We start from the raw sequence: 72,089 nt of genomic DNA, 5'->3' as shown, positions 1-72,089 counted from the left end.
GTGTTCTGTCCTTACTTATCCCGGCACATCTTTTTCAGCTAGTGTTATGATTCACAAAATAATCATTGTGTGGAAATTCAGTGATAAACTAGACAAAAAAATGTGTAAAGCACTCTTCCTTGTGCCACGTGTGCTGGGAATTCCTACTCTGCACAGGAGTGAGGCCATCCAACTATAAAGGGAAACATGTCTCCAGCACACTCGGCATAAGAATTCCATGTAGTATGCCGTTAATATACTACGCAACGTCCAACAATGTCATCTGTTAAGGGACTGTGGCTGATGGCTAAGTTTTTGTTTTCTCTCCAAAAACAATATGTATCATTATCATTGTGGCTGGCGGCTGGTTTTACAGGCTCCTCTGCGATAGTGTGATTTGCAACTGTCTTCACTACAAGAAATGCGATTTTGAATAATGCCCATGTAGTCTTGGGTTGATTTCTACCTTTAGTGGCAAAATTAATTGATTTCACCCTGGAAAGCATTCTTTTTTCACTTGTTCTGGGGAAAAAAGTCAATTTATTTACCTGAGCATACCAGTGTATTATTTGAAAATGTTATGAAAACAGCATCATCATCAACTCCACTTTGAACAAATATTCATGACTAATCCCACTGCAGACTGGAGGTCAGGGTGGAAAGGACAAATGAATGCTGATCTAGTACAATCCAAGTTTTGATCATCGTTGTATATCCTATTAGCACCATTGCATTTTCACATTTGTTCCAAGACCTAAAGATTCATATGTGAGATTCTCACTGGAGTCTCGTCTGCTATTTAGGTTTATGAGCTTATTCTGAACTATGGTATTTATGTTACTATTTTCATCACTGCCTTTTCACTCCAATGAACCACTTTTAAGCCATTGATCCTTTTTTTGTGTGTGAAAATGAGAATTTAACTTGGATTAGAAATGACATAAAATGCAAATTTAATACAAATGATGTGAAAATACATTAACCTATAAGAACTGTTCTCTGGTAAGGAAATGGTGCTGAGACAAAATGCCAAGTATCACCTGCATCACATATGGCCACATTTATTATGAAAGAAAAGGGATTACTGTGGAATTCTAATAAATTTTACATGTCAATTTTGTCAAATGTAGATGTACAAAATTGTTTCATCATATTCTCTACTGAAACTGACAAACCACGTAAACGGATTACAAAAATGGTCCCAATTCCCTACGCCTTTCTCCATCTATGCCTTTTGCAATATGACTTTTTAGCGCCTCCTAGTAAGACGTAGAGCCTATATATCAACCTTTGAATTTGGACTTGCTTTGACTAATAGAATGTGATGAAAACGACATTTTGCTAGATCTGAGCATAGGCCTCAAGAGGCCCTTCTTGTTTCCACTCATTTCCTTGGACCCCTGAGAGTCCAAGATCAATAAACCCAGGCTAGCCTGCAGAAGGATGAGTTATCATGTGGAGGAGAGCCAAAGCAGAGGAGGCCATCCTAAACCAGATGACCCTCTTCTGACCTGCCAGCTGACCACAGACACATGAGTGAAACCATCAAGATCTGGCAAACCTGGCCCAGATCAGCAGAACTGTCCAACTGATCCATAGAGCAATCATAAATGCCTATTGTTTTAAGTTACTGAGTTTTGGGGTGGTTTGTTACATAGCACTAGATAACTGATTCACCACCTGTGTTCTATCTGATGGACTACACTTTGAGAAACATTGAATTAGAGAGAAAACTCCATTGAGGGTAGAGATCATGTCTATATTTTCAACTTCAGTTTCCTAATACCTAGACTAGGGCCTGGTATCTGGTCAACACTCTATAAGTACTTACTGAATTAATGAATTAATCAACTTCCTGCCATCAGCTCCAGGAACACTGTGCATTCGTGTATTCTTTGTTTGTTTGTTTGTTTTTTTGTGAGGAAGATTGGGCCTGGACTAACATCTGTTGCCAATCCTCCTCTTTTTGCTGAGGAAGATTGGCCCCGAGCTAACATCCGTGCCCATCTTCCTCTACTTTATATGTGGGACGCCACCACAGCACGGCTTGATGAGCAGTGCCCTAGGTCTGTGCCTGGGATCTGAACCTGCGAACCCCAGGCCACCGAAGCGGAGCATGAACTCAACCACTATGCCACCGGCTGGCCCCGCATTTGTATATTCTTGAACATTATCAGCATCTACTCTCAGACTCTTATGCGAATTAAGAGAGAGATGCATGTAACTTACACTGTTACTCTGACAACATAAACTGCATTAGAGGCATAGTAACAACAGATATTAAAGCCAAGGATGGCAAATAGGCTTTAATTTGTGTGTCCACTATAATTAGCTGGTAGTGACTGTCTGGAGCCCTGGAGTGAGGAGGATTCTGGAGTCACATCAAAAGTCAAAGGGAAGAGAATTTGAGATGAAGGAACAATGCGGGCCATGAGCTGGGAGAGTAGAAAGGCATCCCCATTCCTTGGTGTGTGGCCTCCTCCATCTTCAAAGTCAGCCACGTTGTACCAAGTCCTTCTCATGATGCCATCTTTCTGGTTCTCCCTCTTCTACCTTGCTTTTCTACTTTTAAAGAATCTTGTGATTACATTGGGCCCACCCTATTTTAAAGTCAACTGGCTAGCAAACTTAATTCCATCCGCAACCTCGATTCCCCTTTGCCATGTAACATAACATATTCACAGCTTCTGAGGATTAGGACATGGGCATCTTTGTGGGGCGGGGTCATCATTCTGCCAACCACAGGCTGCAAGTACTCAAGGTGGAACCTCAGGCCTCTCTGACTAGGAGTTAGGGAATTTCTTTTTGAAGCTACTGGGACTCTATTGACTATTATGACTTTTTGAGGCTATTATGACTGATTTCCTGAAATTTTAGGAAAAAAACATGCCCACACATAGCTTTATGTAGAGTATCAAATACTGTATTTGCAAAAATTAAGGGACACATAATTTAGTGGCTCCAAATCCTGGGAAACTTTACAAAAGTTTGAATTCCTGGGATGTACCATAGATTTACTAAATTAGACTTTTTAGAAGTGGTACTGAGGAATCTGTATTTTTAAGAACTTCTTCTGGTGACTCTGCTACACATAAGTTTGGGAAACATTGATGTAATGTACTGGGTTGAGGGAATAACTGAAATCTTAATCCCTCCCACAGGATGCCCAGGATATGCTAAACTGTATTTCCCCAGCTGACATCAACACCTGCCTGCAAAGATGTCTGAATTTTCTCGGTAAGACTTCTGGGTATTTCATAATCTGTTTCAAAAAGAAAGGCCTTGAAACTGATCAAACCTAACTTTAATGTAAACATATTCACTTTTGTATCATTCTAGTAGTTTAGAACCCAAATCCTGCTGTGCTATCCAAACTGATGATACACACACTGAACGTTTTCCCACTTTTGACGGATACGTTTTTATGTATAAACGTGATACCATAGAGGATATCTTTCATCATTACACAGAGCTTAATCACTCAAGAAAGTATATGGGATCTTACGAACAAAATGACTAGCATCTCTGGTGTTTTGGTAATTGGCCTGACCCACTTCATAGGCCTCAGCTCAAGTGTATCAACATGGCAGCCCATCTTGGCTAATGAAAATAAATGTTCTAATGAAAATAAATAAATCTTTGGTATCTCATCTTCTCCAGGAATTGGAATATCCTCAAGTAATCTCTATTTGGGAGGTAAAAAGTGATCTTAACAATGTCCAAAAAACATAATCTCTTTAAAGACCATTTCCCGGGCAAGACACTATAGAATGAACAATTTTTCAGCAAATATTGCCACTCTATAGCAAGGGCACGTGGGTTTATGGCTCCTTTGACACACAAGGGGGCTTCCTTGTCCTCCTCCCACTGTGCCTGGGCACGCTGCACCCCTGCTCCACCAAACCGATTTACACCCCACCTCGCCCCTGACCCAGCCCCCGGGAAGATCTCTGCAGGCCTTCTGTCCAAAAGCCCTTCCAGGCAACGATGGCAACAGGTAGATGAGATTTTTGTCCTTCCTTGATTTACTGGCTCTGGTTTTGACCAAACAGTAGGGAAAGCAGCAGGTATGTGCCGAATCTAGAAAATTGGGTGCGCAATTCTGCCTTTCCTAATCTTATCCTTTCCTGCAGCCCAGACCCCGCCCCAAATCCTTCCCACACCTTTGCCCTGGGAAAAGCAGGCTAGACACCAATTACTCTGACTCTGATTGCTATTTACTTAATTGCATGACATTTTTCTCATTTTATACTCTCATTTTCATAAGGTGTGGCCCCATTGCAGGTAACCTTCAGTGAGTCACAGTCCATTTGGATGGACCCTCTGCTGCATTTGCTCAAATTCTATCTTCTTGATTCCCTTCACTCCTTTTTTATAAAGGCCAGATAGTAAATACCTTAGGCTTTGTGGGCCATCTGGTCTGTGTTGCTACTACTCAACTTGGCTGTTGTAACATGAAAATAGCCATAGACAATACGTAAACAAAAGAAAGCGATTCTGTTCCAGTAAGACTTTATCTATGGACACTGAAATTTTAATTTCATATAATTGTCATGTGCCACAAAAATATTTTTTTATTTCAATTTTTAAAAAACATAGAAACCATTCACAGTTTACAGGCTTAAGTTGGCAGGCCAGATTTAGCTGGTGGGCTATAGTTTGCCAACCTCTGATCTAAAGAACACAAAACTTTCTACACTTCTGTAGTGGAGTATGTGGGCTCTGAAACTAGATTTCCCAGGTGTGCATTCCCACTCCACCATGTGCTGATGTGATCTTAGACTTGTTGCCTAAGCTCTTTGTATCTCAGTTTCCTCATCTGTAAAATAGGAATGTTATAACCCACCTCACTGGGTTCCTGTGAGGAATAAAGGAGACAGGACAGGTACAGCATGTAGAATAGGGCCTGGCACATAGCGGGCACTTAACAGATATTGTTATTATTGTTACTCTAATGAACTTTTTCTGTTTTATTTGTGTTTCTATAAGGCTTTACAGAATTTATTAACAATCTAGTTTGTTTCTTCTAATTAAGATCAATACTTTCTCCTTTTCTAAGCCAATAGATCTCACTTCTGATTAGCACCACACACTTAACACATAATTTGATATTTTAATTGTGAAATGATACATATCATCAGTCTGAGTTTAATAAATATATATATTTAAAACCTGATTATAAGCAATAAATGACAAGTAATTAATATTGCATAAGGAAAATCACAGTTAACACCAGGTAATTAAGCTAATTACATTTTTTCGTTTACATAATGACTACAACTTTGTCTAGAGAATACTAAACACGTAGATGAAACGTAAATACTTCAGATGAAGCAGTCATTTGGATAATTGAAGATAAATTAAATATAGTTTAAATTAAATTTTCTCTAAAATATCCTTTCCTGGATAAGCAGTTATGTAAAGTATTTCTTAAATGTATGAGTCATAAAAATTACTGGAAATAATATCCTATTTTTTATGGGTGATATCATCATATCAAATCACTGCCATGTCTTGACAAATACTTTTCTCGATTAAACATTACAGGAAGGACAAGGATATTCTGCAAACCTATCTGGGTTGAGAATGCTACTAGAATAACCACTTCTTAAGTGTTTACACACCATAAATTCTCTTATGAAATAAGACTTGATTACACATTAATGACAGTTATTTTTTCTAATTAGATCCTGATAAGGATAAAACAATGCAATAAATTACTGTCAATTGGATCAGAATCACATTGAGAGACACATTACAGTCATGAAGGATAATTTGTGCCTTATGATTCCTTTTTTAGTTTCCAAGAGCTGTTTTGAACAGTTAGATCATAGAAAAAGGTGTGAAAAAAATTTAGAGAAAAGGATTGATTGCTTTAGATGAGTCTAACTCATTAATGGATGATCTGTATTAGCCGGAAATCTTTGGAACAATATTTGAAGTACTTTTGCATTAAAAAAATAAGAACTGGAGAATGTCAAATATTTAGCAGTTTGGCCAAACATAACATTTTCCCAGGGAAATATCTCTATGTATGTAATGTTTGTACAGTCCCAGACTCAATCTCTTTCTACAGAGTGTAGGAGAGAATTCTTTCTACGTATGATATTTCTTTTCTTCTTTTTGGAAGAAGTCTCGATTCTTGCTACTCAAAGTGTGGTCCATGGACCAGCAGCGTCAGCATCACCTGGGAGCTAACTAGTTAGAAATGCAAAGGCCACCTGCACCTGCTGAATCAGAATACGAATTTTAACAGGATCTCCAGGGGATTTTGTGTACACATTCAAGTTTGAGAAACGCTGATCTGGATGGCCCCAGTGTGGTTCATTCCAAAACCTGGTATACTTTAAAAGGGAGAAGGTGAAGTTAGTAAATTGCCAACCAAAGCTGATCATCCTCAGAAACTGGGGTCAAGGATCTCATCCATTTGGCAATTATGGGAACTGCATTTACAAATATAGCATCAATGGTGTCTTCAGGCTTCTTCAGTCTTGCCATATACAACCCTAAAACAAATATTTACTCATCATGTTAATACCATAGGTATAAATGCATAGGCACATTGCCTTTCGAGGAGTAAACGTGCACATAAACATCACCTTTATAATCGAGTCTACATACGGGACAAGAGAATCTTGTCCACTTGCCCTACTGTTTTCTGAAATGAAATTTCCTAGATTGCCATTTATGTTACAGAAGAAATCCAGAGAATTTTCTTCTCCCTCCCTAAACCTCACTTTTTTCTCTGTAAAATGGGAACAATAATGGTAACTTCATTGCAGAGTTATTTTGGGGAATATACAAAATAATATACAACATAATACAAAATGTGCTAAGCCGCGTAAAGGCTTAGCACAGTCCCTCGCACATGGTAAGCACTCAACAAATGGCAGCTGCTGCAAATACCTTAGGATGCCTGACTGAGGATTTCTGCTCCTTGGGAAATTGCCAAATGGTGGGAGTTGCTGGCCCCATAAAAGCAGCTCAACTGTGATGGAGAACTTCTCTCCAGTAAATAAACCCGCTGGAAATTCCAAATACCAAATATCTCCTCTAGGACATCTAAATACAGCCAAATTTTCTGAAGAATTGATGACTTTTAGGGAAGCCACGGAGAGAGGAAGTTACAGGGAGATGGTTGGTGTTTCCTGAAACACACCTCATCCATGTAGGTATTATGGGAGTAGCATCCATGAGATTTGAATGTACAAAGTTGACATCATGAGCCCAGGTAACAGGACCATCCCAGGTCTTGGGTATCCTGCCTGGCCTTGAGGTGCAGCCCGCCTGAAGTTTAACTGATTATCCAGGAAACATGAACTGGAGAGTCTGACCTCCTTCCCTGACTACTGTTAAGGAATTGGTATTATCTGGGGTCAGGCTGGCAGGTCTGCATTAATGAGTGATTGCAATTGAAGCTAGTGTCATTAGTCACACAATTTTGAGTCATACAAGTTTAATTGCACTTAAAGTTGCATCATGAAACTTAACATTGGGAATGGTCAGCTGAATGAATATGGATGTGAATGAGGTCCCTTTACCAGGTAAATCACTTATCTCCATTTCATTAAGGTCTGTTTCTGGAATTTTATCTTGTTCTTTTGTTTGAAACATATTCCTTTGTTTCTTCATTTTCCTTGCCTCTCTGTGTTGGTTTCTCCACATTAGGCAAAACGGCCACCTCTCCCAGTCTTGACAGAGTGGTCTTATGTAGGAGACACACCTTCTCGTTCATCTGGGTCTGAGCTCCTGGTTGTCCGTCAAAACTTTGTGATTGTCCGAGCTGCCTTCTTTGTTGTTAGTGACTCCCGGTAGTCGAAGGTATGCCAAGACCCGTTTAGATGTCGGTATTTTCTCATTCGTCCGATGTGTAGGAGTCGCTCAGCTAGTTTCTGGATTTCTTTCAGAGGGAATTGCTCCATGTGGAGCTGTAGATTCAGTGTGTCCGTGGGAGGAGGTGAGTTCAGGAGCCTCCTATCTGGCCACCTTGGACCGAAACCTCCTGAATAACGTCTCAAAAGCACCTGACGCCTGACTTTTGAGTCTTGGGTAATATTTATATGTGAAACACGTGCTCCGTCAACTCCAAACTGGTAGCAATAAAAAAAAAAAATCACGCTTACCTCCAACCCCTCGACACTAGATTTCTAATCATGTGGTCCAGGACTGAAAACACTCGGGAACCACTCTCTCAGGCTAAGGTGTAAGTATTTGAAGCTCCCTCTAAAATGTACTGCCTGTTCCACTCAGGGCTGCAGGATGGACAGGCTGTGATTTGTCTGATGGCCCCATCTGCCCTCCTTCCAGCCTCCCCAGGAGCATGGGAGCCCAGGGATCTCCTGTGATGTGAACCTCAGAAGACGAGTGCCCACTTTTGGAGAGTAAACTGCTTCAGAATGTGCCAGAATGAGTCAGCAATAAGGGAATGTATGTAAAGGGAACCTCTGCACATTGATTTGCCAAGATAACGTGACAATAATACCTACAGAGAAACAGTGGCATTTGGGCCCACTCGAGGGAACAAGTAAAACCATTCCAAATATTTGTTAGCCATGACTTTTTTCATAGTTATATAAGAAAATAAGAGTACATCTAACTCTTAAGCTAGCTGTCATTGATCATTATCTTGCCCTTCTACTTGAAGAAGGAGCTAAATTTAATTATGAGTCATTTTAGGAACTTACTATTAGAAAGAATTATTTTAAAAACTAGTAACAAAAGTAATTGTTTAATCCCATGAAATTGAAGCCTGAGATGATTTTCATATCTCTTTCTGCTAAGTCCGTTTAGCTTTTCGTTTGCTCCATGAGGTTCCCTATAGCACAACCAATTTGATGTTTTGGATGAATTATATCAATTTATTAAAATTGAAACTAATAATGGATGAAATTCAGTTTGAAGACTAGATTAATTGCTTAACTAATTGCATTAGATGTATTTTATATTTTTTTAAAGTAGAATTGAGTAGCAAAGGAGATCAAACTGGCTTCTGAGTGAAGCTTAAAAATAGTTGTCATTTTTCAGTACTTCTTTTTTCAATTAAACGAAAACCAGCTCGGGAGAGGAGAGGAGCATCTTTATCGATGATCACACTTATGCAACTGCTTTAGAACAAACTCCGGAGAGCAGAGCGCGTGGGCTCCTAGGTAACCTGGAGACAGCTGCCTGACAAACACCCCAAAGATGTCACATCCGTTGCCACCACTACTCTGTGGGACCTGAGTTTATTTCCTTAGTGTACGTTCTCGCCAGTCCACACAGATACATCCGTCTCTTTCATCTGAAAAATGCAGGAACTATCTAGGAAAGAGGGAAATCATTCAGGACTCAAGTGTCTTCTCTTTTAATACATTTTAGGGGAAAAGATAAAATTTCCTCTAGTTTATATATTCTCGTCCACGTAGTAATCTCATGGCAACAAACAATAATTGGGATAGAAAAAATTTAAATGTTATAGTCCCATATACATAGTCTCTTATGTATTTTAATATCAAATCCAAACTAGAAGTTTAGCCTGAGTGAGAACTTGAATTTTGAGAGTTTTTCTGTAATATAGGTATAGGTATTTTATTTTTTAATGTATAAAATGTAGTGTCATGGGCTGTGAAATCTGCAACTGTTGCAGTGGTGCTATATGCAGATTCCTCCACTAGAGGGCCCCTCAACTAAATATGTTGAAGGGAAGTGAAAAAGGTTTTTTTCATCATGAAGACCACTTAAAAAATGAAAAGACTTGGGGCCGGCCCGGTGGCGCAAGCGGTTGGGTGCAGGAATCTTTTGGGAGTATATCTTGATTATGGTGGTGGTTTCATAGGCATATATAATTATCAGAACTCAATGGATTGTGTACCTTAAATGAGTGCAGTTTATTTTAAATAATAACATTTATAACAAAGTTGATTTAAAAAATAACTTTATGAGGCAGATGCTACTAAAATCCCCATTTCATAGAAAAAAGCAATTAATAATAGAATATATTTATTAAATGGGAGAACAAGAATAATACCAATGTAATATAGCAATTAAAATTAAATTACATAATATGATACTTGGGCTTGCTGATTCTAAAGATCTCCAAACATAAAAATTTCACTATCTGAAGCTATCTAGATTGATAAAAATCTAAAATATTTTAAAATTAGGGCTTATGTACACAAATAAAGTGCACAAGTATTAAGTGCACCACTTAATTTTTATGAGTGTATACACCCACGTACCTATCATTCAGATCAAGATGGAGAATATCCCAGCAACCCAGAAGACTTTCTTAGGACTCCTTCCCATCAGTTATCACCCTCAAGAGTCACCAATCAAAGGGGACCTATATCCCCTTTGATTATTAGTTTTGTCTGTTTTTGAACTACATATAAGTGGAATGACATCATATGTATTCTTTTGTGTCTTACAGTTTTCACTCAATACTATGCCTGTGAGAATACGTTGTTGCATGTATCAATAGTTCCTTCTTTCTTAGTGTTGTGTGTTATTTCATTGCATGAAGATGCCACAGTTTATTGAGTCACTCTATTATTGACGGACAGTGGGTTGTCTCTGTTTTTTGGCTATCACAATAAAGCTGCTTGTATATTTTTGAACACATATTTTTAGTAAGAAAAATCCATAATTTCTGGTGGTTATATATCAGGACTAGAATTGCAGCAGTATAAATAAAAAAGCATTGCAAGTTTAACTTTAGTTTGATTAGATATAATACATAGACATCAAATACGAAAATAATTAGTCTTACTTGAAAATTGCTTTTATTATTACTAGAGGAGCGGATGTTAATATCTTTCCCAGGGAGGGATCTTTCCAGAATCGCTGCTCATGGAATATTATATGCAAAGCATTCCAGAATGAGCTTCAAGTTTATCCAGAATGTGATTTGAGGACCTCTCTCTGCCAAATGGTCCATGATGAGGTAAAATCAAGTTTGTTCCCACATCTTGGCTATTGTGAATAATGCTGCAATGAACCTGGAAGTGCTAATACCTCTTGGAGATCCCGGTTTCAATCTTTTTGGATAAATACGCAGAAGTGGAATTACTGGATCATATGGTAGTTCTATTTTTAATTTTTTGAGGAACTGCCATACAGTTTTCCATAGCAGCTGCACCATTTTGCATTCCTACCAACAGTGTGCAAGGGTTCCAATTTTCCACATCCTCGCCAACTTGTTGTCTTTTGTTTTTATGATAATAGCCATCTGACAGGTGTGAGATGATTGTGGGATATCTCATTGTTGTTTTGATTTGCATTTCCCTGATGATCAGTAATGTTAAGCATTGTTTCATATACCTGCTGGCCATTTGTGTGTCTTCTTTGGAGAAATGTCTATTCAAGCCATTAGCCCATTTTTAAATTGAGTAATTCATTTTTTTTGCTATTGAGTTGAATGTGCATAGTGAGATGAATGGATAAAGAAAATGTAGCATATCTATACAATGGAATATTATTCAGCTTTTAAAAAGAAGAAAATTCTGTAATATGTGACAACACGGATGAACATGGAGGACACTATGCTAAATGAAATAAACCAGTAACTGAAAGACAAGTACTTCATGATTCCCCGTATAGGAAGTATCTAAAATAGTCAAAGTCATAGAAGCAGAGAGTAGAATGGTGGTTGCTGGGATCTGGGGGAGGGCAAATGGAGAGTTACTAATCAATGGGCACACAGTTTGAGTCAAGCAAGATGAATAAGCACTGGATATCTACTGTACAACATTTTACCTGGAGTCAACAATACTGTATTGGACACTTAAAAATTTTTTAAGAGGGAAGATCTCATGTTAAGTCTTCTTACCACAATAAAATTTTTAAAATAAATATATTTTGTAGCAAGTATTTCTTCTCCCTCTAGCTTCCCTCCCAGCAACTCACATCCAAACATCCCAATATATGTATGTTCACAACTGACTTCAATATCAGTGACAAGAATGTTTTTTTCTAAGCAAGTAAGTCATCTTATCTCTGCTATTTCTCTGGTCAGTCATACTTTCAGACTCATTTTTCCCCACTCAAGGCAGGTGGCTGTGACCATTAATTCAGAGGGAGGGGCAATATTGTTTTTCCATCTGTCTTGGTTTAGGCTTTAAATTGAGCTTGGTGTTCCCATCACGGCCAAGAGTCTTTCCTTTCCACGCAGGGCTGAGCTTTTCTCTCTCTGGCTTGAGCTGGGGGTATTCTGGGAGCAAGCGCACTCAAGAACAGAACAATGTGTCACCATCTTTCGAGATTTTAAAACTATTTCATGAATAGAGTTCTTAAAGAAAAAGCATTCAGAATACCCAAAATTTTACCCATTGAGTAATTTGCAAGCATATGATTTTAGCACTTTACAAAATCTTTCATATGACATCTCTTTTAACACAGTCGTATTTGTGTTTATCTGCCATTGCACCCAACAGCAGCATCTATAACATGCAGCATCTTCCAAAAAATGGTTGAACCTAGCTTTAAAAGAATGGAAAAGTAACTGAAATAATTTAATTTAAAATTTTTGGTAAAATACAAAAATCAAAATTTACCATTTTAACCATTATTAAGTGTATAATTCAGTGGCATTGAATACATTCACATTGTTTTGCAACCATCACCACGATCCATCTCTAGAACTCTTTTCATCTTGCTAAACTGAAACTCTGTGCCCATTAAACAATAACTCCACATTCCTCCTCCCCACAGCCCCTGGCAACTACCATTCTACTTTCTGTTTCTATGTGTTTGACTATTATATGTACCCTGTATAAGTGGAATCATACACAACTTGTCCTTTGGTAACTGCCTTATTTCACTTAGCATAGTGTCCTCAAGGTTAACCCACGTTGTAGCATATGTTAGAATTTCCTTCCTTTTTAAGGCTGAGTGATATTCCATTCTACGTGTATACTATATTTTGCTTATCCATTCTTCCATCAAGGGACACTTGGGTTGCTTCCACCTTCTGACTCTTGTGAATAATGCTGCTATGAACACGCATATGCAAATATCTGTTAAAAAAAAAACTTCCAGTTTTTTGGGATATATACCCAGAAGTGGAATTGCTGGATTATATTATAATTTTATTTAATAATTCAATTTTAAAAAACTTAAAAACATTTGTAATAATATTGTATGATTCCTATTACATAAAAGTCAAGAAAACGATGCTATGGTGATAAAGTCAGAGAAGGGGTTGCCTCTGAGTCAGGGGGTGCTGACTAGAGAAAGCCAGGAGGGAACTCGCTAGGGTGTTGGAAATGTTTTACATCTTGATCTGGGTAGAGGTTACACAGTATATACAAAAATGCACAGAGCTGTACGTTTGAGAGCTGTATGTTTGAGATTTGTACATTTTACTATATGTAAATTATACCTAAAAACACCCTCAAGATGTTTAACTGTGATATTTTTAAGTGAATGTGACTCAGAAAACTCAGAGCCACGATTTTTAAAAGCATTTGTAATATCTAATTAAATAGGGCACATTTTTCCAATTCACCAGGCAGTTCCAGGAGGTTCCATATATCATGCTAGAGTATAAATACCCTTTTATATATATGTTTCCTTTTTATAGGTAAATGTTTCCTTTTGCCTATAATTCCATATAAAAGGAATGAGAAAAGAGAAATGGTTCCAAGGACATGTTTCCAATTTTAACCATTGAAAAGCTTAATGAACAACAATTGAAGGAAGGTCATAAATGTACACATGAAATTTATCTTTAAATCTGGGTAATCAAAGCTTAAATGAATCACTATTTCAACGTGGTTCTTTTTTACTCCACAATTCTGGGTATAGACGTGCTTCTGGTTGAAAGGGCTTTGTCACCATGGAGGCTGTGAGGGAAGCCTGCCAAGCAAACACTAAAAATTACTTGCCCACGTAATTTTATATGGACAGCTTGTCTAACTCACAGTAAATTCGGAATCAGAAAATTAAAGATAATTCTTCAGTGCTAACCCAAGAAGATAATTCAGTCATTCTAGAAAAATGGGTGCTATTTTGGCTCAGAATCAAGTATGTCTGACCAGTTTACTTCTCAACAATAATGCAGAAGAAAAAGTGAGCTAACAGAAGGAGCAGTGGTTAAAGCATAAAGGAAGAATAAGTTAGAGGCAACCAGATGAAATGATGAGAAGGAGAGTAAACTGAGACTCAACTTGGAAAATTCCATCTAGGAAAAAAATAGTCAGAAAAGATCTTCTTGAGAGGAGAACTGGAGCTTATGTGTGCAGCGTCTGTCTGGTCTACCAGCTCACAAGCACCGTGAGGCCAGGTTCAGTGCGTAGCAGTACATCACAAAGAAGAGTCAGTGCCATTGAGTCCTGCATGTGTGTCCCTAAAAAAAGATGATCCAGTGCCAAGATAAGACAGCAGGTGCAGAAAAAAGAAAGCAAGATGAATAAAGGGCAGAGACCTTTGTGTATAATGATCAAGAGTCTTGGTGAGTGACCTGCTCCTAATGACACAACATGGAGAAAAGAACTAGTTCTGCTGAAATTAGATTAGTTATGGATAGAGAAAGAGTAAATTTCTTGTACAGTGGGCCTAGTCACATCAGCTGCTTGTAAAATCTTGCACTGGGATTTTAAGGACCTCTCATTGTCTCAAAACTGCGTTAAAACACAAGAGAACAGAAACTTCAAAGAACCAGAGTCCTAATTCTTCAAGGCATTTAGTCATGTGAGTGTCAACTAACCATTCAGTGGTAGTCAGAGACTAAGTCCGGGCTTGTTATGAAGGTAAATTCTGCACAGCATCTCCGGGTCACTATTCAGAAAATATAACTCTCAATCCCTAGTGACTGTAGCCTTTACTATTTATAATCATGTTCCAAGCTTATTGACTAATTGAAACATTTGAATTGTACATTCACCTATTTCCCCTTCTATAAATCCATGAGAATAAAGGGGAGAGAGAGAGAGAGAGAGAGCACCTTAGTCCCTAAATAGTTTTTTTTGTTGTTGTTTTTTGATGAAGATTGGCCCTGAGCTAACATCTGTTGCCAATCTTCCTCTTTTCCTTTTTATTTTCTCCCCGCAGCCCCAGTACATAGTTGTATATCCTAGTTGTAGGTCGTTCTAGTTCTTCTGTGTGTGACACCACCTCAGCATGGCTTGATGAGCAGTGAGCAGGTCCACGTCCAGGATCCGAACCTGTGAACCCCGGGCCGCCGAAGCAGAACGCGTGAACTTAACCGCTATGCCACATGCCGACCCTTTCCCTAAATAGCTTTTAAAAATTGATATTAAATTGTCACCAAAGAATACTTACAAAATATATGTATGGTATAAAGAATCGTGATACAGTGGCTGTCAATCCTTTGCTCAAAACCTCCCAATAGTGTCATGTCTCCCTCAGAGTAAAACCAAAGTCTTCATTATGATTCACTCCCCGACCCAACACCTCCGACCTGGCCTCCTCCCTGCCCCTCTCCGGCTTGGCTCCAGCCACTCTGACTTCTTGTTGTTCCTAAAGCAGTTCTGACTGCTCCTGTCTGTGGCCTTTGCCCTGCGCCTTCCTCTACCCGCAGCTCTCCTCCCCAGACAGCCGGAGGGCTGGCCTCACTTCCTTCAGAGCTTCACCCAAATGCCACCTCCCCAACGAGCCCTTCCCTGGCCACCCTATGTAAAATTTCAATACACGCCCCAGCCAATGCATCTCTCTTTCTTCCATGCTGCGTTGTTTAATTCCATTTATCACTATATCACCTATGTTATTTATTAATTATATTTGTTGTCCATCTCTAAGAACCAGAAGTCAGCTCCAAAGGGCAGAATGTCCATTTTGTTCACTGCCATCTCCCCTGACACACGGAGGGCTCTCAATAAATATTTGTTGAATGCATGTATGAGCAAACACCCACGTATCTACCTCCCAGTTGAAGGAATAGGACAAATCTCCTACATGACCCTCTTCTATGTCATTCTCTTCCCTCCCCATCAGAGGTAGCCACCAATCTAAACATGTTTATCACTCCCCTATTTTTCTGTACACTTTGTGTGTTTGAAACACAACATGTGTTTGCATCTCTAAAAATATACTGTTTTGTTTTGCACATTTTTGACTTTCTATAAATGGAATCATACCGTAGGTATTCTTCTGTGATTTGTTTTTTTTACTCAACATTACGCTTCTGAAGTTCGTTCATGTTGCATGTAGCTTTGATTCAGTTTTCATCATTGTATAGTATTCTATTGTATGATTACTCCACAATTAATTTATCCATTTTGCTATTTATTGACTTGGTATCCAGGATTTGGTATTACAAAAATTATTACTGTGGATATTCTTATATATGACCCTGTGCAATTGTGTAAGTTTTTCTAGATTACATATCTAGGAGTGGACTTGATAGGTTGCAGGGTCTTTCAATCTTAGTCTTTATTAGATAGTGCCAAGCTATTTCTAAACAGATTGTTCTAACTTACATCTCCATGAGGACTGGATAACTGTTCCAGCTGCTCCACGTCCTCACAACAACTTGATGTTATCAGACTTTTACATTTTTGACAATCTATTGGCAGTAAAACAGCCTAGTGGTTTCACTTAGAATTTTCTTGAGGGCATTGACCCTCTTTTCTTTGGCTGTTTGGGTTTCTTCCTCTGTAAAGTGCTTCTTTACCATTTTTTATTGGGTTATTTTTCTCTTTCTTATTTGTAAGTACCCTTTACATATTCTGAATATAATAACTCGTCAGTTATACGCGTTGCAATATATTCCTTCCATTGTGGAATTGGATTTTTACTTCCTTTATGTTTCCTTTTCATGAACAGAAGTTCTTAATTTTAGTGTAATTGAATATGTGTATTTTTCCTTTATGGTATATATATTTTTATATCTTTTTAAAGAAATCTTTCTTAACTCAGAAGTTATAAAGATATTTGATACTGTCTTCTAATTGTTTTACAGTTCTTTTTACATTCAACTCTTTAATCCACCTAGAATTGATTTTATATGTATGGTATGGTATGATGTAGGGAGTCCAACTTCATACCTATAACCAATTGTCCAAGCATTATTTGTTGACAAGTCCGATGTGTTCCAAAACTGGTCTGCATCTGCCAATTCTATAAGGTATCATTTTCATATTTGCATGAATCTATGTCTGTCTCTATTTTGTTCCATTGGTCTCTTTGTCTATCCTTTCATTCCATATTTATTCTTTTAATTTAATTTTTATTTTATTGTGGTAAGAATACTTTACATGAGCTCTACCCTCTTAGCAGATTTTTAAGTGTACAATACAGATTAACTAGAGGCACAATGTTGTACAACAGATCTCTAGATCTCTAGACCTTATTCAACTTGCGTAACTAAAACTTTATACTTGTTGATCAAACCCTGTTTCCCACTCCCCCCAAACTTCCCCTCACAACCACCACAACTAGTCTCTGTCAGTATTTATTTTTGATTGGAAAAAAAACACTTTAGAAAGTAAGAATAGAAAGCTGCTTCCTCAACACAGCAACAATACGTCTCAGGAGCCAATGCTTAATTGTAAAAGCCTGGAAGCATTTTCATTTACACCAGATGAGACAAAGACGCTCGTTATTTATTATAATTTGAATTGTTCTGAAAGTGCTAAATAATGCAACAATTCAATAACAAGCAATATATCAGCTGGCAAGGAGAAGGCAATTTTCCCTTCTTTCCGGATGCTATCACTATATTTATGAAAAACCATTGAAAACAATAAGAGAATTCTGTAAGGTGGTCAATTATAAAACTTATATGCAAAAATCAACAGATTCCTTCCTATGGAAACAATTAGTATCATGAAAGAAGAGATTCTACTCACAAAAAGAAAAAGACAAAGTATCTAGAAATCCCAATAGTTACTAATGAAAAATACCTGTTGAGGATGAGGAGTTTTTACATTGTCACTTAATCCGCAAAGCAGACTGTGGAGAGGCATTGCTATTATTACAACCATTTTGTAATTGAAAGAACTGAACTTCAGAAAAGTTCAATAGCCTCCCAAGGTCGTTCGCAGAACACAGCAGAGTCAGGATTTTAACCAAAGTTGGCGTTCTCAACCTCCGGGCAAAACTGCCAATCTATCTTTACAAAGAAAACTATCGTCTCTACTAAGGGATCATAAAAACACTCAACTCAATAGAGATACGTTTTGAAAAGGATGGCTGTGCACCATGAAAGATGTCAATTCTTATCAGGTTGTATTTGAATTAAAAGCAAACCCAATAAAATCCTGACAAAATTTTTTTTGATGTAACAACTTTATTGGTATAATTTACATCAGGATCTTTTTTTTAATTCACCAAATGATTCTAAGTTCTGGAAGTCTAAACATAGAAATTCTGAAAAAAGAGGGTAACTTGCCCTAGCTGATAGTAAATATACTATAAAGCCCCAGTTATTAAAATGATGAGGGACTGAAATAGAAATAGACCAGTGTCCTCAGCCTGGGGCGATTGTGCCCCTCAAACACATCTGGCAGCATCTGGAGACATTTTTGATTGTTACAACTGAGGGATGGGGTGCTACTCTCTTCTGGTGGGTAGAGGTCAGGGATGCTGCTAAACATCCTACAATGCACAGGACAGCTCCTCACTCCCACCCCCAGGAATAATCTGGCCCAAAATAAAGAATAATCTGGCACTAAAATGTCAACAGTGCAAAGATTGAGAAACTAAGCAAATGAACAGAACAGAGCATAAAAAGCAGCATCAGATCTAAGTATCTACAGAAATGTAATCTAATATAAAAATGTCATTAAAGCAGTGGAAAATAATGAATTTTAGATAATAAACCATTTGAAAATGTAAACCTAATCTTAATCTCATTTCTTACCAAATCTGACAGTGCATAAAAATTAAAAATATTTCCACAGCATAAATACAAAGACAAAATATAAACTACAACCTGGGAAAATATTTACAAGATATATGTCAGACAAAAAAGTTAATATCTCTGATATATGAAGAATTTTTGTAAATCAAGAAGGAAAAGACAAATTATATAGATAAACTAGGGAAAGCACACAAACAGAATATTCATAAATTTTAAAACATATAAAATATAATAATGAAAAGTGAAAATTATATATAAAACAGAAAATTATAAAAATGTAATGATAAAATATAATAATGAAAAATACAAATTAAAATGAGATCTCATTTTGACAAGGAAAAAAACAGAAGCCTGCATTGACGAAAGGCACAAACTTTTGAGTCAAACAGTCTGGGAAGGAAGCCTGCATTGCCCTCTCTTACTGGCAATAATAAGTATTACTTGCAAGGTAAGCCTTCTCTTCTCCAGTCTCAAAGGGCACCCACCGCTGATGTGGTTACAAAATGAATAGTCTAAATTTATGTTGCCCAAATGCTGGATAAACAGCATTCTGTTATATAGACTGACCTTATTTGACTGTATAAATCTGTATAAATTCAATCTTCCTGGTGCAAATTCACTAGAGGCAATATCAGGAAATTTTATTAGCTGTAATGATTTATTCAGTCCTCTAGAGTGCCATTTATTTCCCAGTAGAAAAGTAGTTTAGAGTACTTCAGTATTTCATTATTCACTGATTTCCCCCTACAGTCCATTAAAAGTTCAAGTTAAAAAAAAATCTCCTACAGGGCCGCAAACATCCTTAATGGTTTGGGCAGTACTTACGAATATTTCTGGAGAAATAGTATTTGTACAAAAGCCTAGTATCTTGAAAGGAGCTAGTCTATATTAGAAGAAAAACTGCCTTTCCATTTGCTGTCCCTAAATTACCTAAAAGTCATGATTTGATAGAGCACTTGAATACAACAATTGTTATTTATGATGCCTATGGAAATTGTGATTCCCAGACAGCCTGAGGTCAAGTGTAACCCCAAATCCCAGTGCAGATTTACCCAGTGCTGCCTGGGTCCCCAGACACCATTTCTGTGAGACTGAAGTTGCCCAATGGGCCAGCACACAGGGCACACTCAAATACTACAGGTGAGCTGCTGGGACTTGCCACCACAACCAGTCACACATGATATCTCAAGATAGTCCAGCTATGGTCACCCTTTGCCCAGCTCAGGTCCCGCCAGTCACAGATGCCCATAGGAGGGAAGGCAGGTCTCATGAATCTATTCTTTCTGTACTCAGGGATCCTGCTAAGGCCTGTGGGTTGTGTGAAAGAATGGCTCAGAAACAAAAGCATTTAGGAAAGAAAAGAAGACATTTACTACAAAGAAGTTGCAAGGAAGTCATTCTTCAGAAAAGCTGGCTTATTAATAAAACAAGAATTTAAAGGAAAAAAACACACAAGATTACCAAAGTCACCAGGTTTACGTTACTCTGTTAATGGCAAGCCTATTCACAAAAATGGGGACATATCTTTAGCTGACAGCTCTGTAAAAGTTAGGGATAAAGTTATTCTATTAGAGAGTTAACCTATGGGAAATGCTCAAAATTCTTCACTGGTGTCCCAACATCCTTGGAATAAATTCCAAGTTCCTTACCATGTCTTACAAGGCTGGTCTCTTTGCTCTCTGACATCATTTCCTCTCACTTTCTGCCTTGCTCTCTGGCTCTGGCCACATTGGACCCTGGCCTGTTCTTCAAACACACTCATGCAGCCTCCTACTTCAGGCAAATATTTGTTAAATGAGTAAATGAGCATGAGTTTGAAAGCCTGAGAAACAAGGACTTGCAGAGAAACCAACAGTTGTTATTATGTCTTCCCAGAGAGGCAACAGTGATGATGTCAGTGAGCATAAGTGAGGCCATCTTGTTCACTAAATGGCCCCAGCCTCTCCTCTGTGTGACTACTCACTGCTCTGCACGTACTCCAAAAAATTCACATGCCTTCCTGATTCATGGCTTCTGCTTATATATGTGCTCCCCAATGGCTTGATAAATTAAAAACTTTGTTCTATGAGTTTCTTTCCAGGAACCAGCTGACCATAGGTGGAAAACACACCTACAAGGTATCCATCACAGTTGACAGAAGAATGGAACAAGTGATGCCTGGAGCCCGTCATGCCTGGAGACCAACATCCCTGGACTGCCTCCTCACTGCTCATTTTCCCTATATAACTGCCTCAAGATTCTGTAATTTTTGAAGATGGTTATTTGAGACATTAGTCTACCATCTTCCTGGTTATGCTGGCTAATCGAATTAAAACTTCCTTTCTAGATCCGTGACTCGTGATTAATTGGCTCTGATCACAGGGAGCAGAGCAAGCCCGTTGCTCGGTAACAAATTCTAGCGACCCAGCTGGGACCATAGCCTCTGCCCTGGCTAATCAACTTGGAGGAGGCTGTTTTGGGGTTTTCCCTGCAGCTGCCAAGCGACTTTAACGGCCCGGGGAATTCCCCTTGTGGCTTCCTCACTGGCCGACTGCCTCTAATGCTTCAGTGATCGGGAAACGAAGGACTGGATCTAAGCTGATGAGCTTGCGTCTGCAGCTACGTGAGTCTCCCGAGTGCACCTCCCAGGTACTATGTTCCTTTTTCCTTGTCTGGGGCCTAGTTCAGGCCAAGGCCCATCTGGTTTAGGCGCCATTGTTTAGGCATAAAGGAAAGTACAGACTGTCTAGCATATTATCTGGAAGCCTGGTCTCTGGTTTTTCTGTGGTGTACACGCCTGTATGGCCTGTTCTTCTGTTGAGCGTGTGTGTTGTTCCACTAGCCTGTGTGCCAGTTTCTCTCTGTGTCAGAATCCCACAGCACACTTCCAGTGCTGTGACATCATCTGTGGGGACGTGAGGATTGCAACTTTTTCTGTCAAGTGTCAAGCCAGAATTGGATGCCTCAATGCAGGCACTGCTGTTTGTGTGTTAATCCTCGGGCAGGAGCCATGAGAGCACAGCCCGACCATCTTATCCACCCTCTTTATCTGTCTTATCTGGCACCTTCTTTGCTGTCATTGTGTGGAAGTTAGGTTTGGGCTTAAAGTAAGCTGGACTTGGACTTCCTGCAAGACAGAAACTTTCTGCCAGGCACCTGCCCTCCTAGACTGGCCTTGAAAAATTAGATCTTACCTCTTGCATCTTTGGCTTGTTTAGCACCGGTGTGAAAACTGTACTCTCTGGTGGAGTGGGATTTAGTTAACTCTCATAGTTATCTGGATGCCTGGAGTCAAGCCCTGCACCCTTTTCTGGGTCCATTAGTCAGACACAAACTTTATCACCATGGGCACCACTCTGTTCCTTCCAAAAAAAACCAAAAAAAAAACAAAGGCCCACTACAGTGCATGCTGGCCAATTGGGCTGATTTCAGTTATGAGCCCAGGACAAAGAAAAGGATAATCATCTACTGTAATGAAGCGTGGCCCCAGTATACATGGGGCTCAGCAGAAAAGTGGCCCCCAGACAGGTCACTTAATTATGATATGATTTTGCAGCTAGAATTGTTCTACAAGAAGGAGGGAAAGGAAAATAAAATCCCCCATGTTTAAGCCTTTATGCTGCTATAGCTAGATCAGGGAAGAGAGGACAATGGACCAGGAGTCCCGCGGCTCCTCCTCCTCCTCCCCCTTTTCCCAGGCCCACGGCTTGTCCAAGGGAAAATGCCTGAAGTATTACCAGGTCTAAGATAGGGACCCTCTCCTTCTCAAACCCGGCAAGGGACACATTTTGGTCAGGGGGCCCCTTCCTGGAGCGAGACAATTTCCACTGTGCGAATATCCCATAGGCATAAATGGACAAGGGCAGCTGGCTGGCTTCATTTGGATACACTCTCTTCTTTCTACCTCGGATCTTTTTAATTGGAAAAATGTTATATGCCTGAATGCCTTGTTCTCCTCCTGGGACAAAACCTTCTGTGTAAACCGAATGCTCAAGTGACTTTTGCTCCAGGTCAGCTAGAGGTACAAACGCCACTGGAACAATCATCCTTATGGTTCCAGCTGTTCAAACACCACTGCCGGACACACTGCCATTGGAGATTCTCAAGGAGGTAAGACCAGACATGTTGGCAGCCTGGAAAAACAAACAGTATCCAATCAATACATGTACCCTTGAAAACCCAAAAGGTAAAGCCTAGCCTGAAACAATATCTGCTAAAACAGGAGGCTCAGATGGCATTCAGCCAGTGCTGCAGCAATTCCTGGCGGCAGAATTAATCAGATGTGGCCAGTCACTGTATAATACTCCTATTCTCCCAGTCAAAAAAAACAAAAACAGTTCAGAGGAATATCGCTTTGTTCTGGACCTTCGTGCCATAAATGAGGTGGTTCAGGACCTGCACCCTATGGTGCCCAGCCCTTACACTTTGCTAACCAACATTCCGGGTGAATACGGCTGGTTTTCAGTTTTGGACTTAAAAAATGCATTCTTCTGCATACTGCTCACAGAAGAATCACAACTCTTTGCCTTTGAATGGTGTGACCCAGACACTCAGGCTACTCAGCAATATTGTTGGACGGTGCTTCCGCAGGGCTTCAAAAACTCACTTAGGCTATTTGGGGAGGCCCTGGCTAACGATCCGAGACAATTACAAGAAGGATTGCTGTTACAGTATGTGGATGACTTGCTGATAGCAAGCCCCACTTATGAGCAGCGTCTGGCCAACACAATAAAGACCTTGAATCATTTGGCTGAATGTGGGTACAAGGTCTCACAAAAGAAAGCACAGATCTGCAAACAGAAAGTTACGTACTTAGGATTTACCTTATCAAAAGGCCAGAGGGAACTGCTGCCAGACCAAAAAAAAGGGCTATAGCCTGCCTGAGCCCTGCTACCACCCGGCGACAGCTACGAGGATTCTTGGGCATGGCTGGTTTCTGTCATATCTGGATTCCTAACTATGGACTCATAGTAAAACCCCCTGTGAGGCTCTAAAAGGCCTAGACCAGGAGCCACTAGAATGGACAAAGGAGTGTCAGGTGGCCTTTGATACCATTAAGACAAAGTTAATTTCAGCCGCTGGCTTGGGACTTTCTAACTTGGACAAGCCCTTAAGCCGATATGTACTTGAAAGGCAGGCAATAAGCTTGGGAGTTTTAACTCAAAAACTGGGCGTGACCCCTTCGCCAGTGGCTTATTTTTCCAAGCTATTGGATCACACTATCAAGGGCTGCCTCCGCCATCTCAGGGAAGTGGCTGCTACCTGCGACATTCTGCAGGAAGCTGAAAAATTCACTCTGGGCCAACCCACCATGGTATATGTGCCACATCAAGAACTCACATTATTAGAACAAAAAGGAGGATACTGGCCCACAGGAAGGATGGGCAAATACCAGGCCATCCTTTTGGACAATCCAAATGTACGGATGCAAGTATCGTCCTCCCTAAACCCAGCCACCTTGCTCCTTAATGAGACATCAGAAGCCTTAGAACACGACTGCTTACAAGTTATTGAGACAGTGTATTCTAGCCGACCTGATTTGTTGGACTGTCCACTGGAAGAACCGGACTTGGAACTCTTTACAGATGGCAGCAGCTTCATGGATCAAGGTAAGAGATGCGTGGGATAGGCCGTGCTAACTTTACGAGAGACTTAAGAGGCTAACGCCCTACCCCCAGGGACATCGGCTCAAAAGGCAGAAATCATTGCCCTCACTTGGGCTCTACATCTAACTCAAGGGAAAAGAGTAAATATATGCACAGATTCCTGTTACGCCTTTTCTATAGTTCATGCTCATGGGACAATCTGAGTGGACTCTTAACAGCAGGAAAAAAGGAAATCAGACATGGCCCTAAAATCTTAAACCTGCTTGGTGCTATTAATGAGCCCGCCCAGGGAGCTGTCATGCTACCCTGGCCACCAGAGGGAGACTCTACTGGGTCCAGAAGTACATCCTAGGGCCCCACCTATAAAAGACTATACAACAGGTGACCAAATTTGCATAATCTGTGCAAAGAACAACCTCAAGACTGCTTCCCATCTCCTACATCTGGGCTCCCAATATAAAGAAAATTGGCCTTTGAAGACTGACAAATAGACTTTACCCGGATGCTCTAGGCAACTAGGAATTTCAGGTTTTTGTTACTGTTTGTGAGCAGCCTCATCAGGTGGGTAGAAGCCTTTCCCACTAGGACTGAGAAAACATCAGAAGTTACTCATATCTTGCTAAAAAAATCATCTCTAGGTTTGGTTTGCCTAATACCTTACAGAATGATAATGGAACAGCTTTTGTCTCCCAAATAACCCAACAAGTGTCCAGAAGATTAGACATCTGATGGATACTACACTCAGCTTGGAGACCTCATCAAATGGAAAGATGCGGAAAAAAAAAAAAATGAATCACACCTTAAAGAAAACCATTGCCAAAATCTGTCAGGAAACACAACTAACTTGGGATAAGGCACTGCCCCTTGCCCTGCTATGGGTTAGAGTAGCTCCCCAAAGTGGACTGAAATTGAGTCCTTTAGAAATTCTATATGGGAGATCCTTTCAGACATCTTCCCCAGGGACTGAATCTCTGGACGTTTTAAGGAATGTTATGATTACTAATTATGTTACATCATTAAGTGTATTAACTTCTGTCCATGAGTTTGCTTCTCATAGGTGTGCATATACGTCTGATGTCCCTCTACACGCCTTCTGACCTGGTAATCATGTTTTGCTGAAAACCTGGAAAGACCAGGCACCCAAAAACCAGTTGTTACCCAAATGGACGGGCCTCTTGGAGATTCTTCTCACTACTCACTCATCCGTAAAACTTGCAGGTGTAAAACTCTGGATACAACACTCCCGGATCAAGGCAGCCCCCAAATCACAGAAAAGTATCCCACCTGTATCGAGGGAAAATTGGGTGGCGGAACCCTTTGGAGAGCTAAAATATGCCTTTAAAAGGAAACTTTACTCTCTTCTATCTAACCCTTCTTCTCACAGTTCTATTTATTGGGATAAAATAAAAGTAACTCTTTTTTCACGCTACCGTCCCTCTACGATGTCCTGATTCAGCAGGAAGTAGCTAGAGGAGTTATGACACCCTGTTTCCCCTTTGACCATAAGAATATGGGTTACTACTGATGGGGGGAAAATTTTAAGTGAGCATAAGTGAGGCCATCTTGTTACACTAAATGGCCCCAACCTCTGATTGCAGCCAGCAGAGTGAGCCCATTGCTCAGTAACAATGAGATTTCAAGAATGGTGCCCAGCCAAGCAGTGGCCTTCCCCCAGGTCCCTGGGGACACAGGGCTGACAGTCTCTTGGCTCTACCGTCACCTACATTTTGCTTAAGCAGAAGCATTATCTCCTGTCTCCTGCACACCTGGCACACACAGAAGCATTATCTCCTGCGTCCTGCACACCTGGCAGCATTGGGAAACCTCTCTCACCAATGATCCTTATAGCTACACTGGCATTAAACGGGTCTGTACAATAATTCCCTCCTGGGCATGAAATCTTGCCCTTTGGGACTATCCTCCAGCCCAGCTCCCCTGTGCTGTTTTTTTTTTTTCCTCAACCTTCTTTTAAGTATTCTCTAACTGTTTAGCTGCTATTAAGGTGTCTGAATATGCTTACATGTTGAGGACTTCCTGGGGGGCAGCAGTTGGGCAGAGAAAAGGGGACTTCTTTCACAATATCTTAAAAAAATCAGCTGCAGTTATATAAAACTAGGCCTAAAAATGGTAATCACAAGACTTCTCAAATCCCAGTACTTAGTAAAAGGGATCAAAAAAGGAAAGAAGTAAAATTCCGCAGAACCAGTGAAGATAGCTTGGTTGTAGTGAGCTGTGATAAAAAAGAAGAAAAAAAATCTAAGCTAGTAATTTGTGCCAAATTCTTTCTCTTGTTCCCTGCCTAAGACAGCTTTGTGATCAATCTTTGTTTCTCAACCTTGGCTTCACCTTGGAATCACTTGGAGATCTTTAAAGAAAATACCAATGCCTGGGACTCAGTCCCAGGAATGCTGATATAATTGGGCTGGAGGGTGGCCTGGATGTCGGGATTTTTAAAACTCCCCAGGAGATTCTGGTGTTTTTCCTCTTTTCTATCACCAGTTACAATGATATGGTTTAATCATTTCTAATGATAATGGCACAACGTTTAATTAAATTGCGTACCTATATAAACAAGTACAATTGGCAAATATCTTTGAGAACAGACAGAAGTACAGGGACATGTTGAGTCACTGTGTTGTAGACATCAGTTAGCATGTTTTACAGACAGAATGAAGAATATTTGAGAATCCAGCGATTCTTAACATCTTAAGTTGAGGATGTTAAGGAGGTTTCTTCTTTTTTCTTAGCAACATACCTATTTGGTGGCAGGAGTGGGGGTACAGGAGGTGGAGGGGAGAATTATCAAGAGATGAGAAAGAATAAAATCTTGGAGATCAAGCAGTTTTTCACCACAGATTGCTCTTCTTAGAAATTCTAAAATTTTATCGTCAGTATTAAAAATTGTATTTTATTGGGGCTGGCCCGGTGGCGCAAGCGGTTAAGTGCACACGCTCCGCTGCGGCAGCCTGGGGATCTCCAGTTCGGACCCCAGGCACGCACCGACGCACCACTTGTCAAGCCATGCTCTGGCGGTGTCCCATATAAAGTGGAGGAAGATGGGCATGAATGTTAGCCCAGGGCCAGTCTTCCTCAACAAAAAAAAAAAGGAGGAGGATTGGCAGATGTTAGCTCAGGGCCTATCTTCCTCACACACACACAAAAAATTATATTTTATCCAAGAAGTGAGAGGTTCAGGCTATTCAAGAAAATCAATATCACTGAGGGACCTCACTTGAAATCATGGAATAGATATCATCAGAGTATTGAAAATTCTTTTGTCTCCTTCACATGTACCCAATTCCCTCTGAACATAAGCTCGTTTCTCCACACAGCATGCTAAACACCTATTCCATGGCCACGATACTGTCGTATTCAAAATTTCACCACTTTTTGAACACGGTGTCAAGATCAGAAGACATTTCGTTGACCACTGTTCTTTGTGAGTTCAGCTGTGCGTTAAGTGGTGTTCTGGTGCCACGTGTTTCAGCTGTGTAGTCACAGCCTCTGTGCTGCAAACACAGCTGGTGCTGTCTGACCTGATCCCAGCACACCTTTTCCAGTTTGTCTTAGGGGTCACAAACTAGTCGTCTAGCTGCATGAAAATCCTGCCTCCTGCAGCCGAGCTTTCAGCGATAAAGGGGAGGACAAGTCATCAAACGCTCCCCCCCACCCCCCCGCCAGCCATCCGCCTGCGGCGCACATAAGTGACAGCAATTCCACACGGTATGCTATTGATACCGACGGGGTTCAGGACACGCTGCCCAAAATAGGGCACCTGGGCATACTGGATATTTGAAGCTGATGGAATCTGAGGAACGGCAGGTGCAGAAAGAACTTTCTGACCTTCCCCTGAAGCAGATCATAAAACCCGCATGTGAGAGGTGCCCTCCCTATAGCCAGAGGAAGGGACACAAAGAGGAATCTGGCCGAACAGGCCTTGATGAGTTTCTCCCGGTTTACTACACGCTGCTCAAACTCTACCCTACCATATCTTTCTGTGACTTTCCACTCTTCATCAAACCTAGCAGAAAACCATCAGGTTTAACTATTTCTTTGAGTCTTCATTTCCCTCTGAAGGCTCCTGTGTTACATAAACCTTATATTAAATACATTTGCATGGCTTTCTCTTGTTAATCTGTCTTTTGTTACGGGGTCCCAGTCAAGAACCTAAAGGGTAGAGGAAGATATCTTTCCTCCCCTACAATACTATGCAACATCCAACAATTCATCTGATAAAGGATTTCACCAACAGCTCATTCTGTGTTCTCTCAAAAATATTTGTCACGGACTTTGAAACTGGTTCTATAAGCTCCTCTGTGATGCTGTGACTTGCACCTGTTTTTGCTACAAGGAACGAACTGAATGATGCGTTTGTGTTCTTGAGCTCATCCCCTATTCATAAACCTCAGACTGAAGAGTCCTATTTTTTGCTTGTTTTAAAAAATATTCATATCCTTAACAAAGAGGTCACTATATGCTACTTAAAAATGTCATGAGAATGTCAAAAACTTTATGCCACTTTTGGAGAACTACTTACAGACTAGAAACCTGAAGGAAAATGGAAGAAGTTCTGCTGTTCGGTTTGCTCCTCTCAGCCTTCCAGATTCATTTGACCCAGAGCTGGTTTTAGGTTTATTATATTATTCTGGGCCATGGTATTTGCTACTATTGTCATCTCTGATTTTCCATCTCAACGAACAACTTTTGAGCCGTTGACCCTTTTTAGTAAAATTGGGGACGAAACAAATAGAGGAATAACAACAAATTACACAAATTAACAAGATCAATGGAAGAGAAAACCCACAAATGATGTGAGAATCTGAGAAGAATTGCTCTTGTTAAGTAAAATGGTTGCCGAGGCCAAAAGACTTGTTCTAGCCTCACATGTGGTACAATTGTTAAGAAGGAAATAAGATTTCTGTGGAAATCATAGCAAATGTTACATTTCATATTTGTCACATGTATGTGAACAAAATTGTTTCATCTATTTAAACTGCCAAACCACATGATCATCGCTTGACATAACCCCCTCTGAGAAGTGTGGAACAGGAAACTCCATGGAGATAGGACTGCGTCTGGATTTCCTCCTTTTGAACTTGCTGCCCAGCCTGGGACATGGACATGGACATGGTCAACACTATAGATACTTGTCAAAGGAATGAACACATCTACCGCTACCAGCCTCAGACATGTAAAGTGTTCATGATTTCTCCCACTTTATCATCTTCTACTCTCGAACCCCTATGCATGTTAAGGAATAAATGCAAACAAATTATATTTTTCTGCCTACTCAAAGTGCACAAGGGATAACAGTCACAGCTTGAGCCAAAGATGACAAATCGTTTTTGATTTGTGTGTCAACAATAATTAACTGGTCATGACTTCCTGGAGCATTGGAGTGAGAAGGATTCTGAGGTCACATCTGATTTCAGAGGGAAAGAGGATGGTGATCAATCAGTAGTGGGGCTCTGGGTTGAGAGTCAAAAATGGCATCTCATTGGCCATGTATTTTCCATTCCCATCTTTAGTTATTTTCACAGTAAAAAGCTAAATGCTTTAAGTGGCGATGGTGGAATTTAAGGTGCCAGCATAAGCTGGAGGAGTGATTGAGAATATTAGCTTTTGATAGATTCTTCAAAAAAATCCCAAGGCTTTACCTGCCTACAGCCTGTTCCACGCAGGATACTAGGTGAGCCTTTGGGGACAATAAGTAACATAGATCAATGGTTCCCATACCTGGCTGAATATCAGAAATACCTGTGGAACTTTATAATATCAATTCTCTGACTGAGACCTATGGGATCATATGCTCACAGGCAGTATTTAGGGTTCAGTATTTTTTAAAAATCCTCTGATGACTCAGATGCACACACAAGTTTGGGAAACAGTGATAAAATCTACTAGGGAGAACTGAAATCTGAATCCTCTATAGCAGAATGCCTAGGAAGCTGTTTGCCAAAGCTGCTGCTTAGGGACTCTACACAGCAGTGTGAGGTCATGTATTCCTAGACTCTGATGTCCAAATATCTGCTTGTCTCTCTTTTGGTGATGTTAGCAGCCATTGGATAATTATTGCCTAGATCCTTTAATTCGTTAGGGTTTGAAAATAATGGTAGTCTACTTACATCATTCCTTTTTCATAATTTAGCTGGAATATTTCTATAGAAAGAAATTGGCCTCCGTAATTACTATTACTTGCTTCTGTAGTAAATATTTAATTTCCCTGAGTTATGGTTCATATAGGAAAGGCAGGATAAATTACTGATTTCCCATTTATTTGTCAATTTTCAAAGTAATGAGTTTAGCATCCTCCTCAGCTCATCAGGGAAATTTTTTTGTTTTTTAGTATCACTTTGAACTCTTGGATAAAAACGTATTTAAAATGGTTCAGTCCATTGCCGTATAACTACTGATTATCGATGCTCGTGTTCCATCAGCAGCCAGTAGGAACCTCTTTAGTCGGCTCCTAGTCTTTTTGACATGACCCTAGTAACCTTGATAGTTTCCTTGCTTTTAGGTCTGACAAGATGTTCCAGCTTTATCTTTTATATGGAATCAATCATTGCTCCAAGGAGCCTTGGTTCTTTTTGGTAGGAAATGGCATTTAGAGGCCACAATCTGGGTGTTAGGGGTGTTCATCACCAGTGGGTTGGTCATTGTTCCTTGGCCTTTAAAAAAGTGGCTTAAAAAAGCTTTTTTAAAAAATATAAAATAGATTATGAGCTCATACTGGAACTTTCAATTCAAATTTAGTACCATAGGATTTTACTTATTCTCAATAATCTTGCGTCTCTATATCCCATCTCCCATGCCAAAACTGCCAGTTCTCAATGACATCAACTTAATTTTTCCTTTGTTTTATCTCACAGTTCACACACATCAATCTCAAAATAACAATATTAACACTGCCAATAACAGTATGGATACTGATAACAGTTTATGTGGGCTTTTTTAAAAGCTCTTTTTGTCCTTAGCGTTATCCCACTGGGGATGTAAGTCAAATGACTGTTATAAAGTCACTTGGAGAAGTTTTTTTTCTGTGATTATGCAAATAAGCAAATCAACTGGATATACACTGAAGTTCATTTATTTCACTTTTCATTTACTATTTATGGATTGCTGTTCTATTAATTAATTTTGTTATATAATCATGTAAAATACTTACATGATTCCAAAGTTTACTCAGAAAAGTCAAGTGTTGTCTCTGTCTTCTCCTTCCTATTTCTCTCCTTGCCATTGGTAATCATCAAAAAAAAAATTTTAAGTTTATCTTTTTATTTTTAAAATGCAGTCAAATACACACACATATGTATTTTATCCCTGTTTCTTATTAATAATGTTTTAGAAAAGTTAACCCATAAATTAAAATATATAAGGCATATATTTTAGGAAAATATATATACAATGTATATAATGAATAAATTTTTTTTAGCAAATATTTCTGTTGGACAGTAAGGGCACACAGAACCATGCGGGGAGATTGGATGGCTCCAATCTCAAGCCAATTTGCACAAGCAACCTAGAAAATGAGTTGTGCAGTCATCCTATCCAGATAGCGATGATGACAGACAGAAAACAAAGAGACACCATGGACTTTTTTATTCTGATTTACTGGCTCTGCGTGGACCAAATCGATGAGAGAAGCAGCAGATATGTCTACGTTATTTGGAGTGTCACAGTTCATTTTAGCCCCATTATTTGGAACCCAGAGTCTTCCCTGAATGCTGCCATGCCATGTCTGCTACACAGTCTTTCCCAAATTTCTCCACACATCTTCTCCTCAAGTGGAGTTGCCTACTCCCTTGTTTCTCTGCCTACTATTTGCTTAATTTGCACATCATTTTGTTTTCTCATTTTGCCTTCATTGTCATTGAAGTTGTCCATTGTCAGGGCAACTAGAAATGGTGAACCCTCACTTCAGGTTTGGCCAGACCCTATGCTCTATTTGGTCAAGTGCTAAATGTCTTTTTGGTTCCCATCACTCCTGTGGTCCAAAATGTGTAAAACATGCACCCTTTTGCAGTATTGCTTAATGACTTCGGAGTCAGACTGCCTGGGTCTGAATCCTGTCTCTGCCATTCACTGGCTGTGTGATCTTTGGCCAATCACTTAACCTTTCTGTGCCTCAGGTGCCTAATCTGTATATAATACCTACCTCATAGAGTTGTTGTGAAAACTGAATCAGAAAATGTGTAAAGTCCTTGGAATTATAGCTGGCACACAGTGTGTGCCCAATGGACTTTAGCTTTTATTATTACTCTGCTGACTTCTTTCTGATTTAGATTGTTTCTGTATGAGGTCATGTCAAACTGTTTAATCTTCCTCAAGTTTCCTAAAGTGATTTTTTCACTTCTACTAGCTAAGCCGAATAATTTTCCGTCATACAATGCAACTGTTCTGATCAATATTACCTACTCAACAAATAACCCAGTAATCTACTTGTTGACTATATTGACAAGCTGAACTTTAATAAATATTGATGAACAAGTGACATGTGATTAATATTTCACTTTCAATGTTATATTTAAAGATTCTACACTAAATATAAGCCAATTGTATTTTTTTATTTATATGGATACCACAATTCTGTCTTCAATTATGCAGATTTATACACAGAATTTCAGATAGACCTGTTTTCAGGTTAATTCAATTTGAAAGAGAAGTTTGCCTAAAATAAGCTAATTCTAGTTAGTCATACAACAACATATTTTGAGTTCATTGTGTGGTTTGATAAGGACTTCAAAGTAATCATGATTAAAATGTTCAAGAAAGTAGATGAAGAGATGGAGTATTTCACTAGAAAACTGGAATTTATAAAGAGGAACCAAGTAGAAAAATTTAGAACAAAAGATGCAATAACTGAAATTTAGTTCAATAGACAGGTTGAATGGCAGATCAGAAACAATAGAAGAGAAGATTAGTATCCTGGAAGATAGGTCATAAAAAGTATCCAGATTAAGGGACAGAGAGAAAAAAGCTGGCACATATAGAAAAGGGCATAAACAACATATGGGACACCAAGACAAAGTCTAATACATGTGTGCTTGATGTCTCAGGAGGAGAGGAGAGAAAGAAGGAGGCAAAAGGCAATACTTGAAAAGGTACTGGCTGAAGAATTTTTAAAACAGATGAAAACCACAAAAGACCTCAAACAGCCAAAGCAATCTTGAGAAAGAACGACATAGTTGGAGGCATCACACTTCCTGATTTCAAATTATATTACAAAACTATAGTAATCAAAATAGTACTGGCATAAAAACAGACATATAGACCAATGGAACAGAATAGAGAGCGCCGAAATAAACCCAAGCATATATAGTCAACAAATTTTGACAAGGGCACCAAGAATACACAGTAGGGAAAGGACAGTCTCCTCAATAAACGGTGTTGGGAAAACTGGATATCCATATGCAAAAGAATGAAATTGGACCATTATCTCACACCATATACAAAAATCAACTCAATATGGATTAAAGACTTTAATGTAAGATCTGAGACTATAAAACTCCTTGAAGAAAACCTAGGGAAAGGGCTCCTTGATATTGATCTGGGCAATGATTTTTTTGAATATGACACCAAAACCTCAGGCAATAAAAGCAAAAATAAATAAGTGGGAGTACATCAAACTAAATAGCTTCTGCACTGCAAAGGAAACAATCAACAAAATGAAAGGCAACCTATGGGGTGGGAAAAAATATTTGCAAACCATATATCTGATAAGGGGTTAAAATCCAAAATATATAAGGAACTCATACAGCTCAACGGTGAGAAAAAAAATAATCCAATTAAAAAATGGGCAAAGGACTTGAATAGACGTTTTCGCAAAGAAGACATACAAATGGTCAACAAGTATATGAAGAGGTGCTCAACATCACTAATCATCAGGGAAATGCAAATCAAAACCACAATGAGACATCACCTTACCCTTGTTAGAATGGCTGTTATCAAAAAGACAAGAGATAACAAGTGCTGATGTGCATGTCGAAAAAATGCAACACTTGTGAACCATTAGTGGGAATGTAAATTGGTGCAGCCATTATAGAAAACAGTATGGAAATCCCTCAAAAAACTAAAAATAAAACTACCGTATGATCCAGCAATCCTTCTTCTGGGTATATACCCAAAGGAAGTGAAATCAGTACCTTGAAGAGATTTCAGTGCTACTGTGTTCATTGCAGCATTATTCACAATAGCCAAGATGTAGAAACAACATGTCCATTGACAAGTGAATAAATGAAGAAATTGATATATATATATGTATACTTTATATACATATATATATATAGAAAGAGAGAGAGAAAAAATGGAATATTACTCAGCCTTAGAAAAGAAAGAGATCCTACCATTTGAAACAGCGTAGATAAACCTGGAGGCCATTATGAAATAAGCCAGACAATGAAAGAAAAAAAACTGCATGATCTCACTGATACGTGGAATCCTAAAAAGTCAAATACATAGAAGCAGAGAGTAGAATGGTGGTTACTGGGAGTTGGGGGAGGGATGGGGAGATGTCAGTCAAGGGTACAAGTTGGAGTTATATAGGATAAATAAGTTTAGCGATCTAATACTATAGATAATAATACTGTGTTGAATACAGGAAATTTGCTAAAAGATTTCAGGTAGTCTCATCACACACACACAAAAATGGTAACTATGTGAGGAGGTTATGTTAATTAGCTTGACTGTAGTAATCATTTCATTATGTACATGTATATCAAATCATCATGTTGTACACCTTAAATGTATACAATTTTATTTTAAAGAACTGATGAAACATATTAAGGCACAGATTAAGAAACTCTATGGACGTTTAGAAAGGAATTAAAGAAGACTAACTAAATGGAGGAATATACCATGATCATGGATTGAAATGCTCAATATTGTAAAGATGTTAATTTGCCCCAAACAAGCTACATGGAAATGAGAAAGGTTAAAAAAGAGTAATGACAACCTTGAAAAATAAAAACAAAGTTGGGAGAACTTGCACTGCCAGATGTCAATATTAATTATAAAGATACAGTAACTAAAACAGTAAGATGTGAGCACAAAGATAGACCAAAAGGTCAATGTAACAGAAGAGTCCAGAAACAGACCCATAAGCATGCAGACCATCTAATTTATGATAAAGGTATCAGTGCAATTCAGCGGGGGAAAGGGTTATCTTCTCAATAAATGGATCCACTAAACATCCATATTGAAATGGATCTTCCCCTTACCTCACACCATACTGAAAAATAATTCCTTAATTTTAAAAATAAAACACTAAAGCTTTTATAAGATAACGTGGGAGGTTATCTGCATGAATTTGAAGCAGTGAAAGATTTCTCAATTGGAACATAAAAATATAATCATCAAGAGAAAGCCTGATAAATTGAACTCAAAATGGATTAAACTTAGGAATTTCTATTCATCAAAAGACACTAGAGAGTAAAAAGGCAAAAAGCAAGCCATAGACAGGGAAAAGATATTTGTAATACATATATCCAACAAAGGATACACGTCCAGAATATATTTAAAAAAACTCCTACAAATCAATGGGAAAAAGAGAGAAAGAGAAACCAATAATGGGCATAAAATTTAATAATTACCAAGGAGGATATGTAAATACCCAATAAGGACATAAAAAGATGCTTTCTTTACCATTTGTCATCAGAAAAATTCAAATTAAAACCAAAATGATATATCACTACACCCTCACCAGAATGGCTAAATTAAAAGGACTGACCTTATTAAGTGTGGTGAGGATGTGGGGGTGAAAAGAACTCTCAATAGTGCTGAAGGGAGCGTAAACGGCTACACTCCCCTGGAGAGCTTCTTGGCAGCAACTAGTAAAGCTGAATATGTGCATACTTCATGAATCTGCAATTCCTTTCCTAGGTTTATACTCAAAATGATGCATACACAATATATATTCAAAAATATTGATACATACAAAAATATTCGTAGAAGCATTATGTGTAATAGCCTCAAACTAGAAACAACCCAAGTGTCCACAAACTGTAGAATGGATAAATAAATAGTCATGCAAAAGAACTCTATACAGCACTGAAAAAGATCAAACTATTACTATTTGCAACAATCTTATAGATATAATGTTAGACAAACTAAGAATGAATAAATACTGTATAATTCCATTTTTTGTCAAGTTTTAAAAAAGTCAGATTTTAAAAAACGAGCAAAACTAACCTATAGTAATAGAAATCAGAATAGTGGTTACCTTTGGGTGAGTAACGATTGAGAGGGAGCACAAAGGAGACTTCTGTAATGCCATTAATGTTCTTCTTTTTCTAAATTTGCATGGGTGTGTTTACTTTGAAAAAATACATTGAGCTGTACATTGATAAATTGTTCACTTTCTTGTATGTTACACTTCAATAAAAAGGGGTTTAAATGAAAGCAAATCGTGGCAGCCCCTCTCCTAGAGGCTTCCTTCCTGTATGGTGGCCTAGGTTACACCACGTACATTTACTATAATTTTCCAGCTTTCACTCTCTTTACGAACCTGTGATTCACCCACTGGCCCCATTGATCCTTCTTGTAACCTCCCCAGCGGTGTGGAAGCCCAGCCTGTTGTCAAGGGAGCGAACAACAGAAGGAGAGGACACGAAGTGTCAGGATGAAAGACATAGGGAATCTCTGCAAACATGAGCTACTCCCATGACAAGGGCTACAAAGAAATGGCAAGGTTTTGCCCCATTCAATGCATGAAGTATCAGCACTTCAAAGATTCATTAGTCATGGAACTTTTCCATAGTTGTATAAAGATTAAAATGCATCTGACTTTTAAACCAGTTGTCATAGAATTATCTATTGTCCTTTTGCTGTGAGGATTGATCTAAATTTAATATGAAGAGTTGTTATAGAAACTTACTACATCAAACGTTTTCCTATAAAATACTAATCAAGATAACTATTTAATGCCATGACAGGCAAGTTACCATATCTCTTTCTAGCTTTCTATTTACTCCATAACACTCTCATTACATACAACCAATGTGATATTTTGGATGAATTGGTGTATTGATATATTAAAATTGAAATCAATAACTGGTGAAATTCTGTTTAAAAAATTCAACTTTGTTGCTTGACTAAAATGATTTTGTCACTTTTTTAAAACAAACTGACCAGTTAATTGCGTTAAACTGGTTTGTAGCCATAGCTTAAATTTTTTCCTCACATGCTGTTAGTTGCTGTTCAACCAAGGGGAAAGTTCAGTCTCTGGAAAGAAATATCTTCATTGATTACTATACCAACAGCAATTACATCGAAACAGAGTCTAGCGAGACCTGTAACTTCTTGTATAACCTGATGACAGATGCCTGAAGAATATCCACAAAGTGTGCCCTTTCCGCTCCCATGCCTTGGATATTCCACGAAGCCGGAGTATCTCTGTTATAGTCAAGGCTCCCCTCGGTTCCACAGGTACAGTCCCTGTCCCAGCTGAAACGTGCTAGGGAAAATACACAGTAAACCGGCAAGCTTTACCGGGGAGACGCCAAGCTTCTCTTTCTTCACCGGTTGTAATTTATGTAATTCATGGTGAACGAAATGAAACGTTCTCCATGTTTTCTACAGCCCGATACACACTCCTCCTCCAAGAGCAACAATTCAATGACTAGCAGAGGTTTTTTTGAAATGATATTCTATCTTTACACATGCTGTTATATTTAAATTTCAACATTGGTTCCAAATCAGAATTTTAACTAGAGTGGAATAATGAGATCTTGGGAACTAAAAATTTTACCACATGTAGTGTAGAGGTTTGATTTATTAAAAATGCATATAGTTTCGTACAGTGGTTTTTTGATTGTTAAGCTGTCACTAGATGTCACAATATGCTCATTCTTTCACTAGAGGGTACCTTAATAAATATATTAAACTCAAGTAAGTGAGCTTTTCCACAATAAAAAGACATACCAAACTTTAAGAAAAACACGAATCTATTAGGTACAATCAGTGTATATCATAAAAACATATAAATACCTAGTTGGAGCTTTATATGGTTGAGATTTATATGGTTGAATTATATTTATATAATTCTATGAACACACAAGAAAATCCAAATTTTATTTTTTATTGATTGATTCACCCATCTATCCATTCATTCATGTATACACGCCCTCACTTAATTATCCAAAGGATTTCAGAATGAGAAAGCAACTCCAGAAATCATAATTCTTATCTTCGTTTTACAGGTGGACATACTGAAGTTCAAAGAGGGGAAATTATTTCCTCAAGTCCACTTCATTAATTGATTCTGGACCTTAGATCCTCTAAGTCACAATTTCATGCTGCATTCACTACGTTAAATTTTAAGATATTGTGGAAGTTCAAAAAAAAAATAAACTTCTGTTTCTGAGATTTCAGAAAACATCATCAACATTGTTGGTACAAAATAATATATGCCCCATATCCATGTGTGTTCTACACTTTTCTTTTTCCAAGTTGTGTGTTTTGGACTCCTTGGGCCTGTCTCTTTCTCTTTGTGATAACCCACGGAATTACAGTTTCTGGCCTTGAAAATCCAGGGGCATTTGTAAGTGCTGGTGAAAGAAACCTCTGTAAATAAGACAGAGAAAATGTTGCATTTTCCTCTGCAGCTTCAGAGAAAAAGTAAATGGCACTGTGCGTCATAAAAACGTTGTTAGTAAAACACCTAGACTTTAGATACTGATGTTATATTCTGTGAAAGTTTCCCTCATCCTGTAAAAGATTGAATTCTGATTGGTTGAGTTAAAGTGTTTTGTTATGGAAATAAAATTTAAATTCCTTTCTGCTCTCCAGAAGCTAGAAATACTCATACCTTTTCATTTTAAGCCAGAAGGGAATCACTAACACTTCCCTTTTCTCACACTGGTATGTGGTATTATGATTCGGATAAGAGTTCTTTTTTTTTTTTTTTTTTTTTTTTTTTTTTTTTTTTTTTTTACATTTTTATTGATATTTTAATGGTTTCTAACATTGTGAGATTTTGGGTTGTACATTTTTGTTTGTCCTTCACCCCATATATGACTCCCTTCACCCCTTGTGCCCACCCCCCACCCCCACTTCCCAGGTAACCACAGTCCAGTTTTCTCTGTCCATGTGTTGGTTTATATTCCACATATGAGTGAGATCATACAGTGTTTGTCTTTCTCTTTCTGGCTTATTTCACTTAACATAATACGCTCCAGGCCCATCCATGTTGTTGCAAATGGGACGATTTTGTCTTTTTTTATGGCTGAATAGTATTCCATTGTATATATATACCACATTTTCTTAATCCAATCGTCAGTCGAGGGACACTTAGGTTGCTTCCACTTCTTGGCTATGGTGAATAATGCTGCAATGAACATAGGGGTGCATAAGCCTCTTTGGATTGTTGATTCGGATAAGAGTTCTTATTTAAACAAAGAGCTTGCAAGTTTTGTCTTGCAATAAGAGAACAATGTCCAGAGGCATCACCCGCTGTCCACATGCCCTCTGAGCTAAGAGTCAGGAAATAATAGTATTTACCTTTAAGGGGCATTCTCATCCTCCACACACTCATATAGCCCTAGCCTTAAGGTACGTCGATGTTAGGTTTGCTCTGGTTATTCCTAAATGATGGATTGAAGTTTGGTAATTGCATCTGTCTTCATGATCAATGGGCATTGCTCTGCAGTTGACTCAGTTAGGACCACTGGAGTGTGTCAGATTCGAGCCTGAGTTGAGTGGATTTATCATGCTCTGGTTGGCATCATCCTAAATCTATTGGGCACTGCCTTTGCTCCCTCTTTCTAGGACCCTCAAGGAAATTATTGCTTCTCTGGACACAGCTGACAGTCAATAGATTCTTGATGGATAGAAGTATGTGTGCATGGATGAGTGAGATGTCAGTTCTATTCCTCCAGGACCACAGCTACTGGGAAAGAAGTACACTGAATTCCAAAATGGGATCACTTATAACAATATAGGTAGTAACCACAGAATTCAGAAGTGAAAACTTACTGGTTTCTTTCTCTGTCATTATTGCTTCCATTGGAGATCAATGGGTGGAGGGCAAAGGTCCTTAGAGTCCTCAAGTAAACTGTTTTTTTCTATGCAGCGCTCATCCCCATGTCTGCTTCTATCACAATTCTTGTCATGATGTATAATAACCAATGATTTCCTATCCCTCTGTAATACCTCAAGAGCAAGGACCATCTCTTGTTTTTCATACAACCTCATTAATTAGCACAATGCCTGGCACATAGGATAACTCAATAAATGTTTGTTAAATGAATGAATGAAAAAAAGCCTATAAAAAGAAAAATATATGACTATTATGGGAGATCAAGATTTGGCCACCCTGAAATATATCTCTTTACCTTGATTGTTTTCTCTGAAGGACATTTGACCTCCCCCACTAACTGCCTAAAGAATTTGACATGGTGGCTCCTTCCTGGAACAGATCTTCTATCATGATGGCTGTAAAGATAATGCAGGATAGAGGTTACAATAGGAAAGGCACCAAGCCCCTTTTATCAAAAACTCTGTCTCTCCCTGACCACATTATCTATAGATGACCCTAAAAAGAATTGTCTTCCTGCCCTCTGAAGTCCCAGGCCACTACCCGCCCCCAACACGCTCCTCGCCTTTAGCTGCAATACTTAAGCAAGCAGCTTAGACAGAGGGACGAGTTGCTCATTTCTGAGTTTCTCCCATGTATACATGTTATTAAACTTGGTGTTATTTTCTCCTGCTAACCTGTCTTGTTAATTATTTGGCCAGCCAGAAGCACCTTAAGGAAAAGGGCAGAGGGAGATTCTCACTCTTCCCCCGACACTATGTAAAGGCTAAATGTTTGCAAAACTCAAACATAGAAAACAGGCCGTAGAAGGAAGAAAACATTTGTGGAAAATCATTGGCCCAGTCCATACAGACATTCAGCTTCTCATATTGGAATAAAATCTAGTAGAGAGACTCCCCTCTCTTGAGGATAAGATTTAAACCATTTACAGCAGAGCTCTTAAAGAAGCATGTGTAAAAAAAAAAAAAAAAAAAAAAAAGGCCCATCTGGTATTATAAGTGTGTATTTTGGGGGAAAAAAAAATAACACAATACAACACAAAGCACATCTATCATTTTTATTACACCATCTACAGAAAGCAAAGATTTATAAAATCTTTTTGGCCAGAGGGAATATGAAAAAAGATAGATTTTCCCAAGTGGAGGAGTAAAGACTCCAGGAGAGACATGAGATTTTTATGTTTATCTAACAGGAGCTTAGGTTTTAAAAGGCTGGGAAACAATAACTTGGCATAAATTATACGTCTGCTCCTGAGGCCCTCTGCTTGTTCTGGAGAGTTGCAGAGTCAACAAAACCAGAGGGTTCTATTAAGCAGGGCAATTTCTATTATTCACTCTGATCTGAGGAGCCTGGGGAAATAATCCCACAACTCAACCAGGTGTCTGAATTTCCCTTGGCTTCTGCAGGGGCGTTTATTATCTACCTCCTCCAGCCGAGGCATAGTACAGAGTTCAAGGCCTCTTCTGTAACTGGATCTTTACACATCCATTTGCCCCTTTTCTCCAGTCATCTTACAGCATGAACCTTTGTAAACCTTCTTCCGGGCCCCCTTCTCTCAGCCTGCCGATCAGCAGCTAGATTCTAAGCCATCCAATATCCTATTTTACCTACAATTCTAATTGGTATAGCCCTTTCAAATTTATAAAGTGCCACTACATACAAAATCCTTTAAATTAAAAAAAAAAAACAAAAAAAAAAAAAACAAGGTCAGCAGTTAACTTGAGAGCTGTAACTAAGTTGCAGGAATTGCCCATCCTGCAGGACAGCAGGCAGGCAGTCAATGCCCACCGCCTAGCCTCTAGAGAGCAACCCGGATCTCATCAAGGCCCCCAACCTAAGTACTGATTTATAGGAAATAAACAGGAGAGAGAAATATGCTAAACGATACCAGGGATTCCACCAGTTGAATGTGAGAAATTTTACAGGACAAGTGACTTGGTTGATTTAACAATCGGTGTGGAAGAAGTAGAAGGGTAATGGATCAGAAGTGGAAAAGAGGTCTGAGAACGTCACCGGGTGAGCCTGAAGGGAGGCAGTCGTGGTCGGAGAGAGGGACGCTCCGATTAGCAGGTTGGGAGGCGGGCCTTCGTGGGTGATATGATGACACGGTATGAGCGTGAATCCACAGCAACGGGGGTTGAGGAACCAAATGGCTAATTGGATTGGAAGTTACTTTTCAGCATTAATGACAGTTTGTTCAAGAAGCAAAAGAATTTCCTAGCAGTCCTTGCCCCAACATATACTGGCCCCAAACACTGTGCTATGATAATGCAGGGCACTCAGAGAGAAGGGGAATCATTTTTTTACAGCTTTCCTAGGGCACAATACACACAGAAAATAATGTTGTCACCTTGAACTTTCGAAATCCCTTTGCCTAGATAGCCGTGCACTATTTTTCATCCTCACAACATTCTTGCAGTGCAAAAAGGGGGACAGATATTAAGAACTAGGGAACAGAAAATCTATACTTTATTAAAATAGGGTGCCTAGAAGTTAATTGACTCCCATTTGTCTTTTCAAGCTTAGAAAGAGCTGGCTAAGAGACCTCTTGGGCAAGGAGGCAGGCCAGCACTCACAGAGCCTAATGCCGCATCTTGACCCATAACTCTTCCTACTGGTGGCCAAGCCCTTCTCGAAAGGAAGGAAGGCTGAGCAAAGAGCAGTGAAGGCTCAGGACAGCTGCTGTCACAGGAATGTGTCCCACCCTGAGAGTCATGAAGCTGACTCTACTGCCAGGTTGCTAAGGAGTGCCGGGGCTGGGATATGGTGACTCAGTGGCAGGGCTCAGAGCCTCCCACTGGAGTGCTCATGGCTCCCTGTTCCTGGGCTGGCCTAGGCCTAGGGCTGACACGCCCACCACTTAGGGTAGGCCGCTCAGCCGGATCATGCCAAGTGGTCTCATAGCCTTTCTTCCTTCCACCAAGCCTTGTGCTCCAATCTATCTTCTATCTCCTCCTTGCATGATGGGAGGAGTCACCCCACTTTGTTCTCTGCTTTCTGCCACAACTCGAGTTTATGTACACCATGGGTCTCTTCTTAAGTTTCCACTGGCAGCGAGGCACGAAGGAGAATCAAGAAACCCTCTGCAGAGTCTCTGTCATCACTTCTTTTCAACAATATTTATAGCACAGTGCCATGGGCTAAACACTGAGTCCAGTGACAGAAAGCAGTGCAAATAAAAACATTCATTTTTCATTTTCACTGGATAAGGACAACTGAATTAGAGGAAATCAAAGCAAAATAAAAAAAAAACACAATTGACACATTTATATATTACAATATTGTTATTGCAAACACAAAGAGTTAGTCAAGTGCTTTACAAATGAAACACTGCCTTTAGGCTAAATACAGATTTGTAACGGGGTCTTCATGGCCCAGGGAGCTGAGTGCTTCTCTTGCGGCAGGTGGCTTCTAGAAGAAGGGGCTGATGATCCCCAGGACCCATTGCTAACTGATGCACATCACTGATAAACTCTAAAATCTCTCTTACTTCACACACACCCTGAAGACCAAGGAATACCTCTGGAATACTAACGTACTCTCATTAGTTTTCATTATTAATAGATAGACATATCAACCCACAGGGTTATAATCTACTATACATCATGAACTATAGCCATAATTTGTCTTAGCAAGATTGTACAACATAATAAATAGTCTTTAAATCATTTTAAAATAATGATTTGGGGCCGGCCCAGTGGCACAAGCGGTTAAGTGCATGCACTCCGCTGCGGTAGCCCAGGGTTCGCCAGTTCCGATCCCGGGTGTGCACCGACACACTGTTTGTCAAGCCATGCTGTGGCGGTGTCCCATATAAAGTGGACGAAGATGGGCATGGATGTTAGCCCAGGGCCAGTCTTCCTCAGCAAAAAGGAGGAGGATTGGCAGATGTTAGCTCAGGGCTGATCTTCCTCACCAAAAAAAAAAAAAAAAAAAAAAAAAAGATTATTTGACCTGGAAATACGCAAAATGTACTTCAAAAACTCAACCAGACAGAGTCTAACTTTTGCCCAGTGGGTTTACACCACTGTAACTTGCATCACCTCCTCTTATTCAGGGAAATTCCAACATAGCTCTATTTTGTCACTGATGTCCAGATTCCTATAGATTACAGTACTGTACTCCATGCCAGGGCTCAGTCTATTTTTAAGACACATGTAAAAGTCTATCAATGAGAAAAACATTATAGACAGAAGAAAACAACAACTGTACTTTTCTCTCGCTTACAAAGGCCAAGTTTGGTCTGGATACCAACTGGAAGGAGATTCTTTTTTTCGTTGCTTCCATTAAATAAATCCATCAAAACTATATCTGGGATTAGCATGATTCCAGGATCTGGGCAATATTAGGTCTCATAATGTCTTGACTACAGAAGGTAGATCTGAAAAATTTAAAGGGAAAAAAATGATATTAATATGATTCCAGGGGGAAAAAGGCATTGGTAGATCTTCTTAATGAGTAATTATTACTTTGTAAACACCTGTGCAAATATAGTGTTGATTTTTAAAATACATTTCCTTTTCTTTAATGGCAATATTTCAAGGTGTACAAATTTTCACACTGGTTACAAATTTCAAATTATATGTGGATTATAAATGCCATTTATAAAATTTAAACCATGTTTGAAAAAGCAAAGGAAAAAATAATACTTACTCATATCCATATTTTCCGGATCTATCTGTCACCATTTCTGCTCCCAACTTGTTCTGAGAATGTTCAAACGAATGTTCCTCCCAAATGAACTCAATAGTTGTAATGTTTCCAACGTTAACATCGGTATCAATTAATTTGGTATACGTCATGCCTGGCTGCAGTGTTCCACTGTAAACAGAAAAACAAGACTTGTAAGTTTGCCCCGGGTATTCACAAGGTTGAAGTGGAAGACGACATCTGCGTGTATATCACGCAAGAGACAGTTGCATTTGCTGGTATCTGCTTGTAGGCGATTTATTCTTTCCATTCACGTTGATCAGCATCTCAGAACAGCGTGGCTCTGAAGCCTGAAGGAAGGGTGAGTTGATTTTCAGGGGATGCCTACAGAGGCATTATCTTGATGAGTTCTCCATAATGAAAGATCTAGTCTTGGCTTTGTAGAATCAGAAACCAGATTTTATTAACACCAGGAAGTGATCAAACTGTCAATGATGGACGAAATTCACACAAAACTGATCTATAAACTAGAAGCGTGTTTATCAACTGACAATGGGAAATGCTTCCTTTATATTAACCAAAATGTTCTCCTTTTTTTTCCCTAGTCCTTCTTTATCTGTATAAAAAGAATGGGCAACCAAACTAGTGATCAAAAGATGCTTTGGGCTGGCCCCGTGGCTTAGCGGTTAAGTGCGTGCACTCCGCTACCGGCGGCCTGGGTTCGGATCCCAGGCGCGCACCGACGCACCGCTTGTTCAGCCATGCTGAGGCTACGTCCCACATACAGCAACTAGAAGGATGTGCAACTATGACATACAACTATCTACTGGGGCTTTGGGGAGAAAAAGGGGGAAAAAAAAAAGGAGGAGGATTGGCAATAGACGTTAGCTCAGGGCCGGTCTTCCTCAGCAAAAAGAGGAGGATTAGCATGGATCTTAGCTCAGGGCTGATCTTCCTCACACACACAAAAAAAAGATGCTTTGGTGAGCAGGGCAATAGAGCAAAGTGGATTATCTTGAGGCATAAGGCATATTTTATCCAAGCCAAAATTAGGCCAAATGAGATTTCTTTATTCCTGCTATTTCCTTGTTCCTTTGTTAATTTATTGTCTGTCTCCTCTAACTGGAAGATAAGTTCCAGGAGAGTAGGACCTGTGTCTGTGTCCCCAGCAATTAGAACATTTCCTGGTACATGGTAGGCATTTAAACGTTTGTTAAACGAATGAATGAATGAATGTTACTATTCCTAGGGCCTGTCTTAGTCTATTACATGTAGAACACATTGACTTCATTATCAGAAGGCAACTTTTCTTCCAGGTTCTTAGGGGTAATCTCCCTGGCGCTCCATGAACTGCCTTCCTCAGTGCACCCACGGTGCAGTCCTTCATGACAGCATCATTAGAAGCCCAAATAACTAAAATATAATCTACAATGAAGCCAGGTTCTTAAAGCTTGACTGAATACGAATAGACTAGCATACAAATTCATTTAGCGGACTTCATTTCAAGTTGAGACATTTACTGTGAACCTGAAATGCTTAATTATTCTTAAAAGAGGATTGGGTTCACTATGCAACAACATTACAAAGAGCTTCTTTAGACATTAGCAAAAGAAATACACAGATGTCAAAACATTTTCACAAATCTTAAAAGGGGCAGGAACTGCCTATTGGTCCCCACCGGCCCCTGGCCCCTGGCCAGGTGCCTCTGCGCAGTGCACAAACCACACAGCCTTAGGCAGTGTCCTGGGGGCCTCAGTGCCAAAGGCACACGATTGTGTTGAACTGGTCTCAGGGGAATAGCTTAATGGAGACATGAAAAACAGGTGGAAACGAGATCTGCTAAGATAGGGAAGGGTGTTTGGAAGAAAGGAACAGCGTGGGTGAAGTCAGGAAGGGAGAAAAGGATGGATCTATCAAATGCTGAGTGAAACAATCATTGTAATCTGGCTGAACCAAAGATGAATAAAGCCAAACAGTGGGGGACATGGCTAGAAAGACGGGCTGGAGCCTGTGAATTAACCAGGACCCAGACAACCACTGACTGAACCCGTATTATAAGCAGTTGCACCAAGGCAAGATGACGTGCACAAACTCTGCCAGAGTGATTGATGCATCCCTCAACTGGCAAAATAACCACAAAATCTCTGCTTGTCATGCCTCTGCCTAGGATTTGAAGACGTTGGAAATCCCAGAGGCAAAACATTTAATCCATTCACCAGTTTGCAAAAAGGTAGCATCTAATTAGTGTGGAGAATGTTAATTCTGAAATGAATTACAGAATTAAACAATGAAGGTGAAATATGTAAAACAAAAATGGTTAGGCTGATCAAAGAAATGATTAAGGAAAATTCAATAAAAAAGGGAACATTAGCCCAAGATACACAGTGAATGTCTCTACCAAATTATTGCTACTTTTGTCTGTTCCGACACATGTCCTGTATCTGTGGGTACTACTGAGAAAGCTTATTAGAAATTTGGCAATTGATATAAATGTCTTATTTCATAAGTAATTTGTAATCTATACAAACAAAAATATATGCTCGAATTTGTATACTACTAATGGACTAGATTAAAAATATGTCTTGTTCACTGTCATTTTTTTTCCACTTGCTTTACTATCTAGATCTGTATATTTATGTTATCATTATGTAACATTTTCTGTTTGTAGCTGGAACTGCAAAGAAAATAGATATTATGATTTCTATTTTATATCTGGAAAACATGAAGTAAAAAGAAAAGTCAAATATAACACGACAGCCTGTAGTATTGTAGGAAAAGATGAGACAGAGCTGCTTCACGAGCCGGTCTAACCAAGTGCCCAGCACTGTTACCTGCCAGTTCCTGGTCCTTGCCTACCTGGCCAACACTAACTCTTCTGTTTGCCCAGCTGCTCCACCCACACGGAGAAAAATGGTCCCTTGAGTGACATTGTTTCCAGCGAGTTTAACAGACAATTTGTGCCTCCAACCTGGAAATAAAGAAAAAAAGGAGAGAAAATGAAGGGTTAAATACATGTGAAAAGCACGACATTCTGGACGCTTTAATGTAAATGCAACTTTCAAGGTTAAAGTGAAACAAGGCTGTTCATGTTCAAGAAAAAATACAACTTTAGATTGTTTGAGTGAATTTGCTGAAAAAACTACATTTAAAAATAATATAAATTTTAGTTTTCCAAAAGTAGATAGTTTAGGGGCTGGCCTTGTGGTGCAGTGGTTAAATCTGGTGTGCTCCGCTTTGGCGGCCTGGGTTCACAGGTTCAGATCCCAGGTATGGGTCTACACCACTCATCAAGCCATACTGCGGTGGCGACCCACATACAAAATATAGGAAGGTTGGTACAGATGTTAGCTCAGGGCTAATCTTCCTCACCAAAAAAAACAAAAACAAAAACAAACAAACAAAAATCTAGACTATTGGTGTTGAACACAATGTAGTCTATACAGAAACTGAAATATAATAATGTACACCTGAAATTTCCACAATTTTATAAGCCAATATGACCTCAATAAAATAACTTTAAAAAAACAGAAAAGAAAGGAAATACAGTTCCCACCGTCACTTCTCTACTGAAACTATTCTCCCCAAGCTCAATGACTGAACTGGTGCTTCATCCAACAAGCCCTTTGGGCCCCTGTCTCATTTGATCTTTTAGCTTATTCAGTGCAGTGAATGCATCCTTCCTTCCTTTCTTATCTCTTTCTTCCCTTGGCTCCTTTGACTACTACTCCACACTAATTTGTCTTCTCTCTCTCTCTCTGCTCATTCCTCAGTCTCTTTTGCAGGGGTCTCTTTATTTGACACACTCTTCATGGGTAATTATATCATCTACTTTCATGGCTCTGATTACCATTCTAACGGGGTGACTCTCAAATCTCTATCTGTAGACCACCGCAATCTCCAGAGGCTGAGGGCCATATCTCCAACTGCCTCGTGGGCATGCACACTCCCAAGTCCTAAAGGCATCTCAAACCTAACATGTTAGAAACTGAGCCCATCAACTTACTCGAAACCAGCCTCTCTTCCTGTGTTGCCAAGTTCGGCAAATGGCACTTCATCCACCTGGCCAGAATCATCCTTGATTTCTGGCTTTTCCGCATTCCTCAGATCCATTCACCAGATTCCTTTCTGTTTCTACCCCCTAATCATCTCTCCATCTCTCTCTGCCTTTCTGTCTGGATTGTTACAACAACTGTTCTCTTTTTTTCTCCCAGCTTTATTGAGATATAATTGACATAACATTTTATAAGTTTATACAACGTGATGATTTGATATACATACATTGTGAAATGATTACCACAATAAGGTTAGTTAACACATCCGTCACCTCATATGCTGGTGAGGCAGCAACAGTTCTAACAGGTCACTCGGCCTCCATCTTGTCCCTCTATAATCCATGCAGCAACTAGAGTGATTTTTCAAAAAACCACTCTGATAATACCCTTCAGTGGCTTTCCTTTAGCCCCAAGATAAAGCCTAAACTCCCCACATGGCACACAATTTCATTATTCGACCCAATTTACTTCTCCCACCTCATCTCATATTACTCTCCTCCTGGTCGCTGTAGTCCCAGCAGGAGGATCGTCTTTCAGTTTCTGCTCTCTTACCTCCTAGAGTTCACATAAGCTTTTCCTTCTGCCTGGAATACCCCCATTTCCTTCTCCCTCTTATTCATCTTTCAGGAGTCAGCTTAGAAATTGCTTTCCCTCAGAAGTAACCCCTGACCTGGTTGTGGAAGTTCCTCCTTTGTTTCCTAACACAAAGCTTCTTACCCGAGATCTGAAATCGAAACTCAGATTTTTTTTGCTGTCTTCCCCACTAGCCTAAACTCACTGTATTGTTCTTCATTGCATCCTCAAAGTCTGGCCCAATGCCCAGTTATTTAGTAGACACTCAGTAAAAACTGCTGAATTTTTAAAGATAAGTACCTTAAAGCATTACAATAAAACTTAGCTACAATACTTACGAGCAAATGGGGAAAGAGCCCCTGTGTTTAAAAAATAATATGATCTATTAGGCTTCCCAGTTTTGACATGAAATCTATCAGCAAAATGACCCATCGTTGGACAACCTTCTTTGGGACAATGGAAGCAATTTCCCTGGTGACAGAAAATAAGAGGCAATTAGAAATGTAATTATAAATATTGTCCTTCAATAAACTCATGGTATGTTACTAAACTATAATAACTCTTTGGAATCTAAATAAAGTACATGCATTTAAAATTGACTGAGTTGCCTAACAGGCCACAGTGTCTGTTTTCAAAAACAAAACAACTGAAGGGAAAAAGAAAAATGGCCTATTAGAAAAATGGGTAAAAGATATGAAGAGACAATCCAGAGAAGAGGAAACTCAAATAGCCAATAAATATGTGAAAAGATGCTCAATCTCACTAGTTGTCAGGGATGAGCTAATTAAAACAACATGCAATTTCATACTCAGCAGATTTGCAAAAATTAAAACAATTGGCAATACCAAGTACTGGTGAAGACATGGAGTGGAGGATTTTCATTTGCTTCTGTTGCGAATATAAATGGACAGACATTGCAGACAGCAATTTGGTTATGTCTAATAAAGACAGAAATGCACATACGCTTTTGACAATTTCACTTCTATTATATGCCATAAAGAAACTTCTACCCAAGTACATAAGGAGACACGCAGAGGTCTTTATTGCAGAATTGCTTTTAATAACAAAAATTGAAATCAACCAAAACTCACATTAGTAGGGGAATGAATAAATACATTGTGGCTAATTCCCAGAAAGTAAATACATAGATTTACTTCATCATTTACATACATCACCACAGATCTCAAATTTATAAAATTAAAAAAAAAAAAGCAAATCCAGAAAGATATTTACAGCATGCTGCTATTTATTTCATATATATATCTGATTCACTTTAAACTCTATCTTAGGAGAAGCAGTGAGGGAATATAAGGCACTTCAATTCTTTAATTTTATCTGTATGTTTTAAAATCTAACTAACAAGATGTTAACTTTAAAAAAAGTCTGGGTAGCACAGTGCGAGTATTTGCTATTTCAGATTTTGAACTTTTAGATTTATAAACCATGGACATTTGGGCTAGGACTATAGTAAAACACCCCATTTAAAATTCTATTTTTAGCTCATATTTACTGGGTGCTTACCCTATGCCAAGAGCTGTTCTAAGCACTTTATGTGCATTTAACTCAATTAATCCTCACAAAGTCCCTAATTATTATAATGCTTTTCCTTTCTCTTTTGCAGATGTGGAAACTGAAGTACAGAGAAGTTAAACACTTTGTCCAGTGTTGCATGGCAAGTAAGTGCAAGAATCCCTCTTCATTTTATTTTATTTTATTTTATTTTATTCTATTCTATTTATTTTATTTTTCTGCCTATTTGGGTAAAAGTACAATAAAATACATCAAGGAAATTGACTCGATGTTCTCTAGTTTGTAGTTTGTAACCATAACTAGCATCCATGGCCACAGAAGCTTAAGCTTCTCCAATCAGACAGATTGAACCCCATTATCTCTGAATACGCCGTGACTCTGAGGGCCAGCCTTTAGTATAGCAAAGGATCCTTTAGCCACTCAGAGCAACATCCGGGGCCAGGAGAAGGGAGAGGTGGCGGAGAAGGCGGTAATAGGCAGAAACGCCAGTGCTTGGCTGGCAAGCTTTCTGAGAACGGCAGTTCACCAGAGCACATTATGAGTACGGACAACTGACTCAGGAAACTGAGAAGATGGCCGGACGACCTCCACTCACCTTGCTCTGTAACAGGAGGGAAATGCTTATTCCTGTCCCAACACTGCACTTATTCACAAAGTGCTATTACTTACAATAAATTTTGGCCGGAAACCCCACGTTTTTCTACCCTGATAAAAGAGGGAAGTAGGTCTCTAAAGCACAAAAAGGAAAATCTTTCCACTTCCCACTACAAAATAGATTTTCATCCTCCTTTTCATGGTGATAACCAAGTGAAAAACATATTTAGCTCAGATCTGGCACGGCATGCTTTATGAATCAAGCAAAATCAGATCTGGTATTTTGTCACATATTGATGTGTGTGGAACTCCTGTGAGCTATCTATGCCTTAGTTCTGCTCTGTATAAATAATTAAATTTTAAAAGAATAATTTTCATGTTCCAAGTAAATAGTAATTTGTTTGATTGGTTCAGACTTCTCAGGGCATCTTTGAAGATGATATTTAAAATATATACACAGAAAAATTTTTGCCCTGGACTTTTGTCTGTTACACAGTAGCATCTAATTACTGCATAACAAATGGCCAAAAAAGCGAAATTGGATATAATCTTCAAAAGAGCTGAAACAACCAGAATACAAATAGTTGGTTCAGTTATTTAAGCCCCTCAGCAACCCGAGCTACTGTTCAGTACTCGGCACAGAAAGAATCTATTATTTCCCGAAATGGCAGATGCATTTTTTGCCCTAATTTTTAGTTGGCTTTAAAAAATGACTTGCTAATTAAATTCCACTGCAAAATGCTTTACTTACTGCTGTAAAAGATTCGTAGGATCTACAAGGATAAGCAATAAACGCATCAGGATTGAGGATGCTTTCAATATAAAAGCGATGACTTCGGGCATGGTTGCAATCAAAGAAGGAAGTCACTTCTGTGAAAACAATTTCCAATTAACTGATAGCAGCGAACTGATTAACTGATAACTGATAGTATGAACCATCTCTTGGAAAAAGTAACTTTAAATGACAGTTTCTTGACTTGGGTCTAGACAGCCAGACCTTGCATGTGGATTTGGATATTGCACAACTTTTATCAATATTCAATATCATTTTCCTTCTGCCAAAGTAGCTTTGAGTAAATCTAATGGGACATTCAAGCAGGGTAAATAAACAAATGCAAATTAGGTGACTCTGTGCTCTGACACTAACATCCTCAACACTTCCTGGATCTCTGACATAAGCACTTAGAGCTTTAAGTATCCCTGTGCACACAGTGTCTCCAACTTAGACCAATTAATTCTGTCTCCCTGTTTCTGCAGGAAGGACTGACTTCCCTCCTACTCAATCACAAAACAGCCAGCAATGTTAACCTGTACACACCTTCAGCTGAGCTGTAAGCTGTGACAGGTGAGAGGTATTATAAAGAATGCTAAAGACAAATTAGTTCTGTCATTGTCAGGCATAACATTATTGCCACCAATAGTCAGGATTATTGTAATAATAAACAAGATCTAAATACATTTGTGTAGTCTAAAGTTCTCATAGCAGTCCACCCATTTATGCTCTCTTTACCTTACATAAGAACATTTTTAATGCATGGCATAGACTATTCTTCCAATGACCTACACAGCTTGGTTGATCTTTGAGAACCTGGATTTGGGTTTCAGTACACATAGGAAACCATTATTCTATAATAGCAGCCTCCAGTGAAGCACTCCTTCCTAGGTCCTCACCCCTTTGCAATATCATATTACTATTCCTCCCTTCAAGAGATGGAGCTTATTTTTTTACCCTCGGGGTTACAGGCTAGTCTTGTGACTTCCTCTGACCAATAGAATGTGGAGGAACTAAAACTGTGCAAGTTCCAGGGCCTCGGTCTTAAGACACCTTCCAGCATCCACTCTTGCTCTCTTGGAACCCAGCCTCTATATTAAGAAATCCAGGTTAACTGGTTAGGGAGAGAGGCCCTGAAGGCTAACAGACCACTTGAAGAGGAGAACCAGTACTAAGATCCCAGACGTGGAAGGCCATCTTGGATCTTCCCACCCAGCCTAGCCCAGCTCAGCCCCCAGCTAGACACAATCACATGAGTTATCCCAGTGGATACATCCCAAAGCAGAATCTTGGCAGAACTCTGCCTGAATCTTGAGCCTCAGAACCATGGGCAATATAACCATTGTTCTCTTAAGCCACTATGGTTTGTTACGCAATAGATAACTGAGATAGTACAATTTCCGAAATGCAATATAGAAGCAGAGATCAATAATTGGCATTATCTTTTTTTTAATGAGGACTTCTCTTACATCAGCTCTTTTTATATACAGATTTATATTCACAACTAATTGTGATTTAGACAAGATGCTTAATTAGAATATAAGAACTATGAATTTTAAAAGTAAATGGTTTCTTAGTAATAAATATAATGTAAAATAGAATATCTTGAAGTCTTAAAACTCATATAAAGACTTAACATGAATGATAAATGTGCTTTTAATCCAATAAAGTTGTAGGAAATCTTATAACGTCTCAAAAAGATAGCATATGATAAATGTATTTTACTTGAATTAATTCTTACAGAATTTCAAATGCTCTGTGTATAACACTTAATATAGTTATGTAAAGGAGTCTTATGATCTATATTTTATCCTAACAGAAGGATTTTAAATCATAACATGGAAAATAATAAGAGAAATAAGTTTTATAACAGGCCTTTTTTGAATGAATTTTGCTTATCTGTACTAGATGGAATTGGCTTTAATTTTCATTTTGAGTATCTGTAGATTCACCAGTTTTTTTTTAAGTAGTCATCGCAAATAGATATTTCTAATAACATTTATTCTTTCAGAACAAATGTTAAAACTTTGTAATTTATCTCTAGTGAAGAGGAAGTTTGAGCTATTCTCAACGTCGTGATCTGTGTATCTTTCCTCTACAACAGCCAAATGGAAGATCAAATAATTACATCATCTAGATGCTCTGACCACATGGGATCAGGTGGTGAGATATTCAGAATCATCCAGATATTTATTATCATATCATCATTCTTATATTATGAAGTAGTGTTATATTATGTATGATGTATTTCACTATTTACATGATGATAATACATAAAAGTATGGAGGAATATAATTCCCAAATAATAACTTTTTGGTGCCCTATAACTGCCTTATAGGTATTATTATTATTGGAAACTACTATAATAGGTTAAATACTATTTGTTTAATTTGTGATTAATTTATTTTGTGATCCAGAGTGATTCTGTTAAAAGTAAGCCCAACTATGTCTCTCTTCTGCTCAAAATCCTCCCATGGCTCCCATGTCACTTGAGTAAAAGCTGGAGTCTTTACCATAATCCTCAAGGCCCTGTATTATCTCTCTCTGTTTCTGTTCCTTCTCTACCTCATGCCCTACTACTCTCCTTTCACTTCACTCCAGCCACAGTGGGCTCCTCACTGCCATGAACCTCATGCAGGCTCCTGTCCCAGGCCCTTTGTTCTTGCTATCCCCACCCCTCAGCCTGGAATGCCTTTCCTCTAGGCATCCACAAGACTAACGCCTTTAGGTCATCTTTTCAGAAAGGACTCCCTGGCCACCCTATCAAAAATCTCCTTCCCTTACTCCACCCCCACTGTCACCAACACATCATGTTCCCAGTCCATGCTTTATTTTGTTTCCTTAGCATTTAGTCTTTTTTTGTTTTCTAGCAAATTAGAATATTAGCTATAAGGGAGGGATTTTTGTCTTTTGTATTCATTCCTACAACTGCTGTTCCTAAAATAATGCCTGGCACATAGTAAGCACTCAATACATATTTGTTGGATGAATGAACACATCCTCCTTATTTATATTGAGTGAATACAATATGCTAGACATTCTGTCTGTAGAACCTTGTAGATCTCACAACTAGTGGGAGCTTCATACTTGCGACTTGTGTTTTGGGCTAAAACATATTTTTATATTATATTATATACAAAAGGATGTGGATCTTGTCCAAGGAGGGAGCTGAGTGAATGTTTAACAGTAGCCTTCATATTTTAGAAAGTATTTACCTTCTTTGTAAGCATTGAAATCAAATTTAAATAAAGGCGTAATTAAGTCTTCACATCCTGGCATGTGCTTCCCTCCATTTGGGTAAAAATCAAGATGACCACAAGCATTGATAGTTCCAATACCTGAAATAGATAAAAGCAGAATAAATGCTTCTAAAATTCTCCTCTACGCTTCAGTGTAGCTTCTGTTTGTGTTAAAAACTTACCAAGCTCAAAGAGGAGGCGAACTGCATTTGTATGAATAACATCGACAAAGTTGGCATCCGAGGGGTCAAGCCTGACTTCATTTGGAGTGTTGTGGAAATATGGCCCTGCTGGGTCCAACCCTAGGAAAAAGCATAATGTCTATTATATAAAAGAGTACATCAATAGTGTTGTTATTTTGGAAGGATAGATGGTAAAGGCAAGGTATTCTCTTCTATATGATTTATATAGGTGAAACACCACTCAGGACAAAGTACAGGTATATAAGCTGAGTATATAAATGCCAGGTCTGTATATGTTGCAATGTCAGATTCCTGCACACAAGTAAGACTGTATCTAGACAGTGCCAAACAGCTAACGAAGTGAGGAAAATCAAAGTGGCTATTCTAGAGTCTGTACATGGACTACCATATATACAATTAAGGTTACGGATTGCAGATGATCTCGAAGGAAACATCTGTATGCAAAAAAAATAGAAATAAAACATAAGCGCTCTTCAATATGTAAAGATGAATCTATAAGGCAACATAGTTAAAATAATAGAATCACAATGGAATCATAATCCTCAGCTAAGGCTCACTTAGTTCCACTTCGTTATATTACAAATGAAAAGCCTGAAGCCCAGTGAAGTGAAGTGACTTGACAAGGCCACCATATGTAAGAGGGAAAATGAACAAAGAGCCCAGGTGTCCAGACTCTTAGCCCATTGTCTCTTGTTCAAATGCCTAGTAAAATAAAGCTAGGATATCTACAGGTCTCTAAAATGCTATGACCATTCACATATCCACTCATTACACATCTGACAATTACTTATCAAGCACTTACTATGTCCCACGAACTAAGTTCAGCGCTCAGATACGAGGATGAAGTCCTAGCCTTGTCCACAAAGAGCTTTCCATTTTGTGGGGAAGGCACCTCAGTCCAGTGCAGAGACAGAGGTAAGCGTAGGTGTTATATGGGCACAGAGAAGCAACCTGTAACCCAGTCTTGGGAAATGAGGACACGCCTCTTCTGGGGATGGGAAATACACGTAGAGATCTGAGAGACCAGAGGAGTCAGCCAGGGTAAAGACGGGGTCAGTCGCATCCCCAGGGGAGGAAAGAGGATGTAGGTGGCCTCCGAATGAGAAAGTTAAGCACAGTTGGGAAACTGTCACTAGTTTGCAAGGACTGGTGTGTAGAGTTCTAGAATTTGGTGAAAAATAAAGATAGCATTGTAAGCAAGAGCCAGATGTAATTTGAGCCAGGATAAGGAGTTTGGACATCATCTGGCTGGCAATGGGCAGCTCTTATAAGTTTGCAAAAGGGGAGATTTATATTTTAGCAAAATCTCTTTGCTGTCACGTGGAGACTGGGGCCCAGCATGGAGAGGATGTGGAACAGAGCTGCAGCCGCCCCCTCTGGAAATGTGGCTTGAGTGAGAAGTGAGGATGCGTGCCGCAGGTGTGGGGTGTTTTTTGCACACTTAGTATCAGCACACTTAGCCTGCCATAGAATTTGGTTTTTGTTTTTATTTTTCTAATTAATATAATCACTGGAAAAGAAATGATAGAATGAGGAGAGAAAGGGGGCCTAGGTTGGAACCTTGAAGAACACCAAAGTGTAAGGGAGGCAAGAGAAAAGGAACCTGCACAAGAGCCCAGAGAGAAGCCATCAGAGAAAAACAAAGACAACCCAGAAGCGGTAGAACCACAGAAGTCAAGAGGAGAGGGTATTTCAACACGGTGGGTGGGGTTGACGGGTCACATTCTGCGCTGTACCCGCTGTATTTGTTCTGCTTGGCTGTTTTGTTCAGATGGTTGTAGGTTTGCTTCATTGACCTCTCTGTCTAATTTTATCTTTCCACCTGTGCTCTGAGGCCCATCCCCACTTTGGAGACTTGACTCTGTCATTCGTCCACTTGTTCTCCAATCTCATCAAGCTCTCTTCCCCAGCTCAGTCTATTAGCCCTGACATGGCCCATTCCTTCCGGGCCATACAGCCCCTTCTAACTGATGCCCTGGCTTTTCTCGTTCCTCAGATCCCAACTCCTCCAAAGTGGAGTGGCCGCATCTCCTCAGGGGCCGTCCTCTCCTCAACCCACTGCAGTCCAGTTTCTGCCGAAACCACGCTTAAAAGAAAGACAAAAGCATTTATCTCAAAATTAACCTTCAACTCTAGAAAGAATTTTTTTTTTCCTGCTAGTGTGCAATCACCGATTAGCTACAGCCTTCTGATGAGGTCAGGAGCCCTGCAGAGACACACCCAAATACAGCAGGTACACCTCAGACTATATTGATCTGAGGACAAGGCAACTAGATAAAAAGTTAAAAAGAAAAGACAACTAGTCCTTCCAAGAGGCAAGAAAGAGGGGACCTTGGATGTGTAGTTCTAGGATATCTCAGGAGGAAGGTCAACAGAAGGAGGAGAACTATTAGGTTCAACCTATTAATTGATCTGAGGCGTGACGGCTACATATGAGCGAGAGCTTAACCATTTGGGATCTGAATCTATTACTGTGTATATATTTGGGTGCATGTGAGTCAGCACAGAGGGAGTAATCTCTTCTCAAATAGGGAAAACATGGATGCTGCTTATAGATAAAAGGAAAATAAAAGTTTGAATCGGCTGAGTAACCCGCATGCTATAGTCATTTATGACAACTGCCTACCAGTTACAGATAATTACCACAGACATAGACACTTATGCATGTCATAAAATCTATCATATTAATTTTGTTTTTAACTGGTTTTATTATACAGCTTTTCTGAGGTCTCAGTTCTGTTATTTTAAGGAACATGACTGTTCAAAAACTAATCACTTGGAAGGAATGTGGATTGAAACACCCAAATGACATAAATTCTTTGGACGTTCGGAGAGCCTTTAAAAATTTATTGTTTTCTATTTACTCAACGGTATAATTCACTTGGCAGGAAAAACTGGAGTTAAATAGTATCTGATTTTTGAAATAAGAATTAAGGAAGACAAAAGTACCATGAGTTTATTGTAACCCAGTGTGAATTTTTAATGCATATACGGTGATGTTCTTCCCTTTAATTTATGGCTGAAACGCCCCACAGGCTGTGTGGGCCCAATGAGGTTCTGCCTTCACAATTCGGGCCCATTTCTTCTTTCCTCTGGGCTTGCAAACTTAGAGCAAAGGGGAATTTCTGCCACCCAACGACTTCAGAGTAAAAATACAATTTTTATTATCCTAAATAAGAATAGTGGCGGTGGACTGGGGTTGGAGTTGGGATCAGAGAGCTGGGAGAAAGAAGAAAGTTTCAGCAGGAAAAGCCTGTTATACCAAGAGACTGCAGAGGCAAAATACTTTAAACCCAATTTGGAATCTTAACTGTTTTTAGAAAAAATATTTTTAATTGAAATGTGAAATTAAAGTATATGTGTGTGCATTTGTGTGTACACAGAATTGCAGTTTATTGTTTTTTTTTTGTTAACAAACAGAAATTGTGCACCTACTAAGTGAGGGTCTGGGGTGGGGGTGGGGCAAGGGAGGCTTTCTAAGTAGTTCAGAGTCTACTGAGAATAACAAGTGCATAACTAATTATAAGACCATGTGATACAATATTTGTATTTTCAAATGTAATAGAGGCATATTGCAAAGAGTGTGGGATGCACAGAGAATTAACTCTGCCTGAGGAAGAAACATTTGAGATGAATCTTGAAGGATGAAGAGCAGATGCTTAGGGTGAGGGGCAACAGCGTGTGGAAAGACAAAGAAACATGAAAAAACACGCCAAAACCTGAGATGTTTCTCTGACAAGCTAAGAAGCTTTAGGCAATGGGAAGTTTCAAGCAGTGGAGTGGCAGGGCCTGTGCTGAGAAAGACGATGACACTGGCAGTGCTTGTGCAAGACTGGGCTGGGGCACCAGCTAAGGACAGCCAAGATCCAGGCAAGAGATGGAGAGGACCCGAGCCAGGACGGCAGCCAGGGCACAGAGAGGCACAAAGCAGATGCAGACACGGGACGCGCTGACTGACTTGTCGGTCAGAGATGCAGAGGGGACAGAGGCCAGCCCAGCTTGTTGATAACGGAGTGGATATTTTGATCTCCATCCACTTGACTCAGTTGGTTTGGAAAAGAGTGCAGGGAAGAAATATGGTTAATTATCATCTTCAAAAACCTAATTCATGGTGTATACTTTATTCTTCAGCTTATTTTTAGATTTAACACTATATTCAGGGGTAATATTCAAAATTTTAGCAACTGAACCAGCATGGGCACGTCCCTTAAACAAACCAATTCAGCACTGCCAGCGTGTACTGGGTGAGCTGCCACCCAGATGTGTCATGGACATCCAGGACCGTCAGTAGGGCTCTTACTCATTCTTTGTATTAATGATGTGGAATCACAAAGCAGGGAATGTGTCACAGTTTGTTCACCCGTCCCCTACAGGTGGACGATCCCATAGTTTCCATTACTTTGCCACCACAGATAATGCTGCGGTGAAGGCCCTTGAACATGTGCCCACACACTCATGCTTCAAAGTACATTCATGTTTTAGTGTAGGTGAGTCACTATTTTTGATTTTGTGTGTAAACAAATATGTAAACAGATTCAAGGCCCAACTCCAGGGCAGGCTTACCAGTTATTCTTCCAAGGCCTGGCGTCCGTGAGCCAGCTTCTCCAGCCAGGTGAGCTCCCAAGCTGTGGCCAATCAAGTGTACTTTAGAAGGGGAATATCCAAACTTTTTCTGATAGGGTTTTTTTTAAAAAATAGAAAACAGAACAAGTATTTTTAAAAGAGCAGGCAGAATGGATTTAAATGTGCTTAAAATAAAAGAAGAGCTGACATATTTCTCCCTCTCACACCATGATGGACTGGTAAAAGGAAAAAGTGACCCCCACGGCCACCTATGTCGGCTGAGTGGAGAGAGCATCAGGCGGGCCTGAAGGAACGCCTCTGTCGGAGCTCTTCTCCCCGCACTCAGGAGCCGCATGGTCCTCAGGAACAAGAGGACAGCCCAGCGACTGTGTCTATGACTGCCAGCTCGTGCCCATCCTTCCTGAGGCCCAACCCTTCCAGCACGCCCTCAACACAGGTCAAAGGCCGCTCAGGCCTGAGCTGTTATCTGTCTCACCTGTGTCTTTTTCCTCCAGGTTAAGGCAACTCTAGCAAACGTCTGAGATGGCTTTGATTTTCAAAGAGGGGCTTTTAAGAATATTCACAAAGAGACTATGTGACTAAGAGTTCACACACACGCACACACACACACACACACACAACTTACCAGGGAACACAGGAGCAAGGTTTTCAGTTTCATCCAAATTTCAGGCTATCTTTATGATAATAGTGAAAATCAAGTAATTGCCCTCACTTGGATACATTTGTCATTTGATCAAACGTTCCATTTTTTTCCACCAGTAATGACAGTATTATGTGCTGCTTTATGAGGAAGAGTATTTTCTCTCTCGTTTACACGTGAATAGCTGCCCAGGAAAGGCTCCTGGTCCTGAGGGCCCCCTTCCTCCACTCCTGCCACCATTTTAAATCTCGGCTTTCTTTCCTAGCTTCCTATAAAGGCTGGTATCTGAGATCAGCTCTCAGCCTTCCTCCCCTTCAGCCTTCTCTCCTCCTTCCCCATCTACCTCGTACCCTCTTCCCAGGCCCCTGCTTGCTCCAGGGCCAATCCAGGTGGGGAAGTGGCCTAGTTACCTGTGATGAGATGAGAGAAACTGAGGCAGAGAAAAGACTCATACCTGTTCCTCAGCTGCTCCCTCTGCAGGCCTGGCTTCTGGATTATTCCCAGGGGGCTCCCTCACCCTATATCCACTCCTACTCTTCACCTTAGGCCTCCAAGGTGGCTGGGTCAATCCAATGAACATTTAATTCAGCAAACACTTTTCCCTTAGGTTCAGCAAACATCTCTTCCCAGCTTTCTATAAGCCTCTAGTATTTACATCCTGGTCCTAGAAGAGTCCACAGCTTAGGCCCCAGGATCAATGAAGAAATTCACAAAAGCTTACAACTGGTTTTTCTCCGAAGAGGAGACGAGGCCAGTTTCATCCTTTATATACAAAGACCCACTGGAAGTACCTCCTTGCACTCTAGTCTCCCCTGACAGAAGGGACAGAGCAGATAGAGAGGTGTGTGTCGGGGGGCATGAGTATTTGGCTCCCAGATTCCTTCTCTGGGCTGTTTGCTAACTGTGCTCAGGGTTCCAGATCACCCTGCCTGGCCACCCATCTAAGGGAGCTGGTCTGCACTCTGCATCCCACTGCTTGGGGTGTTCTTCCCAGCACTTGTCCCTACGCTCTGTCAGAGCAGAAGCACCATCTCACTCACCGTGTCCCTTCAGTGCCTAGAATAGTGCCCGGCCCACAGCAAGTGCAGAGTAAAATATTTGTTGAATGAATAAGTGAACCCTCCTTAGAAATCTGAAAGGGTCATAAATCTTTCGATTTTACTTCACTGCATTTTAGGGTGGGAAATTACTTTCTATAATGGTAGAGCATTTGGAGATTTATATATGTCTCAAGGTATATCCTTCATAAACAGTGAAGTCTATTTGATACTTTTAGAAAATGTGTAGGGGGGCGGGCCGGTGGCACAAGCAGTTAAGTGTGCATGCTCCACTACAGTGGCCCGGGGTTTGCCGGTTCAGAACCCTGGGCGCGCACCGAGGCACTGCTTGGCAAGCCATGCTGTGGCGGCGTCCCATATAAAGTGGAGGAAGATGGGCACGGATGTTAGCCAAGGGCCAGTCTTCCTCAGCAAAAAAAGAGGAGAGTTGGCAGATGTTAGCACAGGGCTGATCTCCTCACAAAAAAAAAAAAAAAGAAAATGTGTAGGTTAATAAGTTCTGCCTGGCCTATAGACCTAACTAATTCACTGCCATAGAACCCCATTTCTGTAGGAAAATGCATTTCACGCTCTAAACAAATAGCATTTGGAAGACTGAAACAGTTTATAATCATTGAGGATAGGTTTACAATGTGGTAAAATCTAACCTAGATGGCCCAACACGCTGACCAAGGCAGCAGCCTTGGCCGGAGGGGGACATTTGGTGAGGAGCCTGTGAAGGGACACTGCCACCAAGTGGCACTTTGTGTAACCACAGGCACTTATTTCACAAGAAGTAACTTCCCTTTTCTGGCTACCATACTGGAATGCTTATTATTTCACATGTTCAATACTTGCATAAGCTAATAAAAAGAACATAAAATTGGGGCCAGCCCTGTGGCATAGCGGTTAAGTGCTCACGCTCCACTCTGCTTCAGCGGCCCGGGGTTCACGGGTTCGGATCCCGGGCACGCACTGACGCACCGCTTGTCAGGCCATGCTGTGGTGGGTCCCATATAAAGTAGAGGAAGATGGGCGCGGATGTTAGCCCAGGGCCAGTCTTCCTCAGCAAAAAGAGGAGGATTGGCGACAGATGTTAGCTCAGGGCTAATCTTCCACACACACACACACAAAAGAACATAAAATTGCCCCAAATTCTTGGTGTTATGATGCAAAACCAAGTAAATATAATTTTTAAAAAATCAACTCTTCTTACCACGAGAACATCAATAAAATAAGCCACTTCTGCACCGACAACTCGGAGATTGTTTACGGCATGGATATATTCCAGCGAACCGTTAATCCAGTCTAAATTAATGCAGTTCACATCCTCCACTTTTAGCAACACCTGGTACAAAGATTTATTGTAAGTATTAAAGAAATAAGAATTAAAGAAAGCCAAAATGCCAGAACAATTGATTCCACGATAAGAAATAACACTAGCAGGTATTGAAAACCTACCACATGCGAGGTCCCGTCCTAATCCTTTTACGTGTACACAGTAATTTATTTCATCCTCAGTTACATATAAGGAAACTGAGGCACAGATAGGTTAATTAACTTGCCCACAATCACAGAGCTCATAAGTAGAACCATGATATGAATTCAGACAGCCTAATTCCCTTATACTATATAGCCTTATAAATAATTAATTGCTTACTACGTTAGCAGTATATTAATCTTGAGTATAAGAGAGGAAAATTAATTTCATGGATTGAACTTGGAAATTTTTTCCTTAAATTAAACAAGAAATTGATCACACTATTCAATCTTTTGTAAAAGGTAAGAATTTGGCAAAGAATAATTATAAAGTACGCTCCCTTTATAATCTATGCAATTCATAATAAATGAAAATAAATGGAAAATGTATAATTCATTTGAGACCTTGGAAACAGACAACGTAAATAACCGAATGGAGGATTTCCATAAATACACATTAATACCATGCAAAGTACATTCACGTTAAACATAAAGCTTTCATACTAGTGTAAAGAAGAGTTTATTCACACCATACATTGCACATGTCTTGCTGCCATTTGCCATCTGTTTTCCATCCAGCTATGTTCATACGGGTGATCTTGTCTGTTCCGAAGTCTGAGGCTTGGATGGTTAAATAATTAACCGCACTGATCTCCTGTTTCAAGTGAAAAGAGATTAAGGTAAAATAATAATTCAAAACTATTTAAGATTTAGTAGAATTATTCAAATCTACTCAGAAGTCTTCTGCTATATATGATTTTTAACAACCTTCTTGAATACATTTTTACCAAAGAAACAGTTACTGCTACATGTTGCAAAAGTACCAAGAAATTATTAATGCGTTATAAAATGCAATATACATATTTAATCATGAGGAAAGGAAATAAAAACGTTTGGTTTTAAGGCAACGTTTGTAAGACAATGTTGGGTCAGTTTCAAGCAGAATTTCAGTAAACCTTACTTTTGTATAGCACATCACAGTTGTCAATATAATTCATGGGAATTGTCTTATTTGAGGCTTAGAAGCATGCTATAAGGGTAGCAAAAAAGATTTTTTTGCAGTTCCGCCTCACTCCATAAGAGAGGAATAGTGGTAAGAATCTCACTACATGAAATACAACAGCATATTAAAGATAATTATACATGATTACATTAACCATTCTTTTGTATTTCTTGTATTTTGTTGGACCGTTTTTATAACCAAATTCTCACAGACGTTAGAATTCTATGAATGCAAGTGATTTCATTATTAAGAAAAAATTAAAAGGCACAAGTATAACCAATTCTATGGAGAAAACATGAAGACTCTAATCAGCAAATAGCAAGTTTCACAATGGTGAATCCTATAACTGGAAAGCAACACATTTAGATACTTAGAAAATTCAAACGATGAGCCTATTACTAGCTACCTGTGCTTAATAGTAATATGCAGTTCATCATACAACTTGCTGGCTAGTTAAAGCATCTCCAAGACTGTATGCACGCGATTATGAGAATCATAAGTTGGTTACACAGTAATTAGAATATAGCGAACGCTTACATCTGTCTATGTGCCAGAGGTTGTTCTAAGCTCTTTATAGAGTAGCTCATGTAACCCTCACAACACTGTGAGTTTGGTACTAATTTTACAGATTAGGAAGGGGCACTATGAGAGGTCAGGTCACTGGTCCAAAAGTACTGCACCTAATGAGTCCTGGAGCTGGGGTTCAAATTCACTTAGTCTTCTCTGAAGTCATGTGCTTAACCACTGGGTTCTCAAGTTCTGATCTGATCAGAGTGTTCTCGACTGATAGGGCCCAGACTGGATGTGGGATCTGCTGAAGTAGGTAATAAAATCAATTGTATTCGGGATTTCTAGGAAGCACTTCTCTGCTAAATACTGGAATCCAAGTGCTTGGACTCAGGCTGGGACTCACACCATTGGTTCCCCCAGTTCTCAGGCCTTGGGCTCAGACTAAATTACACCAGCAGCTTCCCTGGGTCTCCAGCTTGCAGATGGCAGATCGTGGGACTTCATGGCCTCCATAAGTGTGAGCCAATTCCTATAATAAATCTCTTATTTATATATATATATATATATGTCCTATTGGTTCTGTTTCTCTGGAGGACCGTGACTAACACAGCCCACCCGAGGAATGTCAACTCCAGACCTGGCTCAGCAGTCTCAGCAATTCCAGGAGTTCATCTGCGGAGTTGCGTGTGATGTGGTCGGAGGCACGTGCTCACCAAAACCGGGGAAGAGCTCACACAAAGGGTAAAAGCGACATGAGGGGACCTGGGCAGAGCACCCCCAGTACCACCACAATGATCCCGGATGTGAGGTCCAGTGCATAAGGCCTGGGGTGGCGCTGTTATCCAGAGAAAGGGGTCATTCAAGTATCAGTGTTTAGCTGGGTGTTTAGCTGGCCTTTTCTCTTAATATTCTTATCTTTGAGTCGTCATGGAGCCTAATTCGTGTGAGATCAACCCATTCTACAACTGCTGACTCCTTTCCAGGTGACCTCATTTCCAGTAAGTCAAAAATAGTCACCAGTTATTTATGTTCTAGCCTTGACAAAAGCTGCAGGCACAGAAACTACCATAATTATGCAAAACGTGCCTCACCACTAGTGATTGCATGAGCCTCTAGGTTAAGGAGTCATGAGTTCCTGGGGGAAGTGGGTTGCTTTTATTCTTACAGAAATGTAGCTGAGAAGACCTATGACTCTCAGAAGACCAAGTTCATTGCACCATGTTTGCCCTTGACAATTCCTCCCTCTGAGAGAAGAGTACGTTAAACCATTGCATAGTTTACTCCTGCTTTCTCATAAACAAAAGCAGTCAGATTTGTACAGCACAGCATGTGGGTCAAGCCTGGGACACTCCTTGTTTTCAATAGTGTACCTTGACTCACCCTATATCATCACTGTTGTTAAAAAACCCTTTAACAGCAAACCCTCAGGCTTCCACTATTGCAAAATTCAGGTACAGATCTGGTTTGTCACACATGATTCTTTCCAAACAGAGGGGAGTAGGGAAGACGTGAGGAACATTGTTTTTATGGTCTCTTTATTAGGAAAGTGCTTGGTTTCTGATGTTCTCTTCATCGCCTTTAGGGCCTAGCCTCGCCTAAAGACTGGTCTTCATCACCTTCTGTGTTAGCACCTGTGCTCTACAAGGTTCAGTGCATGGCCACTGTGCAGAAGGATAAAGGACCAACGAGTCCTGTGAGGACTGAGGGTCAAGACCAGGGGATACAGGTAGCCCTTAATGGACACACATACCCTGAAAGTCCTACACAGACAGAGAAGTTGCCCCAAAACATTTGTATTCAACATAGGTTCTCGTTATGTTTTTTAAAATTGTGGCAAAATACACATAACATAAAAATTACCATTTTAACCATTTTTAAGTGTACAATTCATTAGCATTAAGTCATTCACATTGTTGCGCAACCATCACCACCACCACTTTCCAGAACTTTTTCATCATCCCAAACTGAAATTCTGTGCCAGTTAAACAGTAACTCTCCATGACCTGCTCCCCCCAGACCCTAGTAACTACTATTCTACCTTCTGTCTCTATGAAATTGGCTATTCTAGGTACCTCATTTAACTGGAACAATACAATATTTGTCCTTTTGTGTCTGGCTTATTTAACTTAGCAAAATGTTTTCAAAGTTCATCTATGTTGTAGCATCTGTCAGAATTTAATTTCTTTTTAAAGCTGAGTAATATTCCTCTCTGTTTTTTGATAGTTAGAAAAATCACACTTTTGAGGGCACTTTCTTTATAAGTTTCTCTATACCTAAAATAAGGGCTTTCCTTCTTTGTTCTAGCTGGTGCCATCATCTACAGAATAGATGGCATATTTCAGTAAAGAGTTGTGTGTCCATATGTACATGTGTGTCTGCTAAGTAGACAGCTACAAATCAGATTATGTTTTTAGGGTGCAAAGGCAGAGCAGAAGGCTGTCTTGGCTGGCAAGGTCTGCCCTGTGTGTGATGGGTCTGATGGACAGCAAACCTCAAGGTTATACATGCAGGAAAAGACTGGAAATGATCTTGCATTGGGAGTGCTCCTTCTCTGGCTCCTTTCCCTCCTGCTCCCTAAATATCTATGCTCCACCTGGGTCTAGCATCATGCTTTTTTCTCTGTCCCTAAGATCATATCATCTTTTGGGTTTCAACTCTGACCTCTGGGTAAAAGACTTTTGAAATTCTTTCTCCAGCTCTGTACTGTCTGCTAAGCAAAATAAGATTAAAATCTCCAATAGCTTGTCCAAACCTCACCTCTCCAAAGTTTAACTCATTCTCTTTCACCCCAAATTTTTCTGACAAGAGGGCCATTATTCTCCCTATCACTCATGTGAAATCTCAGGACAGTTTATGATGTTTACCATGTCAATTTTCTATTATCACACTCACTCTCATTACTCTGGTGCAGGCTAGTTCCCCATGTCTGAACCAAACTGCACTATAGCTTTCTATTCAACCCTATCAAATAGAACTTTCTGTGATGATGGAAATATCCTGTATTTGCACTGTCCAATATGGTAGCCACTAGCCATGTGGGGCTATGAGCACTTGAAATGGGGTTGGTGCAACTGAAGGACTGAATTTTTAATTTTATTTAATTTTAATACCACATGTAGCTAGTGGCTCCCATGTTGGACTGCACAGTACTAAATGGTCTAGCAGTCACCTCCCGGATCTCCCAGCTCCAGGCAAAAAGGTATACTGCAGCCAGAGTATATGTCCTAATGCCTCTTTAAAAACTCTCAGTGGGGGGGCCGGCCCGGTGGCGCAAGCGGTCGGCGGCCCGGGGTTCGCTGGTTCGGATCCCGGGTGCGCACCGACGCACTGCTTGGTAAGCCATGCTGTGGCGGCGTCCCATATAAAGTGGAGGAAGATAGGCACCGATGTTAGCCCAGAGCCGTCTTCCTCAGCAAAAAAAAAAAAGAGGAGGATTGGCGGATGTTAGCTCAGGGCTGATCTCCTCACAAAAAAAAAAAAAACAAAAAAAAAAACAAAAAAAAAACTCTCAGTGGGGCCTCCTGGCTCACAGGATGAAGTCTGAACTCTACCGGAACGAGGTCCACAATCTCTCTCTAAGCTACTTTTCTAACTAACTCCACATTTGAGGACTCCTTCTCTGTCCCCAGTCCAACCCAACATGTTGTCATTCATCAAATATGCTCTACAGTTTCTCTCCTTTAGTATTTGTCCATGTCATTTCCCTGTCTGTCTCCGCTTACGAAAACCCTGCCCATCCTTCAGGACACAGCTCAAAGCCTTTCTTTGTTCCCATCCCTACCCCTAAAGGGAAGGTAAGCCCTTCTTCACTGTGCTCCAGAGTCTTTTATTTGTATCTTAGATCACAGATCATAATTTCTGTTGCAATGGAGGTATTTGTTTACATACCCGGTTCCCTTAATATAAGAAATTTAAGACACTGTCTTGTTTACTCAATTTAATACATAATAGGCACTGTTGCTTGTTCATTGTCTTACATGTGGAAGGCTTTCAATTAATATATTAACTGAATGAAATATCAAATTTACCTCATATGAAACAACATATTCAGCGCAATCTTTATATTTAAATACTAAGACAAATAACACGAGAAAAAAATCTGGCTCATAATACCAAAAAGAGATATTTGCCTTTAAATCAATAGTTTATGCCATACTAGGTTACTGCATCTATGTCTTCTACATCTATAGCTACCTCTTATATTTTAGAACAATCCATGTGTGAAGGCAGCAAGTCAGCTTACCTGATAGGTCTTGGGATTACGTCTAGTGTAGAGCAGAAAGCGAGTGTTTATCTCCTCTGGAGACCAGGGTAAACCTGCCAGCTCTCTCGACAAAGTCCCAGTCCATGGTACGCCATCTCTAAAGCACCCCACCCTTTCATAGCAAACTTCTTTTCCTACAGCAAAAAGATAAAGTATCAGTACTGCAACAACCAGGTCAGAGAGAGACTGTTTCTCACTGTGAGGGTTAATTGAAATTAGTCTTTAAGTTGAAGGAGTCTGACTCAGGGAGATTCTCTTCAAAAAATGCCCTCTTCTCCCCTCTCCTCTCTATCCCGTCCCCACATCATGACCGTGACCATGTAGATTGCAATGCTGCAGATGAGCCTATACGGGCTTTGGAATCATACATTCCTGGCTTTGGGTGGTTATTTCACCTTTTTTGAGTCTCAGTTTCCTCCTCTGCAAAATGGAAATAATATCACAACCTCATTATGAAGACGAAATGAACTATTAAACAGGACAGCCTTTATTAACGGGCCTGAGACATAAGATGGAATACTGTGTCCTCCCTGAACTTTTGCCTATTCTTGTTAGACTGAAAGCTCTTGATGAAAGGGATCTTTGTGTCCCCAGAGCCTGGCACAATGCCTGGCATACAGTAGGAGTCCAATATTTGTTTTCTAAGAGTGTAAATGAGAGCAAAGTTTCATCTAGTTTTAGCCAAGTTTCTTCTTTCCAGAGCTCAATTTACTCATCTCTAAAATGAGGGGCTTTGGGGAAATTGAGTCTTAATCATTTCTATCATTCGCTGATTCTGATTTATCCTTTCACGATGGCCTTTCATTTTCAGTTTCATTTAATACTCAGAGAGGAACAAAAACCCCAAAACAAATAACTTCATTTCATGCTGTTTTATGGAGGGATAGTTTAATTTATTCAATTAGGATTATAATTTATAATCATTATTTATTCAATTTATTATTGAATTATTTATCAATTTATTGCTATTATTTATTAAATTGATTATAACTTATTCAATTTATGATTATTCATTAGTATTGGTTAGATCTGTTTGAAGACTTGAAATTGAGGATTTTCTTTTATCACTTACCAAAAAATACTAAATTAGTCTTTGACTCTCAAATCCACCAGATTTTAACTTCAAAATTTTAGGATATTTTGCTTTTTCTCCATGCCCTAAGAATGAGATTCCACAATAGATATAAGGAGAGAGGATAAGGAATTAAAATTATATTTTTAATGAAGGAAATGTTTGCACATTAAAAAAAAAATTGTACAGATGAGCAACATTCCTTGCCTACCCCCAGACCCAACCTTCCCCCAGAGGCGACCACTTTTAAAGATATTTGCCGATCTTGTGTTTCCCTCCATATCTATGTACAATGTGCTTATACTGCCAAGTTTCGATTTATCAACTTTAGTCACACATGATCTATTAACTTGCTGCAAAAATATTTGAGGGTTTAACCCACCTATTCCTTGAATCAGCCAGGATCAGGGCAAGCAAAAGAAACCACCCTAGTTATCTTAACTCTGAGAGTTTAACATAATGAATTGTTACTAATCAGGTACAGGAGAACGGAAGAAAAGGGGACACTGTGGGAACTCACAAGTAGGAACCTCAGGGAGCAGCTACCAGCGCGAGGGCTGCCGAAAGAAACGGAAGACGTTGGGTTATTCAAATGTGGAATCTTGGGGCAGGCGCTGCTGAACCCGGAGGAGGGAGTGCTGCACCCCAGAGCTGGCACTCGGGCTCCGGAGGAGCGAGTGCTAGCTGGCTGGTGCAGGCACCTTCGAGTGGGCACCATGCGTCTGGTTCTGGGAGTATTGGAAAAGCTGCATGCCGGCACCAAGTGCTGCTACTGCAGCTAACGCCTATTCGTGCCGGGGTGTAACGCCGGTGCTGGCAAAACGCACACGGGAACCAGGAGCAAACAGGAAGGAACACCTCCTTTCTCAACCTCCTGGAGCCTCCGTGTCCCTCTAGTGCCCCTACTGACAGCGCCTGTCGGGGAGTGGCTGAAACGGTGAACCGTGTTTGCCACGTCCCAGCCCTTGCAAAGCAAGGCCGGCTTCTGGCGCACCAGCCAGTCCATCCTGCTCTCTGCTTCCTCTCATCTCCTCCTCCCGTAGAGTCATTTACACTGTTTTCAGCTCATTTATTGGCTTCTCTCTGCCACGTGATGTGGCCAGGTGGGGCTGTGGAATCCTCTTCAAGGGAGGCAGAGTAAAGAATGTGGAACAACAATACAGTTCACCGCAGAAGGGTCTGCAGGTTTCAATTTTTATATGTCCCACCGGAATGAAAACCTGTCATTTTTAATTTGCATTTCTTTAATTACTACATACTTGAATATCTTTTTGTGCATTTCTGGCCATTTGTCCATTTTCTGTGGGTGAGATCTTCATGTCCTATGCACATTTTTCTAAACTTTGATTTTTCTTATTTATTTGTAAAAACAATTTGAATAGTAAAGAGACTTTCCCCTTTTCAGTCAGATGTTTAGAAAAGATATTCTAGTTTGTTGTTTGTATTTTTGCTTTATAGAGTTTACTTTTTGTCATATAGAAGTTTCACATTTTA

At 39.7% G+C, this 72,089-nt stretch overlaps 1 protein-coding gene across 1 annotated transcript; it reads right to left on the bottom strand.

The window, feature by feature from the left end:
• Nucleotides 1-44,605: 44,605 nt before the first annotated feature.
• On the bottom strand, nucleotides 44,606-71,313 carry PNLIPRP3 (pancreatic lipase related protein 3). The gene is made up of 12 exons (XM_058544382.1): nucleotides 71,142-71,313; nucleotides 69,503-69,657; nucleotides 64,282-64,401; nucleotides 63,484-63,615; nucleotides 60,570-60,678; nucleotides 55,986-56,105; nucleotides 55,780-55,902; nucleotides 52,544-52,662; nucleotides 50,007-50,139; nucleotides 47,900-48,011; nucleotides 45,047-45,214; nucleotides 44,606-44,774 (listed from the first exon to the last, which is right to left on the bottom strand). Exons 1-12 carry the CDS (start codon nucleotides 71,311-71,313, stop codon nucleotides 44,711-44,713), a joined length of 1,527 nt encoding a protein of 508 aa, XP_058400365.1. The 3' UTR covers nucleotides 44,606-44,710.
• Nucleotides 71,314-72,089: the final 776 nt, after the last annotated feature.

The sequence above is a fragment of the Diceros bicornis genome, chromosome 6, assembly GCF_020826845.1.
Source record: "Diceros bicornis minor isolate mBicDic1 chromosome 6, mDicBic1.mat.cur, whole genome shotgun sequence".
Classification (NCBI taxonomy): domain Eukaryota; kingdom Metazoa; phylum Chordata; class Mammalia; order Perissodactyla; family Rhinocerotidae; genus Diceros; species Diceros bicornis.
The sequence above is the reverse complement of the archived record's forward strand: the minus strand, read 5'-3'. Positions and strand labels throughout refer to the sequence as shown.

Excerpts from the sequence above, each read along its gene's own strand:
- PNLIPRP3 (XM_058544382.1), bottom strand. The coding sequence starts at position 71,313 with ATGGTGCCCACTCGAAGGTGCCTGCACCAGCCAGCTAGCACTCGCTCC. Across the intron at positions 56,106-60,569 it reads AGGCCTTGGAAGAATAACTG|GGTTGGACCCAGCAGGGCCA; the intron begins GTAAGCCTGCCC and ends GCTTTTTCCTAG. Across the intron at positions 55,903-55,985 it reads TCGCCTCCTCTTTGAGCTTG|GTATTGGAACTATCAATGCT; the intron begins GTAAGTTTTTAA and ends TATCTATTTCAG.